Source organism: Panicum virgatum, chromosome 8N (assembly GCF_016808335.1).
Source record: "Panicum virgatum strain AP13 chromosome 8N, P.virgatum_v5, whole genome shotgun sequence".
In the NCBI taxonomy this organism is placed as follows: Eukaryota; Viridiplantae; Streptophyta; class Magnoliopsida; order Poales; family Poaceae; genus Panicum; species Panicum virgatum.
The window spans coordinates 22,085,339-22,157,427 of record NC_053152.1 but is presented as its reverse complement, the minus strand read 5'-3'; the positions used below and the strand labels follow the sequence as shown (position 1 = coordinate 22,157,427).

At 44.0% G+C, this 72,089-nt stretch overlaps 2 protein-coding genes, 1 long non-coding RNA gene, 1 other non-coding gene and 1 pseudogene across 6 annotated transcripts; 1 reads left to right on the top strand and 4 right to left on the bottom strand.

The window, feature by feature from the left end:
• Positions 1-1,830: 1,830 nt before the first annotated feature.
• On the bottom strand, positions 1,831-1,969 carry LOC120687101. The gene has a single exon (XR_005680598.1). It is a non-coding gene; the product is annotated as a small nucleolar RNA Z247 (small nucleolar RNA).
• A 4,895-nt stretch (positions 1,970-6,864) lies between these two features.
• Positions 6,865-11,155, top strand: LOC120685410. 3 transcript variants are annotated; one of them, XR_005679551.1, is made up of 5 exons: positions 6,865-7,242; positions 7,487-7,635; positions 8,235-9,100; positions 9,203-9,395; positions 10,580-10,716. It is a non-coding gene; the product is annotated as an uncharacterized LOC120685410 (long non-coding RNA). The 3 variants fall into 3 exon arrangements; XR_005679550.1 differs by having other exon boundaries at positions 6,866-7,242; positions 9,203-9,391; positions 10,580-11,155; XR_005679552.1 differs by lacking the exon at positions 7,487-7,635 and having other exon boundaries at positions 6,867-7,242; positions 9,203-9,391; positions 10,580-11,155.
• Positions 7,863-10,960, bottom strand: LOC120685409. The gene is made up of 2 exons (XM_039967328.1): positions 10,552-10,960; positions 7,863-9,281 (listed from the first exon to the last, which is right to left on the bottom strand). The coding sequence occupies exons 1-2, from the start codon at positions 10,908-10,910 to the stop codon at positions 8,201-8,203; spliced, it is 1,440 nt and encodes a 479-aa protein (XP_039823262.1). The 5' UTR covers positions 10,911-10,960; the 3' UTR covers positions 7,863-8,200.
• A 14,611-nt stretch (positions 11,156-25,766) lies between the features above and the next one.
• LOC120684893 lies at positions 25,767-29,778 on the bottom strand (annotated as a pseudogene).
• Positions 29,779-53,229: 23,451 nt separating this feature from the next.
• Positions 53,230-63,752, bottom strand: LOC120686851 (WAT1-related protein At5g64700-like). The gene is made up of 7 exons (XM_039969046.1): positions 63,406-63,752; positions 63,096-63,158; positions 54,737-54,853; positions 54,335-54,569; positions 54,081-54,239; positions 53,560-53,711; positions 53,230-53,449 (listed from the first exon to the last, which is right to left on the bottom strand). Exons 1-7 carry the CDS (start codon positions 63,690-63,692, stop codon positions 53,371-53,373), a joined length of 1,092 nt encoding a protein of 363 aa, XP_039824980.1. The 5' UTR covers positions 63,693-63,752; the 3' UTR covers positions 53,230-53,370.
• Positions 63,753-72,089: the final 8,337 nt, after the last annotated feature.

The window sequence follows — 72,089 nt, the reverse complement described above, 5'->3', positions numbered from 1 at the left end:
AGAGTTATCGTTTATGTATTATGCTTCCGCATACTCTGTATCAGACATTGTGTCATTAATGTAATAAATAACATTCGTACTTGCTTTATTATATCTTTTTACGTGATATGTGCTGTGATATACTGTTCATTCTGTTGTATATACGTGTGACTTGATCCTGGCACGTATATGATTGCTCGATTTATGTCCTTTTATAAGCCGGGTGTTACAGCCTCACCGGCCCCCCTCTGCTCTGGTGGCCTCCCACGTGTCCCCTTGTCCCTTTTTCACGTGTCTAAGCTTCTGGTAAGTCAGTTTGGTACTGCATGTGGGCCTTTTGATCCATGTGAGCATGAATTCTGTGCTCTGATTGGTCGACAATTTTTTCCGTGGATCATAAGGCCCTCACAACCTGTTGTTTAGTCCTTTTTTCAACATTGTATAGTTTCTAGGAGCATAGTTTCTACTTTATTTTGGATAGAAATGCAAATGAAATATTTAAACTCTAAAGATTTTCTGATCAAGTTGACGCTTGAAATTGGTCGCTAACAAGCGTTAACAGCTGCCGTAAGGAAGGCTTGATCTCAATACTTGAGGGGCATAGCAGCATTGGCTAGAATAGCAATCCCAACCTCAACGATGTGCCCATGCTTCCTCTCGGCTGCACCGTTTTGTTGATGGGCATGGGGACACGACTCACGGTGAGCAATGCCAATTCGTTGAAAAAATGAATTAAGTTTTTTCATACTTGCCTCCCTAATCACTTTGTATGGCAACAATTTTCTTATTGAATTTCCTTTCTACAAGGTTCTGGAAATCTTGTAACCCGTGAAACACATTAGATTTCTTGTGAAGGAGACAGATCCAGGTATATTTGCTATACTCATCTATGAAGCTCACATAGTAAAAATGCCAACCAACAGATGGAGGTGTTGGTACCATACATCAGAAAAAAAAATTCAAGAGGAGAGCTTGATATATTATTTGACTTTGAATAAGGAAATTGATGACTTTTGGCCATCTGACACAAATCACAAACAGACTCTGGATTTGGATCACTAACACAAGGTAAGTTATTCAAACTAAGAACTCTATCTACGATAGGGATGGCAAGATTACCTAGCCGACTATGCCATCTAGATGTAGAGAGGCTTATTAACTCCATAGGCTTGCTTGCTCAAGGCTCCTTTAGAAGAACTTGGCACTAGGGGACAGAGGCCACCTTTGGATCTACCTCGATGAAGGATTTTTTTCGTTTCCTGGTCCTTGATAAGAAAGAAATTTGGATGAAATTCAAGGAAGGCATCGTTATCACAAGTTAGTTTGTGAACTGAAACAAGATTCTTGCTAGCACTAGGAACATGAAGAATATTATTAAGATGCAAAATCTTAAGAGGGATATGTAAAGTTGTGTGCCCAATATTACTAATTTTCATACCTGCTCCACTTGTTGTATGCACTTGATCACGTCCTGTGTACTTGTCACGAACAGTAAGCTTCTCCAAGTCACTGGTCACATGATCCAAAGCTCCACCGTTTGCATACCAATTTGTATCATAGCCATATCCAGTGGTGGCAACTCCTGCTGTTTTGTCGGATCTTCTTCGTCGTCATCATAGCGGTACCAACAGCTAGGAGCTTCATGACCAACCTTCTTGCAGTTTTGGCACTTCACCTTGATGTTCTTCGGTGTATTTGGACCAGCATTGCTGATCTGTCCACCGCGTCCACCACGAGCGTGACTGTGACCGCAATTGTTGCCACGGTAACGGTTTCCACCGCCGCGCCCACGACCAGCAGCGTTTGCAGAGGATTAATAATGGCCACCATCTTGATACATCTCCATCCGGAGATCATATGACAAAAGTTGAGAGTAGAGATCACTTTACGAGATTGGCTCCGCACGACCAAGAATAGATTAAAAAATTGGATTGTAATAAAGATGGAGGCCATTTTGCATATGGGAGACCACATCATCATAGTCAATCGGCTTGCCAGCAGCAACAAGCTCATCCTTGATGATGTACATCTTGTTGAAGTAAGCCGCCATGGTCATTCCACCCTTCTTTGAGATTTGCGAGCTGCATGTGCAAGTTTGTTACACGCGCCCTAGATTGAGCTGAGGAAATTTTCTCCAGCGGCTCCCATGCAGACGAAGTCGCGGTTGCTACTTGCGCCTACCCTGTTTCTTGTTAATCCTGGGAGTATTTTTTCTTTTCATTCTGAGACTAGTATTTTTAATTTTTGAGACGAGTAGTAGTTTCGCTTCTTCATTTTAGGATTAGTTATTTCATAGCAGAATAGCTATTGTCATTCCTCAGCTATCGTCTAAGGCTTAGTTTCATCCATGAACTATCAAAATAACCATTTGTCTTGAAAATTTTATTTTAGACTTTATCTCATCCCTCATCCTATATATAGCATGCCACATGTCACACATAGTCAGCAACGTGTCGACTTAGCTGATTTAGCTGACGCATGAATAGACCTTTTTGCCCTCCTCAATTTTCCATCTAGATCAGCCTGGATAAAACTCTCTCTTTGCCCCCATAGCTATAGTTTTCCATCAGGCCCGTGGGCCATGGGCCGGCCCGAAGCACGAGAATTGGGCCCGGTACACGGCCCGGCCCGGCACGGGCGTCGTGCCGTGCCTGGGCCGCGCCGCAGGCACGTGGGCCGGCCCGGCCCGGCACGGTTAGCGGCCGGCCCGACTCGGCACGTGGGCCGGCCCGTGAGCACGAAGCCCACAAAGCCCGCCAGCCCGAGCCGGCCGGCCACATAAGGGGGAGGGGGCGGCCGTGGGCACCGTTAACCCTAGCCCCCCTCCATTCCCCGCCCTGGCTCCTCCGCGGCTCCGCCTCGTCTCCTCCACGCTCCGCATCCCCCGCTCCTCGCCAGATCCGCTCCACGCCTCCACCCCGAGTCCCCGACCTCCACCGTCCATCCCACCTCTCCGGCCCCTCCATTCCCGCCCGCCTGGCCGCCGCCTCGTCTCCTCCGCCTCCCCCGTTCCTCGCCAGATCCGCTCCACCCCGACCTCCACCACACCTCTCCGGCGTAGATCCACCGCTCTCCGACCTCCTCCTGTCGCGCGGATCGCCGGTAACCCTAGCCCCCTCCATTCCCCGCCCGCCTGGCCGCCGCCTCATCTCCTCCGCCTCTCCGCCTCCCCCGCTCCTCGCCAGATCCGCTCCACCCCGACCTGCACCCCACCTATCCGGCGTAGATCCGCAGCTCTCCGACCTCCTCCGCCTCTCCTCGGCCAGATCCGCCGCTCCAGTGGACCTCCTCCGACTCTGCTCGGTCAGATCCGCCGCTCCCCTCAGGCCCTCACCTCCTCCCCTCTCCTTTCTTCTACTTCTTCCTCACGAATCCTCATCTCCCCTCTTTGCGAGTCTGTGTGGCCTGCAACTCCGGTGAGGGCGTCGACGGCAACTTCGGTCTTCGGTGCTCCGGCCAAAGGTAAGTCAGAACTCGCCTTTCTTCTCCTTCTTCCTCACGAATCCCCCTCACAGTCTCTCCTCCTTGTGCAGGCCGTGAGGGACCGAAGACCGGCGATGGCCGCCGACGACTCCTACAACAATGAGTTGCGGTCGATGGGCTTTCGCGGAGATGATGAGGATGACCTGTCTTCGGATGCCGCTGAGCTGTTTGGCAGCAATGCTGCCATCAACCTGGATCCAGAAGGCCTTCCTCAGGGGACCGCCGCTGGATCTGGCACTGGCAGCGCGAGCACCACCGCTGCCACTGAGTCTGGCTCGACCAGGAAGAGGAGGGCGTCCACCTCCAAGGTCTGGAAAGACTTTGATGAGATCTATGAGGTAATTGATGGTAAGGAACGTCGAACTGGTGCTAGATGCAAGCATTGCAAGAAAAACCTCACTGGTAAATCAACCCGTGGTACTGGTCACTTGAAGCGGCACATTCCTATATGCCCTGTTTTGAAATCTCGTAATGCCATGACTCAATCTCAACTTAAGTTTAATCCTGATGGCTCTATGCACCTTTGGGAGTACAAACCAGAAGTAGCTCGTACTGAGTTGTGTAGGTTAATTGCTCGTCTTGACCTGTCTATTTGCATTGGTGAGTCTGATGCTTTTGAAGAGTACGTTACTACTGCTCATAATCCTAAATTTGCTAAGGTGTCTAGGCAAACAACCACTATAGATTTTGCCAAGTACTTCACTGAACGTCGTGCTCAGCTTGTTGAGTGCTTGAAGTCTGTATCCTCTGTTGCTGTTACTTCTGATATCTGGTCTGGCAATGCTAAGGAGGGTTAACTTAGTGTGGTTGCTCATTTTGTGAATGCTGATTGGCAACTAGAGAAAAGGATCTTAGGTCTTAGGTTGATTGATGTGTCTCACAATGCTGAGAATATTGCTGAGCGTATTACTTCTGTTATTGCTGATTATGGGTTAACTGATAAAATCTTTGCTGTTACACTGGACAATGCTGCTGCTAACACTAGGGCTATTAATCAACTTAATCCTGTTTTGTCTGGTTATGTTGGTAGCTTGTTCCTGCATCAAAGATGTGATTGTCATATCATAAATCTTATTGTTAAGGCTGGTCTTGAAGTGTTTAAGCCAATGCTTGGTGCATTTAGATCTGCTATATCATTTCTAAACTCATCTAACCAGCGCATTGCTGCATACAAGTCATATTGCATTGCTGTTGGTGAAAGACCTCGCAAGTTTGGCTTGGATATGGATGTGAGATGGAATTCTACTTATCTTATGTTAAAACATCTCCTGCCCCATAAGGCCACATTCTTTGTTTTCATCACTACTCAGCATCCTTTGGTTGATGGTCAGCCACTGCTGACAGACCAGCACTGGTATGTTGCTGAAATTTTTTTTTGAATTCCTTGAACAGTTCTATGATTCCACTGTTGTTATGTCTAGTGTTTATTACCCCCACATCTCCATTAATATTGCATCATGTTATTGAGATAGCTAGTCATCTAAATAATTATGAAAATGATAGAGACTTAAGATCAGTTGTGGTTCCTATGAAAGATAAGTTCTTGCAATACTGGTGTGACATACCCATGCTCTACTCCTTTGCATTTATACTAGATCCTAGGGCTAAGCTGAAAGGTTTCACCAATGTTCTTAGACTTCTATCTCAGCTTAATGGTAATGATTACTCATGCTACTTGACTGAGGTAAGGGCTGAGTTGTCTGTTATTTTTGCTAAGTATGATGAGAAGTTTGGTGGTGTAAGGTTGCAAAGGGCTGCCCAACCAGGCCCTACAGGTAAGAGAAAAACTGCTTGGGGAAGAATCTTTGGTGGTGAGTCTTCTTCTTCTGGTTCTAGTTTGTCTGGCACTACTCTTGGTTCTGTTACTAGTCTTGGTTCTGGTTCTACTTCCTCCTTGCATAGAAGAACCTCTGCTAGTGCTCTGTTGCAAGCTGCAACTTCTGGTGCTTCTCTATCATCTGGTTCTGAATTGTCTGCCTACCTGGACAGTGATACTGTTAACCAGTATGATGATGATTTCAATATCTTGAACTAGTGGCATGAGCATAAGCTATCATATCCTGTTCTTTCAATTCTAGCTAGAGATGTAATGACTGTTCCTGTTTCAACAATATCATCAGAATCTGCATTTAGTATGACTGGCAGGATTATCGAGGAGCGACGACGGCGTCTGGGCCCTGAGGTCGTGGAGATGTTGGCTCTGATCAAGGACTGGGAGCAAGCCGATGCAAGACTTCAGCATCTCATAGAGGATGAAGAACTTGAAAAATCATTTGAAAACTTATATCTAGATGTTGAATCTGTATAACTATGTAGTGTGGACTGTGGACTGTGGACTTGAACTTGTGATGAACATTTGAACATTTAGAGCTGGCTGTATTCTTTTCCTTTATAGGGTTTTGTCCTCACGATGTATGGGGTTTTACCTACAAAGGTTTTTAACGAGGCAGCACCCAAAACAGCTCAATAAATTTGTTATCATGAAATGTGCTTCTGTTTTGTGATCTTTTGTGAATTTAAATATTAGATTTGAAATCTTGAAATCATTTTGAGTTGAGGGAGTGGCGGCCTGGTGCAGATGCCTAGCCGGGCTCGGGCTGGCACGGCCCACGAAGCCCGCCTGGCATATCGGGCCGGCCCGGCACGCCAAATAGGCCCCCGTGCCGTGCTCGTGCACAGAGTTGGGCATGTGGGCCGGCCCGGCCCGGCACGATTAGTTATCCGGGCTAATCGTGCCGGGCCTAATCGTGCCGGGCCGGATCGGGCCCGTGCCGGGTCGGGCCGGGCTCGGCCCGTTGGACAACTATACCCATAGCAGCCGCCTGTGGGATCGGGCTCTCACCTATTCGCGGTCTCTACCGCAGCAGCAGCGGCCGCCATCGTGCCCGCGACTTCCGCCAAGCGGGGCATGCTCCCGCCGCCCGTCCCCACCCTTCTCCTCTCGTCGCGGCCCGCCTCGGCCTCCCCAATGGCCTCCCTCCCCGACCACAACAACCTCGCCGCTGCCCGCTCGCCGCGCGCTCTCAATCTCTGTCTGCGGCCACTGCTCCCTTCATGCGTGAGCTCGCCCTCGCAGCCATGCCTAGTCCCTCCCTCCGCTTTTCGGGTTTCGAATTATCCATCGGATTTTGGGTATTCGCAGGTTTTGTGTACGGGGATCAATTTTTACCCAAATCAGTGTTCGGGACGGGTTCGGGTTTTATGTTTAGATTTCGGCTTTTGATGGGTGAAGTAGCCATTTTCATCCCTCAACTATTACATAAGAATCAAATCCGTCCCTCAACTTTGAATTAGATCAATTTAGTCATTCGACTATTGTTTTTGATCAATCTTGTTCCTCGTCCTAAGTGGTTGTCCACAATGGCATGTCATGTTATCCTAGGAGTTTTTTGTGCGATCTGTCTTGTCCCCTCCCCTCCATCGGCGCGGCGGCCTGCTGGCGCCGCCCCTCTCCTTCCTATTTCTGCAGATGCCGCCCCACCTCGCATGGCCGCCATCCTCACGACCTCACCGCGACGAGGGTCCCTGCAGGCGCCGCCCCGCACCTACCCCGCCTCGGCGCGACTCCCTGCTGGCGCCGCCCCTCTCCTCCCTTGGCATGGTTCCCTGCTGGCGCCGCCCCCACCCTCCCTCGGCGCGGCTCCCTGCTGGCGCGCCCCCGCCCTACCTCGCCGCGGCCCCTCACCTCTGCGCCGTTTTCCCAGACACCGTCGCCCTCCCCTACAGCAGGCCGCCCCTCTCCTCCAACACTGAGCTGCGTCGTCCTTCTTCCGGCCCAAGGTAAGCAAATCCGAGCCTAATTCCTGGTTTTAGTGTGTGGTGCTTGCTAGATTTGAAACTCATTTTGCTAGAACAGTGGATATATATGTATATGCTGTCGGCCATATGCCGTGTGTTTCATGTTTATTTGGAGATGTCAGTGTAGTAGATCGGAGTGCACCCACTTGTTTTTTATAATATTATTCACCGAAAGTTGGAATAAACTATGCCATGGCTATATTATTGTTTCGTTTTTATGTTGTAGATGGATAAGAAGACCAAGGTTTCATGAGTTGTATGTGTTATGATTTTGTTGTGCTCTTCAATGGTGGAAGCCATTTGGAGAAAAAATAGTTATGTAATCCCTACTTATCACAATCTATGCGTGGCCTACACTCATTACTGCGGAAACATGTAAGTTGCTCATTCTGATTTCAGTATCCGCAGGAGTGATTCCCTATATTTTGCTTTTTGGGCATATGACTAGCACACTTTGTAGTTGCTGTCCAGCAATGCCACTGTATGTTTTTACTAGAAAAATGTGCTTGGATGAAAGTAGAAGTGAACAAAGGCATAAAGTGATTATTATCCTGCAATAGAAGCGTCACGTGCAATAAATAAATAAATATGGAATCATTCAATGCAAAAAACTGAGTGTTTTACACAATTAGGAACAAAAAACTACTACGTCTAAACCAAAGAACCCTACAAAAGGTTCATTCGGCAAGCTAATACACAGATTGCTTATTTCAATTTTTACCAGTAAGAATTCATAAAACGATTCGGACAACTCTGTCCACTGATCGAATAGGTTTAAAAATGGAGATAAAAAAAGAAAGAAACAAAATATGCGCTATACATATAGAATTCTGACACTTTGGCAACTAAGCCTTATTCATCTTACGTCTACCCATGGTGCAGGCTCTTATTGATTAGATACATACGTAGATTTATAGATAGCTCGAATTGCAAATTCGCATTACTGATCAATTTTTTCTTCTTTGGTATCGTAGATGAAGCTGTGGACATTCCGACCGGTGTAGAGGCCGTCATCATACTGAAGGGTGACCGTCTCTCCATCTACTAGTTCGTCGGTCTGCCGGTATGAGAAGGGCAATTCATAGTTGCTCGTTACTCCCATGCAGGTTATTGTCATCTTGGTCATTGGTGGAACATCAATGAAGCGCTCTTCAGTCACCTTGAAGCTCTTCACATTGCTTGCTCCCCAGCTAATGGGCCCATTAAAGAACATCGGTGACACTGCAATGAAACCATACTGCATGTACACGTTTTCAGAGATGATCAGGGTTGGAACTGGAGACTTGAAGTGCAGCTTGGATTGCCATGCCTTCATCTCCATCAAAGTGTAATCCAAGGTGAGCTTCACGCGGGGCATGACCGATGAGGTATTGTTGGTGACTGATGCAGTAGCAAGATTTAGGAGTTTCTCGCCAAAGATTACGGCGTTCTCTGACCTTAGGAAGGCAGTAATCTTCCGGGAGAGCACTGGCTCTTCAATCTGCAACCTAGACCAGGGCTCAAGCCGGGTTCCTGTAGCAGAAAGGCCGTGCTCCAAGTTTGACATTGTGAGCCTCTTGCAATACTGATTGCTTCCCAGGTTGAGAAGCCTAAATGCTCCGCCAGTATACCACGCTTGGAATAATGTGTTTGGGTCATCGTTGTTGGTATCACTAGAGTCTGCAAGTATCCAGGGCCCTAAGTTGGTGCTATCAGAGTTCCTCCAGAAACCGTCGAAATGATCAGATTTTATCCTCATGGTGCCATCTCTATTTGGCGTGATAGTGTGCATCACAGTTGGATCTTTGATATTCTCGGATTCAAAGACCAGAACTGGGTTGTGTAGCGATTGTGCACTGAGGTACTTGCCATTATCTCCCTTGAAACATACGTATTTAGGCAACAAGTATTGGAACAACTCAGTCACAAATTGTTCTGATTGCTCTTCATCAACTGCCTGCAGAAGGGCTTTGTCGGTCTCGTTTTCCCCATTAGAATTGGAGAGAATGCCAAAATATTTCCCAAGCCGAGCATGGTAAAACCTATCATATTTACAATAATGACTAGTTAGTTGCAAAGATTTCATAACAAGATCTACCAGATTGTAGCAAAGGAGGGCATGCTGCAAATTCAGTATCTTTGTCTTCATTTGGTAGGTAACCAGTATTTTCCTTCTCTTAAAATGTCATTTGAATATGGATTTATTCTCATGCTTGCTCGGTGCTTTAGGATGTAAAAGTTTTATGCCAATAACCTATCAAATACATGCAATGTTTGCGTAAAAGTTCTTTGTTTCATTCATGAATCATGAAATCGAGTTGGTATCTTGATCGAGCAATACTTCTCTAGTTGTGAAAATAGTGACCACTTGAAAGAAAAACAAAAGTTAAAACCCAACAAAATATGAAGAATCGTAATACTAATACATATTGCTTTCAGTAGCTGGAACCACCAAGGAAACATTGTTTCTTCAACATGGAGTCGTCTTACAATAAACCTATGACAATAAACCTATTCCACACATGTCCAACATAATATTGCTACATACATTATTTCTAAAAATTACATGTTTTTTATAGATGCAAAAATCTACTCCACAAATTTGGTGTGTAGAAAAATTTAGTTACACACATTCTATTTATATTCCGCACCACTGTGTTGGGAGTGGTTTATTATCTTTAAACATCGATTTCTCGTTCTCAATAAAATTCAATTTAACACTTGGCAGAAATAATACCATTTTTAATAAAACTTGTTATGTGCTGTTCGTACAACAAACAATTTAAAAGGTAAAAGTTACCTTTTGCAGTTAACTGTGTTATCACAGGGCTATACTTAAATGGTTCAAATGGAATGTTCAGATTGATTATCAACTAAACATGTAAGTTTGTAATATAGCCACATGGCACTGAGATGCCTAGTCATTTACCGCAAATGATTTCATTCCTTGTTTCTATACTGGTAAACGAAGAAAAATTTACTCTTTGTTTGCCATCAGGTGAGGCTGTATTCGATCATGTGTAACTACGAGTTGGATCTATGGGCCATGTCATTCATATTGTTTTGTTATTTTTCATTGATAAATATTTTCTATCTGTCCTCGGGTGATGTCTAGTCTAGAATCTGTGTGATTTGTGTTCTCATGTTACTTGAATCTATGTCAAAATGTTTCGAGTACTAGTGAGTGTTCATTCTAATCAATCAAGTACCATGTTGGCAGTTCCCACCATAAAAATGTATCTCTCAGTTTATTACAAATTCAATAACCAATAATGTTGACATAATGTAATCTTGTTGGAAAAAGGAAATAACCTGATGGTCTTAGGATCTTCCTTGACAGGTTTGAGCTGGAACAGTGTGCATGACAACTCGGACAGGTCCTCCTCGGGCTTGTCGGCACTGCCAGCGATCCACCATTCATCACCTTGCCGCTTCTCAGCGACCCAGTACTTGTTGTAGCCGCACCTGATATGAAAGAGCCCATTGTGCTTGCACGATTTCTCGACGAAGAACCTCGTGAGCGGGTTCTCAGCATCGTCACCGGTCAGCTGAAGGACACGGCCGTCGGCCCCCTCGCCATGGTTGGCACAGGACCTCAGGTACTTGGAGTTGCTTTTGGACCGGAAGGCAGCACAGATGGGGAGTGATGACAGCATTATGCTGTTGCTCATCTTCGACTTGATTTTTTTCTTTTGTACCGTGTGTGGTGTGTGCGTGTTGTGTTGAGTTTTGGTGCTTTGCTTTGCAGTGGAGCTATCCTGGCTTCAATTTATCGATCCATGGGGATACGGGAAGATGCATGGAAACATGCGTTACAAAACACGTGGGACGGATGGGTTGATTTTTTTTTTTGATCTATCTGTAACCGTAGCAAGATGGGAATGCACACAGTTCACGTGCTGAGTGGTACGGTTAATCTGCTGGACCATGTATTCTTGGATTTTGTGAGGTTGGACATTCACCTCGTCAGTATGCAACGTAACCCCACACGCACACACCAACAAGAAGGCAACAAGCTGATAGACCGTGTGCTCCACATGTCCATTTTAGGTGGCCAAAATGCATTGTATCTCCAAAATCCTCATGTCCACATAAGGCAGAGTCTGAACAGAGTGCTCGACATATTCTTTGGGACACACACCGTCGGTACATTTCATCCGTGTAAAGATTTTTTTTTTCATCAGCAAATAAAATTATCTACCATGAAAATTCTTAATTTAGGACTATACATACTGAAACGGGGTTGCCCCGGCGGTGGATGCTCTCATTTTTTTGGATATTGTATGCCTTTAATTTCACCATTCACACACACACTCAAGGTTATTTGTAGTAACCTAAGGTCTTGTTATTACTGATGATATTGTTCACATGAAACCATAACTATCTCTAAACAATAACTGTAACACCCTCTCAGAAAGATATATCTCAGTACATTGCTTTCAAGTCACATGAATAGGGCTAAATTAAAGGAAATTCCAGCATGGAGGTATACGTGGTGGTTTCAGTCAGCAGAAAATAACAGCCTGACACTTGAGAAAGATTTGTTAGTACCAGGTCGAAACTCTAATTAGTTACATGACGCTACTAAAGCTTAAGATCTCCAAAATAATTCAAAAAAAAAATCAACGTTAGGTGAAGGCCTGCACTGTGCGACAAGTCATATGATTTTTCCTACAAAATATGCATGTGTGCAGCGAGTGGGATTCGAACCCAGGAGCTGCACGAACGGGCCCGGTCAGAGGCTCCGGCGCCGGCGGGCGGCCAGGGCAGGGGCGCTGCCGCGAGCACGTGGCCCGGCTAGAGGCACGGCAGCGATCGTACGACGCGGCCAGGGGTGCCACTAACGCGCAGGCACGGGCAGCGAGCGGAGCGGGGGCGTGCTGGCAGGCAGGTGAGGGCTGAGGCACGGCGTGAGAGCTGCCAAACTGTTGAAAGTGAAATGTATTGAACAAGTGAATGGGAAGAACAGTTCTTTCATTGATCTCAAAAGTGTTTATGAAGGGACATGCCCCTTCATTGCAGAGCCGAAGAGACACGTCTCTTCATCTTGTTTAACTGCTAATGACTATAATAATCCTAAGATTAACAACTAATCTAGCCGTCCATACAGGCGTCGTACGAATGAGATGAGATCACCAACGGAAGGGTGTCTGTTGGGAATAGACACCATTTCGTAACACTCCCCCTTGATTGAATCTTCCTTGAGATCCATATAGCTATAAGCTAAGATTCCTCGGAAAACCCTGTGGGAAAAAACTGAGGAAAATACATGTATGCCATAAAAACACCTTTAGATCATATAAGAAAATAAGGAGAAAATAGCATATACGCTTGTGGTTTGAATAAACCACTATGTCATTGGTATTCCATTTAAAAATCCCCTGTGGGGAAAAAGTATTGGAGATACAACATATAGATAACTCCCCCAAAAACCTTTTCAGGAAAAATATGAAGAGTATTATGTAATGATACATCGCTAAAACTCTTTTAAAGACCCAGTGGGAAAATTAGGAGAAAATATGACGACATATTATTGGTATTGCCTTTAGAATAACTTCACATGAAAAACCTTTTCAGGAAAAACCATGGATAAGTTGTGAGGGCAATATGTGTCTTTGATATTTCCTACAAAAAACCCGGTGGGGAAAATAGAAAATATGGCACATGTTTATATTAATATTACCTCGTTAAAAACTTCAACAAAAAACCTTATGAGTAAAACTTATTAAAGAAAAGAGTATAATATAATGCAAGTATAGGTTAGCATCTAGGAGATATCTCCCCCTAATCCTTGCAAATCTCGAAGTCGTCGCATACCAATGTCATGCACAAATTTTTGAAACATAGAGGTTGGTAAGGACTTAGTAAGAGGTCAACGAGATTATCACATGACTTAATTTGCAAGATGTTTATTTCCCCGCTTTCTTGCAATTCATGGGGATAAAACAGCTTAGGAGCAATGTGCTTGGTTATATTGCTCTTTATGTAACTTGTTTGAATCTGTGTAACACAAGCAGAATTATCTTCATAGATAATTGTAGGTGATTCGGTTGAACCAATACCACATGATTTTTGTATGTGGTTAATCACTCTGCAAAGCCATACACGTTCACGTGATGCTTCATATAGTGCAAGAATTTCAGAGTGATTAGTAGAGGTTGCCGTGAGAGTCTGTTTAGAAGACTTCCATGAAATAGCAGTACCTCCATGTAGGAATACAAATCCTGTTTGGGATTTACCATTATGGGGATCAGATAGATAACCAGCATCTATATATCCAATCATACTGGGATCAAGATTTTTCTTAAAGAATAAACCTAGATCCTTTGTGCCATTAAGATATCTAAAGATATTCTTTACTCCCGTCCAATGACGTTGAGTAGGTTTAGCACTATGTCTAGCTAGTAAATTTACTGCAAATGCGATATCAGGCCTGGTGCTATTTGCAAGATACATAAGTGCTCCAATGGCGCTAAGATATGGAACCTCGGGTTCTAGTATCTCTGCTCCCTCTTCTTGTGGTCTGAATTGGTCTTTCTCCATTTCTAGAGAACCAACAACTATCGGGGTTTTAGATGGATACGATTTATCCATATTGAATTTCTCCAATATTTTCTGGATATAGGCTGATTGATGCACTAGTATTCCTGAGGGAAGGTGCTCAAGTTGTAAAGCAATATTTGGTCTTACCTAAATCCTTCATCTCAAATTCCGTCGTGAGGTGATTGCGTGCTTCTTCTATATCCTTTGGGTTGCCAATGACATTCAAATTATCAACATACAAGGATATAATGCAAAATCTCGTTGGAGATTTCTTAGTGAAAACGCACAGGCAATCATCATTATTTGCGTATCCCTTCTTAAGAAGGAACTCACTTAGTCGATTGTACCACATTCGTCCCGACTGCTTTAAGCCATATAGTGACTTTTTGAGCTTTACACAATACATGTTGCGATTTGCGTTTGGATTCAGAATTTGGATTCCATCAGGAACCTTCATGTATATGTCCGAATCAAGTGACCCATAAAGATATGCTGTCACTACATCCATCAACTGCATAGATAGATGATTTTGAACTGCCAATGATATCAAGAATGGGAAAGTAATTCCACTCATTACTGGAGAATAGGTTTCATTGTAATCAATGCCGGGTCTCTGCGTGAACCCTTGTGCTACTAGTCTCGCTTTATATCTCACTACCTCGTTGTTTTCATTCCGTTTTCGGACGAAAACCCATTTGAATCCCACAGGGAAGACTTTGGGAGGTGTAGGTATTGTAGATGTAAATACCTCTCTTTTAGTGAGCGAGGCTATTTCAGCTTGGATTGCTTCTTTCCATGGAGTCCAGTCCGAGCGCTTTTTGCACTCTGCCATGGTCTTGGGATCTGGGTCGTTTAGGAAGATTTCTGCAATTGCTGCGGAAAATTATATGTTGACAACAGTAGTCTTACGATCGTATGATTCTCCAGAATCAATGTAAATGACGGAAAATTTTTTCACCCCTTGGTCTGACTCGTCATTTCCTAAAACTGTGGAGTCAGGGTGTTCCGATGTCCCAGGATCAGTATTTGGGTGCACCATTGATCCGAGTTGTGGATTTGATCCTGGTATGGGATTTGTATCCACTTTTGGGTGTCTACCAACTTTAGGTTGATTTGGATTTACTGATTTTGTAGATTTAGTTCGCGGAATCCTCTAACGCTTCGTTTGAGCATCATCCTTGGGAGCAGCAGTACTTCTCCCCCTCTTCTTTGTAAGCAGGGGGAGTTGAATGTTTTTGTTTGGTACCTCTACTCTTTCGGGTGCATTCCCTGCAGGATAAGAGGACTTTGGGACACCCTTATAATTAGTAAATGCTTCTGACAGATTATTTGCAATATGTTGCAAATTTATGATTTTCTGAACTTGTTGTTCAGTTTCTTGAGTACGTGGATCTGAGGAGGAAATGCTTGGCCATCCCAATTGATTTCCTGGCATTCACTATGGTACTTATAATCTCCCCCTAAAGCCGGGAAATGGTCCTCATTGAATATGCAATCAGCATACCGGGCCGTGATGAATAGGTCCCCTGTGAGGGGCCAAGGTATTTAATAATCACCGGTGATTGATACCCCACATAGATTCCCAGTTTCCTGTGTGGGCCCATAGCGGTACGCTTAGGTAGTGAGATCGGTACTTATATTATGCAACCGAATTTTCGCAGATGGGGAATATTTGGCATATTCCCACGTACTAATTGCATATGAGAGACAATGTGATATGCAGTTGGTCGCAATTGAATTAAGTCTGCAGCGTGTAAGACTGCATGACCCCAACATGAAGTTGGAAGGTTGCAATTTTGTATTAAGGGTCTTGCAATGAGTTTAATTCTCTTAACGAGAGATTCTACTAAACCATTTTGTGTATGGACATATGGGACAGAGTGCTAAACTTGAATTCCTAAAGCCATACAATAATCATTGAAAACCTTTGAGGAAAATTCAGCAGCATTGTTCATTCGAATTGATTGAATTTGATGTTCAGGATTTTGTGCTCTAAGTCTAATGACTTGAGCAATAATCTTTGCAAAAGCATGGTTACGTGTGGATAAAAGACACACACGAGACCATCTAGTAGATGCATCTATTAGAACCATCAAATACCTGAAAGGTCCAGACGTAGGTTGTATGAGGCCACATATGTCGCCTTGAATGCGTTCAAGGAATTTGAGTGGCTCATTTTGAATTTTAACATGTGAAGGACGTAAAATTAATTTCCCTGTAGCACATGAAGTGCACATAAAATCTGAGGATTTGGGAAATTTAGCAGCATTTAACTCATGACTATTTGAATTGCTGATAATTTTTCTCATCATCCCTATACCGGGATGACCAAGGCGGTCATGCCAAGTTTTGAATGTGTCAACATTCTGAAAAATTACCTTGTACGCAACATGTGGTACGGGTTTAATGTATGTATAGTACAATTCGGACGGAAAAGAAGGAATTTGTTCAACAATTTGTTTGCCATATCTGTTATCTTTAGTAATGAGGAGGAATTCCTCATTATTATCATTACCGGTTTCAAAATGAAAACCATTTTGACGAATATCTCTATAACTTAGTAGCGTACGCTTTGAATCGGGATACAAAAGTGCATCCTCAATTGTAATATAGGTACCCATAGGGAGTACGATAGTGGCACGACCAGTGCCAACTATCGTTGCATCGCGTCCAGCGATTGTCAAAATATTTCCTTGTTTCTTTGTAAGAGTTTGGAAATATTTTGTTTCCTTAAGTATAGAATTTGTGGTTCCACTATCCACAAGGCATAATTCCTCATCCATTGGATTGTCTCCCGTAGAAAATCTGTATATAAATGAAGAATTAATATGAAATCCTTTGATGATATATAGAATACACACTTTTATTGAATATCAAATGTATACAATACAGGACATTAAGACTTTGGAATCTTTTTGGAGATTGGGAGCCTATTCGAGGTCTCCGAATATGTCGTTGGAAGCGTATTCTACGACCATATTCTCTATAGCAATGCCTCCTGGTATGGGGTTGCTGCTTGGTTCCTCGGGAACTTGTTGCGAACAACTAGCCTGTTTCCTGGTGGTGTCAGGTTGATAGTTGAAGTGGGCTTCATACTTCTGTCCTTGAGTAGCACATCCATGACCCACGGACTTTAAGTAAAGTCATCAAGATGACTCGGGGTATGACATTTCTTTGTAATATGGCTGTAACAACCACATTTTTGGCACACAAGTTTGTCACTCCTGTGTTTGGAAATGTTCTTACCCTTGTTGGAAACACGACTCTAGAATTTCTTGTTGCTTCTGCGGTTTTTCTCACCATTCTTGGAATTTTCTTGATGATGGTTCTTAGAAGATCCATTGTTAAATTTGGGTTTATTCTTAGAATAAGCATGTACTTCAGGCAATGGAGCTGACCCTACAGGGCATTGCTGATTATTCCAAATCATAAGTTCAGTATGTTTTTCGGCCTCAAGTAATGTATGTATAAGATCAGAATAAACCTGAAAATTCCTTTCACGGTATTGTTGTTGAAGAATCCTTTCAGAGGGAAGCATAGTGGATAGAGTCTTTTCTATCTTATCTGTATCTGAAGGTTCTTTCTCGCAGAATTGCAACTTTGAGCAGATCCTATGAACAACATGATTATAATCACTTACAGTTTTAAAGTCCTATAAGCGAAGTTGGGTCCACTCATAATTTGCAGCAGGCAATAAGAGTGTCTTTTGTTGTTCATAGCGTTGCTTAAGAGACTTCCATAGATTTCGTGGATTTTCTTCCAATAAATATTTAGCCTTAAGGTCAGGATGAATATGGCTCCTAATGATATATAGTGCCGTGTATACATGTTGATCGTCAAGTGGTGCAACACCCTCTTGGAGTGGTAACACTGTTTGATAAAGTTCTCGGGACGCACGACTAACTTTTATGTCCACAAGCCATGTTGGATAGTTGTGACCGTCTAAAGCTAGTAATTCAAATTCTTTGACCCCCATTTATCCTACACGAGTCAAACCATATAAACATTTTAAGTTATTAAAATATTGTGGTGTGTTGTAAGTATGGGATGCAAAATAAAAACAAGATAAATCTTGTATTATTAATGGTGTAAAATCTCATATGCATAATAAGAGAATGGAGGTAGTCACCATAAACACGTAGACCTCAAAATGGGCATAGTCTGTTGCTAACAGTACATGCCAAATTGTTTATGCGAATTGTATAAACACATCTAAAGGTAGTCATCAAAGAGTGATGTAGACCTTAGCTAATTTGCAAACGAATTGGGTATGCACATTGAGGATAGTCACTAAGTTGCGGGCTTAGTGTAGATCCTATAGTAGCAACTAGAGTGCTACCTTGTGTATGGCCAATAGAAATGATTCTTGGTAGTCATCTTTGTGAAAAGATGTAGACCAAATGTTCTAATTTGTGATGTTGGGTACACACGTTGAGGATAGTTAGTATCCCGCAGCAGCAACAGTGGTGCTACCTTGTGTATGACCAACAAACATATAGAGAACATGTGTGTTATACAAATGTGAGAAAAATACACACAAAATTGCCGCATCCATTATGTAAGCGCGTAATGCTTTGAAGTTGAAAAGCGTAAAATAAAAGGGCTTAATTAAAATGATCGATTGCAAAAGAAATAAATGAATAAATAAATTTGCAAGATCATGGTCGTAAGTACAGGGATATTATGTATTGGATTTGTCGTACTTACCGGGACAAATACTTTGAATAATATCACAAATGGATAGTTTACAATGATAAATATCATAGGTACAAATACTTTAAAGTCCGCGACTAAACATAAGGGTACTCAATTGTACAACACATAATTACTGGAGACTAACAGAGTCTTATGCGAATTATTGCTGAGATGAAATACACTAAACAATAAAATAACAGGCTAGCCAGCCGTAGGAATTGTAAATAAATCCATGGTCATTTTGGGCCAGCATGGTCCATCGAGCGAGCAGTGAAACAGCAGGTTGGGAGGTCAGAGCGCAGTCCATTGGGCCATCTTCACGGCCTATTAGGGGCATCTCGGCAGGCAGCAGGGGTTCCAATTCCAACCCTACTCCACGCCGCTGGACACCAGGAAACAGCCGCCGCCACTTGACCGCTCCGCCGCCGCTCACCACTGCACTACCGCTGCTCGCCTGATTTAGTTGGAGGAGGACTCCCCCTCATCGGAAGAGTAGAAGCCGTTGCTGTAGGCTCCCATGTTCAGCACCTCCACGCTTGGGAGGTTGAGAGCCGCCGGATTCGAAGATCCCCTGCGGATGTTGGGGCGCCGGTCCACGGCCGTGACCCTGCGGCCTAGGAGACGCTGGATCGACGGCGGTGTGGATAACGAGCCCTCGGCCATGGTCTGCGTCGGGGCTAAGGGGGCGCGCGCCGCGGGTGTCGGGTTGGCGCGGTCCGCTATGCATGCGGCCAGGGTTTAAGTTACCGACCGGTCCGGTCAAACCGGCGGGGTCCGGTACCGATATATCGGACCGGTTTGGCCGGAAACCGGTGAAAATCGGTCAAATTCAAAATCAAATTCAAAATTGCATGTTCAACCGGTTCCGACCGGCTTACCGGTCGGTTTGACCGGTTTACCGATCGGTTTGACTGGTAACCGGCCAAATTCAAATTTTTTTTTGGTTTAAATTCAAATGCCCACAAACTATACTAAATAAATGTTTGCATATCATATTTTAGCCTAAATGAACCCTCCAATCCTCTTTTTTACTACTTTTACATTGTATTTGTATACTTTTATATGCACGCTTTTTTTTGTTTAACTTCAAATCCCCGCAAACTATACTAAATGAACGAATTTTTGAGAAAATTTGACACCATTAGATTCGTCGCACCTTGAAGTATTTTTAGAATTTTTTTTGGGAATTTTTCATTTTTTTTGAATTCAAATTTGAATTTTGAATTTGGGCCGGTTTAGTACCGGCCTAAACTGGAACCGGGCCGGACCGGGTCAAACCGGACCGGTTCCCACCGGTTTGGTGAACCCTGCATGCGGCCGCCTCCACCGGATCTCGGAGTGCGCGCGTCGCGGCCTACGGTGCGTCGAGGAAGCCAACTCCGAGGGCAGCGACCATGGCTTCTTCCTTCACGGCGACGAGCGGTGGAGCAGCCTGCGTGGCGAGGTACCACGGGTCGTGGGCGCCTCCGGGAATTGCCACTTGGGCCGAGGCGACCGGTGTGGGCGCAGGCAGTGAGTAGGAGTACTCTAGCGTGTGCGGGATCGGTGTGAACTCCTTGCAGAAATCACACCAGAAGCGCGGTGGTGGCGGAGGCCGTGCCGGTGACATTGGCTCCATGGGGACGGCAACCACTTCATCAACGGGCGGCGCCGGTGCTTCGACAACTGGGTGTCGCCGGGGCTTCGACCGCTTGTGGCGCAACATTGCTTGGGCCGGCACCGTCCACGCCTCGGCGAGGAGACGAGGGTTGGCTCTGCAGACGCGGTGCGAGTGGAGAAGCCTGACGGCCATGACGAACTGGGCTCCAATGGCATCCACGACGAGCATCCCGTCGGAGATTGCGACACTACTAGAAAACAAGCCTTAGGTCCACCCAAAAGTACCAGTACAGAGATGAACCGATACCTTAGGGTGGATGAAATCTATGAATGAGCCTTAGGTACCGGTTAGTATTATCAACCGGTACCTAAGGCTCTCCATAGGTACCGGGTGGTAACTTTTATATTAGTACCGGGTGGTACCACCAACCGGTACCTTAGGAGGAACCGGTACCTAAGGTTCTCCATGGGTTACTTCAAAAGGAAAATATCTCATTCTCAATCAGAACTGTTGCGTAAGTGAGATGGTAAACTAGCAACGCACGAGGCTAGAGGTCACAGGTTCAAATCTCAGCCAAAGAATATTTTGCGTGAATATTTTAGCCATAGGTACCGGTTGTTTTACCCAGTACCAAAGGCTCGAGCCTTTGTACCGCTTTCGGGGTACCGGTTACCAAAGGGCACTTTCAACCGGTACCCAAGGGCATTTTTCTAGTAGTGCGAACAGCAGAAGCAAAGATGCGGCCAATCCACCCCCATTGATGGTGCTACGGCGAACACGAGGCCCAAGGCGCTCGAAGACGCTGCGGCACTGTCCATGGTGACAGATGGGGCCATGGCGCATTCCTCCGACGCGGCGAAGGGCGAAGAACAGTTGACGAACAACATGCGAAGGTAGGTTGATGTTGATTCGCGTCATGGTTATTACCGTTGGGTTCAGAGTCATGTGCCTCTATGCGTCGTTCTCCTTCTTTTTTGTTTAGAAGAGCAAAATGCTGATGACGTGTTGAAGGTGAAATGTAATGAACAAGTGAATGGGAAGAACAGTCCTTTCATTGATCTCAAAAGTGTTTACTCCCCCAAATCTGCCTCCTTAGTTTATTGACCACCCCTCAATGAGATAGCATTCTGTACATAGATCTAGTCGTATAATTTCCAGATTTTTCCAAGGCCCATCGGCCGCAATCTCTGTCACTTGACAGAGAAACTTCCTGGAGAAGCTCCAACAAGCTGTCCCACTAAACAAGTTCACCCTGATCCAAATGTCTGCAAAAATCAACTTTCCATTCTTCTGAATCGAAACAATCACTAATTGTATCTCTCTTGTTACTGTTGTATTCATATGATTTTGGGAAGAGAAGTCACAGCGGAACCTCTCCCAACCAGATGTCTCCCCAGAAAAGAACATCCTTGCCATCTCCCACCTACAAAGTCACTCCCATTTGAATTTGTCCCTTATTTTTAGAATACCTCTTGGGATCCCTGTCTAGATACAGCCCAAAAAATGTGGAATTCTTGAAGTATTTGGCTTTTAGGAGCTGACAACACTAATCCAACTCACCACCATTGTATATTCTCCAAACCCACTTCAGGAGTAGGGCTTCATTCAGTAGCCTAGTATTCAGTATCCCAAGGCTCCTAAAGTCTTTAGGCAGACATACACGCTCCCATTTGACCATATGGTATTTGAACTTTTCCACATCCCCCCGTCCAAAAGAATTGAGATCTTATCGTATCCATCTGATGGTGAACTTGTTCATTCAAGTGGTAAACGCCCATGGTATAAATATGTATGCTGCTCAAGGAGGAATTGGTAAGGACCAACCTCCCACCATAAGATAGATTCTTCCCCTTCCAAGGTTGCAATTTATTCCTCATCTTGTGCACTATTGCAGAAAAAGATCTGGCTGACAAGTTCTTGTAATGAATAGGGAAACACAGGTATTTCATTGGCATCTTGCTCACTTTGCTGTTCAACATGTTGGCTACCTCCCACTCTCTATCTTCTTCCACTCCAAATATTTTGACTTCACTCTTATAATAATTGATTTTTTGACCCGACATCCATTCAAAACAGTAAAGAAGGAATTTCATATTAATAATAGAGGCATCAGCACACTCTGTTAGGATCACTGTATCATCCGCATACTGTAAGTGTGTCACACCACCCCCTCGAACTAGGTGAGGTACTACCCCATGATGTGGCCACTCTCTTTGGCCTTATCCAACAAGTAGGACAGGGCGTCAACTGCTAAGTTGAACAAAAGAGGAGATAGAGGGTCCCCCAGGCATAGGCCTCTATGTGTCTTAAAGTATGGTCCATTAGCACCATTGATATTGATGCATACTTTCCCCCATTTGATGTTGCTCATAATCCAATGCTTAAGTTTGGAATCAAATCCCTTTCTGGTCATAACTTCTTCTAGAAAATCCTATGAAATACTATCGTAGGCTTTTTCAAAATCTATCTTAAAGAGTACCCCCTACATCTTTTTGCACTTCAACTTGTGTACAATTTCATGTAACATCACAACCCCATCCACAATATACCTCCATTTTACAAAAGCAGTTTGATTAGGGGCCAACAATTTCTGAGCTTTGTCTGACAGTCTGTCCATGAGGAGCATGGTAAAAATCTTGAAGCTGACATTGAGAAGACAAATTGGATGGAACTGTTTAATATTATTAGCTTCCTTCACTTTTGGGACTAGAGTAATTACTCCATAATTAAGCTTGGCAATATCCAAATTCCCCAAGTAGAAATCATGCATTAATTCCATCAACTCTCCCTTAATAATCTCCCAACAATGTTTGTAGAAGGACACACTGAAACCATCTGGGCAAGGTGCAGTGTTTTCCTTCATATCAAACACCACTCTCTTAACCTCTTCTTCAGTGAAAGGTTTGGTCAGTTCTTCAATATCAGAAGGGTCCAGCCTACAGCTGTTATGTCAGACTTCTTCAGCTAGTCTTAGAGTTCTTGGACGATTGATCCCAAACAGCTTTTTATAGAAAGCGTATATTGTTGTCTAAATCTGAGCAGGGTCAGTGAGCACTCCTCCCTCATGTTCAAGAGAAAGGATTTTTTCCTCCAACTTCGGCTCTTAGTCACTAAGTGGAAAAAGTTTGAATTAGATTCACCTTCCAAGATCCACTTCTCCCCTCCCCTTTGTTGCTAGTAAACCTCCTCAGCTCCCATGATTTCTTCCGGTTCTTGTTCTAAAATAAAGTCTTTTATTAGTTACCCCCGGACTCAGCCCACTTCTCTATGTAACAACATCCAGCTCCTGGATCTGATGCAAAAGTTGGGTTTTTTTCCCTGCTGTACTCCCCCCTGAAATTCCTCCCCCCATCCTCCACCATGCCATTCATCTAGGGGAACCTATCTAGTGGAAATCACAACATTCGTGAAAACATGTGCAAACCACGACGAAAAAGTCGTCTAAATTCACCAAAAAAATCACACATATAGATGATATGATGATACACAACCTTGTAAAATATCTTGTACAAACTCAACTTCGTTTGTGAGATAAAAAAATAACAAATTTTGCCGTAGTTTGCACGGGTTTTCACAAAAGTTGTGGTTTCCACCAGATATGTTTCCTTTATCTAGTGAGTAGGAAGTCTCAGGGCATATTTCCATTGTCATCTGCCGCCTGTCCCTCACCAAGCCTGTAAAATCTTGTATCTGCACCCAGTTTTTCTCAAAAAAGAACTATCTGCCACTATACTGCGTACTCTCCCCAGTAGTTACTAGTAGGGGATAGTGGTCAGAGCCCAACCTAGTCAGACTGGATAGAGTGACCAAAGGGAATTTTAACTCCCACTGTGTGGACACCAGCACCCTATCAATGTTGCTTTGCATAGGGCATGCTTGCTTATTTGTCCACATCAACCTCTCGATCCACAACAGCAGCCATATCATCGGCCACGTCACAAGACAACACCTGGACATCGTGTGACGTGGCAATTCATTCTGTGATGTTTATTTTCATCATAAATTATGGTTTTGGGCTGGGTTGAATGGGTCTGAGGCTAATTTATGATGTTTCTAAATTTTCATGGATTGAGTTAATCTATGATGATTTCAGTTAAAACATCACAAAGTGCAATCTGTGATACTCAATACATGATAAAATTTGAGATCATCACAGATACTATTTCATGACGATTTTTCTATGATATGTGACGAAATTCAATCGTCATGCATTACATGATTTTTTGTATGATGTTACAAACTATGCTGACTGATGTGGAGGACCAGAGATGCAGTCCATTTTCATCTGCTGATAGCTCCCTATCCACTTTAGTGCTATACAAGATGATCAAGTCCAGTAGAAGCCCCAGCCATCCGAGTGCTGCTGGTCTCTGGAGCTCACGTGCCCCACTGCATGTACAAATTCTTCACTTGGCTTCTCTTGCATGCACTACTACAAAAAATAATTTACCATAACCTTTTTTAAACACGTTCGATGCGGGTAGAAATTTCAACCGCCTCGGTTAATGGTAGATATTAACCAATGGGCTCAACGGGCTCATCGACGACCTTTTTCTCTTTTTTTTTTCTTTTTCATTTTCATTTGATTAACCAAGGCGGGCAGCAAACTTTCTTGGAAAATAGATCATTTACCGTGATCTTTCATCCAACGTGGTTGCGAAAAATGTCTCGGTTAAATGTTTTTGTCTGCTTCGATTAAGATTTCTATAGTAATGGTGGTCGTTTTCAGTGCGCCTCTTCACAAAGAATATTGTTGATGATGCTACTTGTGAGCTGTGCTATGGAGCACCGGAGACAGCTGAGCACCTCCTCCTCTTCTCCCCTTTCTCGGCGGCGTTCTGGTGGCAAATTGGTGTTCAGTTAACTCCAGACACAACTGTCCGCGAGCTTGTTCATCTGCAACGACCAGCGACCCTGCCAGAACCTCACTTCGACAATTTTATATTGCTATGCTGTTGGCAGTTGTGGAAGAGACGAAATGGGATTGTGTTCAGACAAGAGACCATGTCCATGCCGCAGTTTCTTCATAGTTGTAAACTAGATGCTAGATCGTTTGCCTTCTCCCAAAACAGGACACGGGTGTTAGCGATGTGTGGTGCGGTGTTTTTTCTTTGGCAATGTAAGCCTATGGAAATGATGTAAACCTGCTGTATCAGGCCATTAAGCGCCAATTGACATCAATGAAATCAGGTAGGGATCCCCCCCGGAACCTTAAGAAAAGTGGAGCAACTAAACAACTCTGGTAGAGCATGAATAATGAAAGTCTGCAAATGGTACTGATGAGATTAAACACACGTAGTGAACAAACACATGTTCGTGGCCTTGATGCCACCACATTCTCACAGCTGGTAAGCAAGACTGGACTAATGAACCGAAAGACTAGTTGGCCAGGATCCTACCCTGTTCACAAAAAACAATAGTAACTAGTCACTATCAATGGAGGAGGTAAAGGAAGGAATAGATAAAGGTTGAAGTAAATCTGGGAAATAAATTGTGGCTTCAGGATCAATTACGTACCTTGCTATTGTGAAGCTCGATCATGCTCCTTATTCATTTTGTTCCCACCTTAATAGTGACTAATGATCGTGCTCAGTAAAAGGACTTTTTTTTTGAGATAAAGTAAAATGACTTCTAGTGTGGGACGATTAGGATGTGCGTCAAGAAAACTCCGGGTTTTGGTCTCCAGAACTTAGATGGCTACTCCATAGTCCCACCTACTTAATAGTGAGTAGTGATCGTCGTCGGAAAAGGATGTACTGAAGTCTAGTGTTGGACGATTAGGATGTGCGTCGAGAAAGCTCCGGGTATTTGCCTCCAGAACTTGGACGCCTCCTCTGTTGCCATGCCAGGCCTTGATAAAAATGCTGATCTTGGTGAGGCTGGCGAGATGTTGGATGCCGAGATCTTTGGAACTTCCCGAGGTGTAGATGAGTGTGGCTTTGAGGTGTTTCAGGTTAGGCATAGACCCAGGCACAAACCGCAGTTGGTAGAGATGGCCGACACTGAATGATTTGAGATGCTGGAATGCTCCACTGCCAATGTTGAAAGGACCTGCATAAAACCCTACTAATTCTAGGACAAGAGTCTCGAGAGCTGGCATGCTTCCAAGAACTTGCAGATCCTCCGGAGTAAATTTTAAAATACCAAGATGTAACAGCTCAAGATTGACAAGTGAGCCCATCCAGATGGGGAGACTAACGAAGGGGCCTATGGAAAATGCCCGGAGCCTTGGCAGAGCAGAGAAATCCATGGGGATTGGGATCTTAATCTCGTATATTTTCACCTTAAAATCTAGAGAATGAAGTTCATGGCTACCCAGTGCATCGAGCGAGGAGGTGAAAATCCCCCACTCGCTACCTTCATAATAATTGTGTTCCCCAACGCCCTCCCACAATGCTTGAAGGATTCTCAGGTTTGTAAGCTTCCCTAGCTCTTTCAGAAAGCCGAGTGGTTGCCCGCGGATCGAGAAACATGTTAGTTGTTCCAAACCTTTCATCTTGCTGATGCCTTCTGCTGGGAACTTGACCTTCTGACTGACGAAAAGGCGTTCCAACTTCTCAAGTAGAACAATTGTGGACGGCAATAGTTCCACGGCAGTCTCTCTTATATCTAATGTCTCTAAATGTTGGACTTGTCCAATTTCAGCAGGGAGCTCACTAACACTTGTTCTTCTAATGCTCAGATACCGCAACTGAAGTAACATCTCGATGTTTTCAAGGTGGATATTTCTCAATGATCCACAGTTTTCTAGGTCTAACACACGTAAAACCTCAAATTCCGTAAAAGGATGCAATTTTTTGCAGTCCACATAACATGCAAGTGACCGGACATGAGGCTTAATTGACTTCATCCATGGAACAACATTCTCTTGGTAGCTACTCTGGAGAGAGAGGCGACGAACCTTGCTATGCAGGGAAGAAGGTGGGACTCTGGATGGGTCCAAAATTATTAGAAAATTCTCCTCAAATGATTTGGACGCAAGGAAACTAAGGATGACATCATGTACTCGACAACTTAGCACCACGCCATTCACCTCTTTCAATGGTTGGATCAAGCTCCGGTTTATCAGAATATTGATATATCTTAACCCTGCTTCAAATAGGCTCTCTCCAGATTCTGGATTAACAAATCCTTCTGCAACCCATCTGCACACCAAACGATCCCTTTCAATTTCGCAGTCCTCTGGAAATGCACTCAAGTACAATAGGCAAGTTCTCAAATGGTGTGGGAGATTAAAGTAGCTGAGTGATAATACTGATTTCATTGTCTCAGCAGACTTATTTCCCGGAAGTGGAGAACTAATAGATTCTTTCACCTTGTTCCAGTGATCAGGTGATTGTGGTACATCACTTGCCAAGAAGCTGGATATCGAAATGATTGCGAGTGGTATCCCTTTACACTTTTTCAGTATATCTTTAGATGCACCTTCCAGTTCATGAGGACACTTCTCTTCGGAGTCGAAAATTCTTTTGAAAAACAACCTTTTAGAGTTGTCGTCGTCAAGAGGTTTCATATCATAAACACGACCACCATGAGCATGAGAAGAACAACATGATTGGGCCACATCTTTCAGACGTGTTGTGATGATTATTGTGCTTCCTCGGCTTTTTTTGACCAATGCTTGTCCAATGATCTCCCATGGATCGGAGTGCCATATGTCATCCACTACAACAATGTACCTGCCACAAATATGCGATTCTAATATTATTAAACTGTATGTGATAAGCGAGTGCATATGTGCTGCTGCATTGTTCTTGATATAGAGAAATAAAAATTATTATAGGTAACAGGAACACATATATGCATCCGCCATGTAGAACAGAAACCTATCACCAATTGGCCTTGGGATGTAGTTTTTCCAATACACAATGTTTGGTATTGAACTTGGGGGATGTGAATCTGAAGAATGCAATAATTCAGGGGCTAAAACAGGCATTATCTATTATATTATTATTTGACCAACAAACGGAGCCTCCACGTTCGCTCTCAAGGCCTAGAAATTCCCACGTTAATTGGAGAAAAATAGAAAAATAAAAATTATCCACCACTGCCATTATGATAAAATTAGCCCAAAATACCCCCGTGCCTAATTAAAAATCACCCACCAATATCATTATGAAAAATTAAATATAAAATACCATTTAGCTATGTATCAGTTACAAACATATACTATAACTAAAGCTAACAATAATTAATCAAAATAAAACGAAAATAAGAATAATTATATGCATAATATTATTAAAGCTCAACAAATCAAATTGTTATTATAGGTAGATCATATTTGAATTATTTTAACTAAGAATAAGATATAATTTACGATAACAAACATAGTGATGTATTATAAAAAATAGTATAATTTTTATGTAAGGAGACAAAGACATGCGAATTTTTTAATTTTCAATACTAGCCGCGCAAATGCGCGGGCTATACGTCTAGTTTAAAAAAAACATGAATTGTATTCGGTGCTTGTGGTTGGAACAGGAATCGGAGGACAAAGCCAAGGGAGCATGTATACGGTGTCCCAAATAAGAGCATCCATACATAATACTGATTGATGGCTTCGATTTTTATCTTTTTCCTGATTGATTCGAGTATTTTTGTTTTCCTCCCCATCCTCTGTGTAATAGAGTTATTTATCCATATTTTATTGTTTAGATGGTATCCACACACAAAAGGGATTGTTGTATAGATGAAGGAAGATAAAGCAGCAACCGGTTGTTGTTTGAGTCGAGTTAGAGAGGAGTTGTATGGTCGTTTGGCCGGTGGTGGTGTCTTGTTGGTTGTTGTGGTGCCCAGTCTGGGTGTTGTTTCTTCTTTTTAATATAATCGGCAGCTCTCCTGCCTGGTTCGTTAAAAAAAAGATAAAGCAGCAACATACCTTTTATCCTTGAGGTGTTCTCTGAGTTTCTCGACGAGAATGATCTGATCATCCGCCACGCTGGCGGTCGCTCCAACTTGAGAAAAGATCTTCATCAGCACATCCTTTATGTGAGGGTTCTGAGATACCGATACGAAGGCTTTGCATTCAAAATCTCCTTTAATCTTTTGGTAAACCAGATTGGCGAGAGTGGTCTTGCCCAGGCCTGCACACCCAACGATGGACAAAGTCCTGACCAGTGGACAAGGCTGATCAGCTGGTATCAGCCAGTGGATGATATCTCGTCCCTAGGTCCATCGAGTCCGACCAACTTCTCCGTCTCCACCCAAAGCGCGCACATCCGGAGGTCAACCTTGCTAGTATTAGGAGAAGCACCGACGAGGCCATCGAGCTTGTATCTCTTCTGCCGCTTGCTCTCCTCAACGGCACGAGCCTTGAGCTCTTTGATCTGGTGAGCAACCTGGAGGGACACTCTGAGCTTCTTGAACTTGCGCACCAGCCGCTTGGCACTGAGCCGGCGACCTGCGGCGCTGGCATCGCCGGCGGCACGGCCGAGCCGGGCGACGGAGAGATCAATGCAATCCTCGATGTCGTAGGCCAGCTCCCGCACCCTGTCGCGCCACCCCGTGTTGATGGCGTCAAGCTCCTCGACTTCCGCCAGCACGTACAACAGGTCGTTCATGGCGCTCAGCTCGGACCTGAGGAACTCGATGTCCTTGCGGACGCCCTTGGCAAGCTTGTACTTCTCGTGGAGCAGATCCGCCAGCTTTCCGAGGACGGTGCTCATTACTCCGGTCGCCGCGCTCACTATTGCTCTCTCCATGACTCATGAACTCGAACGGAGGTGTACGATGGCTGTTCTTGTTCTTCAGACTACTCTACTTTGCTCAAGAGATCGATTGCTAGGGTAGCTAGGTAGTGTGTCCTAGTATGTGCCAAGGTGGGTGAGGTGACCTACTCCCTCCGAGTCAAATACAAGAGCCAATACACAACTGGGAAGGGAGAATCTTTCGTTCGTGGCTTTATTTTAAAAAAAAGAATCTTTAGTCACGTTCAACACCTTGGAGATAGCAACACAGTAGCTAGTTTTAGTTAATCATCACAGGATTGTTCCCAATACATGCTAATATATTTTCTGCTATTATTTCAAGGTATGCCATGCCTCAATATATCCTATCCTCAGCTTCTCGATACCATCGCATTAAACCCATATCCTGCTTTGCAATACCACCGTATGGCTATCTAATTCTGTGTTTAAGGCCAATTTCAGTGAGAGTGTTATAGGAGTGTCATGGACATTAAATTTGTTAACATATACGAATAGTATAAAGAAATATGAGAAAGGAGTATTATGAAATGTGAGAGGAGTGTCATCACCATAACACTCCACTAACACAGTTTTCAAATTTCTAGTCTTGTTAACTATGTCGATGATACTCCTACTAAGACTGCCTTAGACCTCCTAAAATGACCACAAGTAGACTCCCATAATCCCATAATCCCAGCTGGTTGCCGGAGGGACTCGATAGTCCAGGCGAAGAGGGAGGTGGTGCCGACATATTTCGACAGCCAGCTGGAAGCCACACAAATATTATGTCGAAAAGTGTGTATTAGCTAGTGTCCTAAACAATACTATCTGAGAACGGACAGGAGCAAGTAGCTGGCATCATGTCGCTCCAAGACTTGCAGCTGCTTGCAAGAGTTTGGGCGGCTCCAAACTCCAAGGTAACAAGTGAAAAAGAAATGACCTACATCTCATACCACCCCAAACCCTCCACGTAGGATGGTGTCTATAACATTAAATATACTGTCACATAAAACTTTTTACTTATGTGGCACCGTAATAAATGATAAAGAGAGTGGAAAGAGGAAGAAAGTGGGCCTCATGCAAGACGCGGTGTCAACACGCAAACCAATACGCTACACACCACATTTTGTGCATTTAAAGTGAAGTGGTATCTTCATAATAAGTGGAGAACAAATATGATAGGTGGAGAAAAAAGAGAGTTTAATAGCAATCCACACCAAAAAATCATGGGTTGTAGAGTTTAGTTTCTAAAGGCGATGTCTTGATGATATGGCAACATAGACACTACTCATGGATACTGTGGGTTGGGATTGGCCTCAGGGTACCATCTGTTGGCGCAAATCTAGGGCCAATACACGAATGCGCTTGATTACGCAGTGAGCGACGGCACAGTTGCAGCGCCGATGCTCGGATTGGTCAGACCGGTCAAGGTAACCGGTCAGACCGGTTTGCCGGTGTAGAACGACAAAGTCCAACGAACGATTGCCCGGGAGGGACCCCGTCAGGGCATGCGCGCGTAGGATTGTTCTAGGATCGGTAGGCCACCTAAAACGCCTTCAGACGTCATAGAGACGAAAGAAGAACAACAAGTATGGGGTTCGAAGAGCTAGGGTTTGAGGAAGACAAAAAGTAATGCATAGTAACGAAAAGTAATAGATTGATATGTTTTTGATCAATTGGATGATGACTCAATCGGCCGTAACCCTTTATATTTATAGGGTGGGATGGACTTATCCCGTAAGGAATCTTTTTTACAGATCTGGATCTGTAAAAAATCTAATTCTACTCGGACTCCTTTTAAACCGGTCAGACCGGTTAGACCCACCGGTCAGACCGGTCGAGCTCCTGCCGGACAGGTCACAGTACCAGGCCGGTCAGATCGGTCACGACCAATTTTGGCCATCAACATATGCCCTCCTGTTTTTTTGGTAAAGCTTGGTTTCCCAAAATCAACCTGCTGGACCAAAATTGTCTAAGGGCGATGATTAACAATACATCGGCCGTTTATATGTGCTAAGGGTTATAAACAATTATCGGCCATGACTTGCTCTACTCAAGTAGATGTTGAAATAACTTGCTTCGGCCGCCACACCTTCTTCGTGGTTGTTGACGTCTTTGGCACGGCTTCTACTTGTTGCTCCATTGTCTCCTTCTTCCGCATACATTGCAGCCTTCGCTTCTAAGTATGAGATAAGCCTGAAGGATACTACTTCGGCTGTAAATACTTTGAATCTTGCTTCGCGCTCTTCTCATCTTTTTTGCTGTAACCAACATTTTCTTCTACTAGATTATTGCTAACAACTTTCGGTCTTTGTGGTGAAGTATGATTTGGATATATAGGTGGATATTGAATATAATATGATTGCATATGTATCCGACTATAATTCATAGGCGTATAAAAGTAAGGATACCAGCAATACCATGGAACAATCGGTCCTTTGGATGAGGCATAATTACCTTGACCTGATTTCTCTTGACGTTCCGACGATGGCTTCGTATCCTTAACCTTGCTTGATTGCTTCTTTTGTTTCTGGGTGATTCCCTCTTTCTCATATTTGGCCAGGAGCTCTTTGAAACTCGGCCTTTTCTTGGCTTTAAATTCAGTGGATTTCCCAGGTTTACTGGGCACACCAGTCAGACTGGTCTTAGCACCGGTCAGACCGCCAATTGAGCCGGTCGGAGTGGACGACTGGCTGTCGGTCCCTTTCTCTTTGTACTGCCCACCGAGTGTTGAAGCCTTTGCTGTAACTCGAGAGATCCTATTCTGCAGCACCCCTTTCTCATGCCTTTCCTCAGCAACGATTACATTTTTCCCTTCAGCCGATTCGGCTTGATGCGGCCGAATCAACACTTTTGGATTTGACAACTCAAGTGTATAAACGGGAAAAGGATTTTGATCAATTTGTATTGCAGGAGCAACCAATCGTCCTTCATTTATGGCCGATTGTATTTGTCTACGAAAAACATTGCAATCATTAGTGGCATGAGAAAAAGTGTTGTGTAACTTACAATATGCGTGCCGCTTTAATTCATCCGTTGATGGAATAGTGTGAGAGAACTTAATTTTTCCAAGCTTTCCCAACTCATCAAAAATCCTATCACACTTTGTCACATCAAAAGTGAATTTAACCTCATCAAATCGATTTTTAGGAATCGACTTTAAACAAGCACAAGTGCTGGGTTTATAATTAGATGACCATACAAATTCAGCAGCATATACTTCATTATCCACATGCATACCAAGACGATCAGATTTAAACTTTGCATCCTTACTTCAGCTTTCTTGAGACAAGCCCTTTGCAACACTTGATTAATGGTCAGAAACTCATATCCTTCTAATCTTTCTTTAATATGAGTCCTCAAACCATTAAGAGCTAATTCGGCAAGATCCTTTTCAGAAATAACCAAACTATAACATCGGTTTTTTGTATCTCTAAATCTTCTAATATATTCAGCAACAGACTCATCATGCTTTTGCATAACCAATGTTAAATGACATAGCCTCAATTCATTATCACCATTGAAAAAATGCTCATGAAATTTAAGCTCTAATTGAGACCATGTTTGGATAGAATTAGAAGCTAATGCGGAAAACCATGAAAAAAGAGTACCAGATAATGACAAAGGGAACATTCTAATTTTTAAATGATCAAGACTACCATAGATTATCATTTGTGCATTAAACTGACTAACATGCTCCCATATTGTCCTACTATCCTCCCCAGTAAATTTAATAAAATCAGACACCTTGAAATTCTGAGGATATGGTATGGAATCAAAACTCTCAGGATAAGGTTTTTGACAAACAAGAGTTTTATCCTTGAGCTCTATGCCGAAAGATTCTTTAAACATAACAGCCAAATCTTTCTTATGTTTCTCAAGGATTTGATTGAAATAAGAATCATTTGGCCTTTGAACATTGGTATTAGAATTCTTCGGTATTTGCGGTGCATGATTCGGCTGTGTATATGGTGTTTGCTGCGAATAATCATGGTTTGGCATTGCACCATATGAATAGCTCAAATTTTGGGGAGGTATAGTATATGAATTATATGTCATAGTAGCGTATGGAGGAACACAATAACCAGTAAATCCATTTGTTCGGCTAAAATCAGCCTGAACAGCAGGTATACTAGCAATTGGTTCAGGAGACAACTGATACGCCACCAGAGCACCAGGACCGGTCTGACCAGTTGGAACCGGTCCACCGAGACCGGTCTGACCGGTTTGTGAAACCGGTCTGACCGCTCCACTCGCATTGTATTGCTCTAGAGGTTTCTGACCATCATAAAAATTCATCGGCATGCCATACTGTGGTGCAGGTGTTGCCGATGATTCACGCGGCATAGCATGATTTTGAAAAGTACCAGCAACACTAGACATAGGAGCACTACTATCATTGGCCAAGGGTTGCTTTCCTAATGACTTATCAATCATGTTTTGGACAGTAGCAAGCATCTTTTCATGACCATTAACAGTAATTGAGTAAATTGCTCCAAAATAGCGGGCGTGCTGAAGTACTTATATTATTATTTGCTTTGGCTTGTTCTTCTTCATCCGAAAGAATGACCACTTCCTTGTCCTTGGAGACTTCACCCTTCCGGTTCCTGGAGAAGTGAGATAAGAACCACTGACGCTTCTCTTCGATTTCTTTCTCTTTGAGCCGTTGGTTCTCCTCTTCGCACTCTCTAATGAAGGTTTCATAAGCTTGACGATCTTCAGCTGACAATTCATCAACAGACGGCCTAATAATGTTGCTGGCATCAACGTCACTACTTGACAGTTTCACCATGGTAGTAGATGGAGTAGATTAGATCGGTTTAGATAACCAAGATCTTTCGTCCCCAGCGGAGTCGCCAAAATGTATTGGCGCAAATCTAGGGCCAACACACGAATGCGCTTGATTAAGCAGTGAGCGACGACACAGTTGCAGCGCCGATGCTTGGACTGGTCAGACCGGTTTGCCGGTGTAGAACGGCAAAGTCCGACGAACGATTGCCCGGGAGGGACCCCATCAGGGCAGGCGCGCGTAGGGTTGTTCTAGGATCGGCAGACCACCTAGAATGCCTTCAGACGTTGCGGAGATGAAGGAATAACAGCAAGTATGGGGGTTGGAAGAGATAGGGTTTGAGGAAGACAAAAAGTAATGCAAAGTAACAAAAAGTAATAGATTGATACATTTTTGATCGATTGGATGATGACTCAATCGGCTGTAACCCTTTATATTTATAGGGTAGGATGGACTTATCCCGCAAGAAATCTTTTTTACAGATCTGAATCTACAAAAAATCTAATTCTACTCGGACTCCTTTTGGACCGGTCAGATCGGTCGGCCTCCTGCCGGACAGATCACAGTACCAGACCGGTCACGACCAATTTTGGTCATCAACAGCATCGTCAAGGCAAAAGCAGCCCTTCAAAAGGGATAAATTCTCAGTAATGAAATAATTACTCGGTTGTATCAGCTCTCACCGCTAGCAGTAGAATGTTACACGTTAATTCAAAATAAAGGATGCAAGCGTTCTGAGAACATTACCTGAGAATTAACCAATACTCGTGTATGGTCGTATGGATGTTTTTCCTACAATGATTCAGATCTCTGCAATGTTACTACTATCTGACCTCGAACAGTTTGATTGGACTTCTTCCTTCATATGCTCCAATGACGGACTCCGATCCGTGCTGGCACGCTCGTATTCTCTCGGTCCAAAATTATTAGTCATTTTAGATTTTTTAAACATATACTTTTTGCTATGTGTCTGGATATATCAATATATATGTACATATTAAAATTAATATATCTAAAAAAGCTAAAACGACAATAATTTGGAACGGAGAGACTAAACTGGGTTGTAATATAACTTCAAGGTTAGCTTCCTATATGTTAGCCTGTACAACACGAGTCTATTTAGTAGGACAGTAGCCAGAGGCGGACCCAGCATACAAGGAGCGACGACACAGGCCGCCACTCAAAATCTGAACATGTAGGGCTACCGATTTATAGTTTCGTGCACTGTAGCAGCACTATAGGCTGCCACTCGTTTTTGTTGCTGGATCCGGTCCTGGCAGTAGTAATACACATGTAAATGTAGCTTATACAAAAAAGAAGGGCATGAGCAGTAAGACAAGACTTGGTGTTGGGGAATGGCCCAGCCTAATTATAAGATGGACCACTTGTCAAAACTCAAGGGTCTATTTGTAAAAGTCATACCAACCAAGGGTTTGGATGCAAATTGGCATCCTCCCTCCTCTATATAAAGGGTCCAAGGGGTCATTAGGGGGTCCTCTCTTTTTTGGGAGCTCTCCACGCTCTCTTCCTCTTTTCTTTGTCTCTATTGCTTGCTTGGTGGAGTCACATTCCCAATAATTTGGCACCCACCGTGTATTTGGCTCCACAATGAAATTTTGAAGAGAAAATCTAAGAAAAGAGCTTCATCCCTCCGAAGAACACAATGAAATTATCTTCAGAGTGATGCAAGAACCGGTCAATGAACAAGAAACCAAGCCCACAATTATAGTTGTCCATGCAGCCCGCAGCCCGATGGCCCGGCCCAAGTACGGCCCGGCCCGGTCCCCACTGTGCCCGGGCTTGGGCCGTCACCCAGTCCGTAGGCTGGCACGGCCCGGCACGGAGTTAGCAGGCTGGCCCGATAGCGGCCCGCTAACTCCAATGGTGCCCAGCCCACAGCCAACTCCAACAACGGAGCCCAGCCTCCTGAGCGCTCAACCCCCCCTCCCCCCCGCTCCCGGCTCCTCCAACCCTAGCTCTATTCCCCACTTGCTGGTCGCCCAGCCGCCTGCCCGCCTTCGCGACTCGCGAGGCCGCCTGCTCCGCCGGCGGCCGGTTTGCCGCGAACGTGCTCCGCCGCCTGCCCGCCTCAGCGGCTCTGCCCCAGCGCCTCAGGCCTCCGCTGTGGCACCGGCGCACCGCCTCTGGCCCCGGCGCCTCGGGCCTCCGCCGCGGCACCGTCACACCGCCTCCAAGCCTCGGTCCTTCTCCGCCGCCTCCGCCCCGGTGCCTCGGGCTTCTGCCGCGGCACCGGCGCACCGCCTCCTCGCCTCAGTCCTTCTCCTCCGCCGGCCTCTCCTCTTCCCTCCCATCTCCGGTGAGTAGATCTCCGGCTCCGTCGCCCAGTGAGCACATCTCAAGTTTTGACCGTGGGTTGTTACCGTATGTAGGTGCACCGTGGGCTTCAGGCGGCCAGGCTTGTGCTATAGTGCCGGGCCATATCGGGCTGGCCCGGCACGAAACAGGCCCGTGGGCTCATGCCTAGGTTGTCGATGGAGCCTGTGGGCTAGCACAGCATGGCCCGCTGCAATATTGGGCCGGGCTAGGCACGGCCCGCTTAAGAGCAGGCCAAGGCGGGCCCGTGCTCGTGCCGGGAATGGCCATCTATACCCACAATCTTCTTTTTCAGGCATCTTTATGAGGCGCCCTTCGGTCATTTGCTGATCTTGCACTTATGCTTCCAGAAATAAAGCCCAACTTGCTCCAATGAGACTGCTCCGGCCCAAGGCGAGGCCCAACTTGCTCCAATAGCATTCAGGCTAGCTTCGGTCCATTCATTTGAACGTGGCAGAAGCCGAGTCGTCGTTTTTTCTTTTTTATATTTTTTAAAAAATAAAAATTTCAAAAATATATGTCCATTTTGAAATATTTCAAAAATACCCCCGGTCGCCCCCCTATAGGGCGACAGGCCTTAAGTGTAATTTTTTTCTTCAAATTCGCAACGAGGTCCCTGAAAAAAAAGGGCCTGTCGCCCCCCCCCCCCCACGGGCGACAGGGGCCTGTCGCCCGTTGGGGGGCGACAGGGTCCCCTCCCCTTATATAAGCCCTGGCCGCCATATGCCGCCATTCCCTTTGTCATTTGAGCCAAAAAATTCAGAAAAAAAGAGAGGAGTGGGGAGAAGAAAAACGGCGAAGCTCTGCCGAATTGCGTACTTGTGATCTACCGGTAACTTCCGTATGAATCCATTGATATTGTATAACAATTAAATTTAATTAGCGGATTAGCTGAATTAGATTTGGTGCTTTAGAACACTCGTTTAGTATTACAATTTCAGTACTATTACATACTTGTTTTTAATTTAATTATGAATTAGAATAGAATTATGAAAGTATCTTATTGATATTGCAGCATAAGGCAATGGCTGCCTACAATTGTGGAGGATTTTCATGGACCGAAGAAAAATCTAGTATAATACTTGATATCATGACCCATCTTGTTATCAGTAAGAAGTTGGATCCGTTAGCGGATGGTACGATAGAGATGGTGTTGTCCAAAGTAGTAGAGTTTAAAGATTTCACATTATTTTGAGGTATTACGACGCAAGATGTAAAGGGACACCTGCTAGAACGTCGGAAGATATACATGAGAGTATGTGAACTAGCGAATCATCCTAATATCATTGGATTCTTACAAAGTGCTTGTAAGATATGGATGCGGCCAGAGGTGTATGAGATGCACATTAAGGTAACTCTCATTCAATTGTAATCCTGTCCGTCATTTCGAATCCATATTTATGAAACAGTAACATTGTTTTTTAATTATATGCTAGGATTACCCCGAGGACACGGAGTTGATTAACGAAACGATACCAAATTTCCGTAAATTGGTATGTATCTTCGGTGGTGGACTTATGCCGCAAACTAGACGAAGGAGGCGGATAAGATCTTCGGGTGATAGTACTTGGCCTGCGCAAGAACAGATGCCCGGAGGTTCGTCGAGTCATGCTTCAGCACCTCAACCACCAACTTGTATTAACTGGGATGACGACATGGATGACTTCATGCCCCCAAACCATGGCCTCCAACACATGATGTTCCTCCCCCTGTACATGAACCTAGAATCAGAAAGGAGACAAAGGGAAAGGCAAGAGGTTCGTCAAGTCATGTTGCACCACCTGCAGCACAAACTTATGTTAACTGGGATGACGACATGGATGACTTCATGCCCCCCAAACCATGGCCTCCAACACATGATGTTCCTCCCCCTGTACATGAACATAGATCTAGAAAAGAGAAAAAGGGAAAGCCAAGAGGTTCGTCGAGCCATAGTACACCACCTGCAGCACCACCATCTGTCAACTGGGATGACGACCTAGATGATTTCATGCCATGATCTATAACATATGATGTTCATTGGTTTAAGATGTATTCGCATTTAGTATTGTTAATGTTGTATTTTGCTTGTATGTATGTCTCGTACCAAACTTGCATTCACTGGACATGTACATAATGTCGAGTTTGAATCGTACTTAGTCGTAATGGAGCATCGAAGTATAAACATACCATCTATTGTATGTAATGGAAAATACGAGAGTGATCAGAGGCGAACGTTGAAGTGTATAAAAAGCACTAGGGTGTCGGACCCTCTTAGCCCTCTGCTGGGCACGGACATGGCCCTCGGAGCTTTTCATGTGACTAGAATACTATAAAGCACACATTTAATTAATATAACGATAAGAAATAAGAACTAAGAAATGCATTACATAATGTGAACCATCAAATTTTACATCATAATACAACGATAATGAAACAAACATCACACATGCAGTGGCATGGCAGAACCCGTTGCAAACTACGGTAAACAGATTCCGGACTAACCTAACATGCCTTAGGTAAGTTTTAAAAAAACAGAACAAACACAACGATGCAGCAAGTCACTAGCACTAGGGTAGTTCTAGTAGCCGTACCCCCACGTAGCAAACTGCGTTGAGCCTTCTCTGCAGTATGCACCCATTGCAGGTGGTGCAGGCGGTGGTGCCGGAGGCGCAGGGCCCTTCTTCTTGTGACAAGGACAGTTGCAGTAAGGAATAATGCATGGTTCATCCTGTGAACCGGTAGCATTGCTGGTATCATCAACTTCGTCGTCTTTGTTACCCTCGCTCACTTCCTCATAATGGTTCACCTTGCATTCCAGATCAAAGATCTTTATATGGAGGTACTCGATGAACTCCTGAACAGAATCAATTGGTGCAGGATCGACCCACCTAGTAAAACCACAGTTTTCTGGAGCATCGGAAGACTGCAAAACAAATTTCATGTAAGGTGTCTTATTGAAGATAAAGAAATGAAACAACCGAGTATTACCCATGCGTGTGGACATTTAAAGAAACGCCGACCGCCATCCATCCCATCGGTGCACATCTGCACTAAGCAGTCCTCACCATATCTGCATTTTGGCCACGGTTCTCTACGGTTATCGTATTGTCGAAGAGGAGTTTCATTGGTAAATTCACTTTTGTGCTGAGGTGGAAACTCAAACACTGGTTCCGGAAAGGAATCAGGTCCAAGAGGCCCCCTCCCATATTATGGGGTCTCCCTTTCTTCCCCCATTTTCCTTTCCCAAAACCGTAGTAATTCTTCCCGCTAGACCCACCTCTAGACATTGGGTATACAATGAGGTTTGGTGTTTAAGTGCTGCTGGGAGTTCACAAACTTCGGAGTATTTATAGGCGCACAAAAGTCTGATACCCGAAGTGTGGAGTGTAAATGCACCTAAAAAGCCTACATGACAACACAGTGAAGAGGCTAGCTGACCAAACACTGAAAAGGCTAGATTCGATTCTCGAAATGACTACTCGATGCATCTCTGTGCATGCAGACTCACAGCGCTGCATTGCTGCCGCTCGGTCGATCGCGCCTAGATGCCGCCTTCCCCACTACACGCCACAGACCTGTGCTGTAGAATGACAGGTCCGTCGTCCTCGACAGAGAGACTGCTTTGAAGGTGAGCTGTAGTGGTTGCCGTGTTGTCACATCTTTTTGAAATGGTGGAAGGGCACTGCTATTGGGTCACGTATGTCTGGGCAAAGAATGCGACATTTCGGAAACGCGTGATCGCCGTGCTGAGCAGTGGCAATATGTGATCTCGTACTCGCAGCTAGATACACTATGGTTCCTATTTTCAGCTATTCGAGCGTGTAGTCGTCATCAGCGTCGGCAGGATCTCGGCCGTTAACTCCTACCGCACCTAACTTGTCCTTCATTAAATCACAGGAAAAAATCGCAAGAACTTCCCTTATTTCACGAGCATTATGGAACCCACAAACATAATAAGTTCACATCAATAGTATGTATAGAAACAAATGACAAGTAAACTAGCACAATCATAAACATCGGATACAAATAAGCGGTCCACAGCTATCTCATTACAAATAAACATCAGAGATACAAACATCAGATATATCTAACCACCCCTAGGGCGTTGGACCCTCTTAGCCCTCTGCTGGGCACGGACACGGCCCTCGGAGTAGGTGAGAACATCCGGAGACCTCACCTGTCGCTTACCCCGGTCGCCCGCGGAGGGGGCGACAGGCCCCCCTGTCACCCGCCGGGGGGGGGGGGGGGCGACAGGCCCCCCTGCCGCGCCGTGGCTGGGGTCGCCCGAGGGGGGGCCCCCCTGTCGCCCGTTGGGGGGGCGACAGGCTCCCTTTTTTTCCAGGGACCTCGTTGCAAATTTGATGAAAAAAAATTACACTTAGGGCCTGTCGCCCTATGGGGGGCCACCGGTGGATATTTTTGAAATATTTCAAAACGGACATATATTTTTGAAATTTTTATTTTTTAAAAATATAAAAAAGAAAAAAGCGCAGCCGAGTCCAAGCTACACCCTTCGGTCTCTCATTGAATGAAGTCATGTGCAATGCTGCCCTTCGGTCATTTGCTGGGCAACTATGAGGCCCAAGTCTGGCTTCGTGCTCAGGTATGTATTTAATTACAAACTAGATGAGTTGCTACGGGGAAAAAAATTTATGAACACATTAACGATCGAGATTCAAAAACCATGCATGCAAGTCATAGCTTTGATGATCATGTGTGCAAGAAACATATGCATTCTCCCTTTTTCGGTAGGAGAAGCATATGCATTCTCAGTATTACTTACTCCAGACAACGCATAAATCTTGAATTATTGCTAAAGAGTGGTATCAACAGTCCTAATACTTTTGGGAGAGTAATGCTGAATTTGTATATATACCTACCATTTAGTTGAGGCTGCATCAAGTGGAGTTGCACAACAACAATCTGAGATAACAGAATTTTATGATAACAAAGCTAAAATAGTTTGGATAAACATGTCCATGAAGTTTACATCAACATTTGATGCATCCCAAATAAACTTTACCATCCGTATGCATCTGTGCAACTAACACACAGCTCAGTAAGAATGGTTCTAATTACGGCAAAATAAGCCTTCGCACTTCCAGTATTAGAAAAAACTACACTTCGAGTAACAGAAGTAACTACATGCAAACATTTTGAAGGAAGAAAGTATCATTCAGTGACTACACAAAAATAAGGTCCTCAGCTTCTTTCAGAAAGAAAAAGGTGCGCAGCTTGAAGCAGACCATGACGACTCTCCAAAAGGACTCCCATGACTTCCACATGTGCCCTCAGAAACATCAAACCAAAATATGCCCTTGCATCACCATTGCTTTGCAGTTTCCAACCATTAAAGGAAAAGTCACCAAGCTGGGAACTGAAATCAATTGTGTACAGAGAATAAATTGGTTGCGGTAACATAAATAAAAAACTTCAATTGGTAGGAACTAATAATGTAATCAGTGATATATCCATACTTATTAGAGTAGTTCATATAGCCAAGCATGATATAATTATCCTGCTATGCAAAATCTAAAAAAGGAGTATGCAAGCAGCTGCAATCAGCTCATCAACTTGACCTATAGGACGAATCCTATAAGTTTTACCTCAAATGTCTCCAGTGTTATCTCAAGTTTCACTGTTTTGCAATGGCATCATGTTAGTATGTTCATTGGACACGCAGCTTGCATACAAAGAGGTATGAAAGATCGGATCGGGAGCTCTAGCCTAAGAGGGGGAGGGGGTGAATTAGGCACGTTAAAATTCCTATTCCAAAAGAGTTTAGCAACCTATAGTCTTTTCTATCAAAATATTACTCTATGAAAGTAAACACACACAAGGAAGCTAGTATAAAATGCGGAAACGTAAAGAGCGGGATATGGGGAAGCAAACTCTCGACGCGGGTGTTTATCACGTGATTCGGTTAGCCACAAAAGCACACCTATATCACATTGTTGAAGCACTCACTAAGAGTATCGCTTCCCGGCAATCAAGTCTCTTCCGTGGACTAAACCACGGTCACCTTAATCCCGATTTTCACTAAGGAGCTTCTCCACAAAAGATGGGGGTCTCCACGTCCCCCGCACAAGGTTGTCCACGCCGCTCCACAACAAGTCGGAGGGTCGTTGACGTTGCCGGCGAGCCTCAAAGCTCCAAGGGGTCAGCTTGTAAACATAAAAAAGTAGGAACTTAGCGGGTCCTTACCCCCCTTTATCTGATTAGAGCGGAAAGGGCCCGCGGAATTCTTATTGTTATAGCGCGATTTTATTCCATGAAAGAAGTATCCTGCAAATCATTGATTTAGTTTAGAGTAATAAACTAATAAAACATTAATCAAAACTACTCAACTAGCCTAAAACACCAAGATATCTTGTTGGTTCACTAAAGAACCACAGCACAAGGGCACAAAGCCTTGCTCTCTCACTCTCTAAAGAGCTAACCTAGCACGAACACTCTCAAATGTGTGCTAAGGACTAAAGATATGATCACTAAGCTCTTGGATGGTTTGGAGGTGTTCTTGGATGTGGGTGTGATGTCTCTGAACTCCAGCAACCTTGAAATGTCCGGACAAACCCATATATATAGGCCACCAAGTCCATAGAGCCGTTTGTAGCCGTTGGAGCTTTTCTGCGCAGGGCAGCAGTTGCACCGGTGTAACCGGTCACTCACGGCTCTGTACTAGCCATTGGCCTTCTGACACGCTAACATAGTAGTCACCGGTTAGACCGGTGCATTGCACGACGCCTCGTCGGTTCAACCGGTGCTGAAGGATTCTGCCCTGTTTCTCCTGCAGCGCTGACGTCATTGCACCGGTGCTTTGTACCGATGACCATCGGTTCAACCGGTGCTGAAGACCTACTTCTCGGCCGTTTGGCATCGTCTCTGAAGGATAGTACGATGAATGCACCAATTCCTCAACTTGGCACCACCGATTCAACCGGTGCTACTGTGATTTCTTGACTTGGCCTCCATATGCACTGTCCAATGCACCGATGGCTGTACGTCGGTTTATCCAGAGACCTCCGGTTAGACCGGTGCTTGGTCACCGGTTAAACCGGTGCAACTAACTTTGCATCCACTTGTCCAATTTGTCGCTGCGGTCATTTGGACACCTCAAAAGTAAGTGGTTCAATTTGTCAATTTTTGTAAAATTTATACTTGCTTTGAATGTGTTGTCATCAATCACCAAGAAAGAGGAGATTATAAGGAACATGGCCCCGTTAGGCCATTGTTTGTGATGTTGGTGATTGTGTAACAACATAATCAATGGGACTAACAAGTTTGTGAGATCATATTTGTAGGATTTTTAGATCCCATAGATAAAATCCAAATGTGTCCAATTCACCGCAGAGATGCGTCCAATCCACTGCTGGGACACTCAACCGTAGTGAAAAAGCAAAGATAGTATACTTTTGAGGTGTCCAAATGACTGCAGCGACAAATTGGACAAGTGGATGCAAAGTTAGTTGCACCGGTTTAACCGGTGACCAAGCACCGGTCTAATCGGAGGTCTCCGGATAACCGATGCACAGGCATCGGTGCATTAGACAGATTTGAATTTTATCCATGGGACCTAAAAATTTTACAAATATGATCTCACAAACTTGTTAGTCTCATTGATTATGTTGTCACACAATCACCAAAATCACAAACAATGACTTAATGGGGTCATGTTCCTTACAAGCTATACCTAAATGTGTCCATTGGCAATGTCATGATCAGGCATCAGCTACGCATACACACAAGACACAATAGCACAACGCTATGAGCAAGGTTACCAAAAAAGAAAAAGAAAAATATGAGCAAGACAGTGTGGTAGTTCCATAGGTTATCGGCGCTTGCTTTCTATTAAGTTCAGAACAGCATCAATAAAGCAAAGGGGAGCAGAGCACTGCACCTGAAGCATAGAAGAATCTCAAATGCCTCCACGTGATCACTCGAAACTGCTCCATGTCCAAGCATCCGCTGCCTGACGGAGCGGCGGCTTCATGATCCGTTGGTCAGGCTTGCCTCCACTAACATGTGCGGTGATGATATACCTGAAATGGATGCGTCCGGCCGTCTTCTCCGATGCCGCTGGTGCTTCCTTTTGCCACCCCCTCTGCACTCTAGTCACGAGATGACCTCTCTAAGGCCTCCGCTAGCAGTCTGGCGTTGCCGACCATCATCACTGGGGTGTCGCCGCTGCACAGCCTTCATCGCAAGCGAAGCGCTGCTCAAAGCCGTCTCTCAGGGATCAAAAGTGCAGCACACGGTGACGGAGGTGCGCGCTCTCATGACTGCAGCCTTTTTCCCCACGTGACGAGATCAGAGCAGGAGTCAGTAGAATCAGTAGAAAACCACAATACATTTGTTCGCCGCTCGGCTGCCACGGAGGCACATTTGTTCGCTGCCCGGCTGCCACAGAGACTGTCGCCAGAGGGCGGACTGGATGTTTGATGAGGGAGGGCGTGGGCACTGGATCCCATGGGCGGAGTCGACGTCGGGCCGTCGGCAAATGCGGATCCGCATTGGGATTTGGGATGGTGGGAGCCGCGACGCGGGAGTCGCGCAGCGCGGCGGCGTGTTCTGTGGTGCGGAAGGCTGTGCGTCCGGCTCAACGGAGGGCTGTGCATCGGAAACGCAAGAAATCCGTAGTCGCGAAGGGCGGCGCGCTGGGGGCGGGTCGTGTGGGAGGGCGCAGGGCGGCGGCTGCCCCGTGCATCGCAGCGAGGGCAGGGCGTGGGCGCCGGTGTTGGGTCGTAGCGTAGGGTCAGGGATGCGGTGGCGGCAGCGTGGCACGGGGGTGGGCGCTGGGGGGTGGCGGCGGCAGCGGCAGCGGCGGAGATCGCGAGACAATGAGAAAATTTCAAAAATGGGATTCGTAACAATGTGTTTCGTAAATTTGTCATTCGAAACATCGTCAATGTAAAAATAAAACTTCAAACGTTAAGCACTTGATTATAATGCTATTTGGGGTATTTTCTCTTTTTTTTATTCTTTTCAGGTATTTGGCAGGGTGAAATGACCTTCTTGTCCATTGTATTTGCATGGGGTTTGGGCTGCACTTAATCGGGTGGAGACGCATCGTCATCGTCTTGTTTTGTTCGCCATCGCTACCTAGGTGTCAGGCTCAAGCCATTCAGAGTATCAGTCAGACTTGCGGAATACAGAGCAAGCACAAGTCGGCACCTTTCCAAACACTTCTTCGACTTCGACTTTGACCGGTCATCCAGCATCCGACGGCGTGAGGCATTCTCTCGTTAAGTGGTGTGCTTAGACACTGTTAATCTGGAATTGTAATAATTAAACTCGCTGTTAATGTAATGACCGAGTCCAGATAAGACTCCGGTCAGTAACGCGTGGAGGATCATCTTGGGCAAGAAACCAACATAACCTAGACTAGTTAGCTATAGACGTCGTCTCCATGGCGGAGATAGGTGAAGCTACCCTGGCTTGTATCTGAATCCCGGTTAATCTAGTCTTGGTTTGCCCGATCCGTGCTGTTCTTCGCTTGAATCGTTCGTTTTTGCTTACCCTAGTTCCCCTGACTCTCACAATTGGTACTCAGAGCGGTTGTTCCTCAGCGGGATCTTCTCGCTTCCAGAGCCAGTTCCTCGTTTCGTGACCGATCGACGCGGTGTGTAGGTGGTTGCGGCTCAACCGTGGAAAATCCCACCCTCCCACCCCGATTCGAGGAAACCACCCTTTTTTCCCCCTTCATCTTGCAATTGCTTCGGTCACTGGCGAGGGTTGCAGAACATTTGTTTCTGTGTAAAATTCCGAGAGCCATACTGACTCAATTTGCGGTGGCGACGGCGGGAAACACTCTTTGATCCGGGTTTCAGGACGAGTTCCTGTGTGAAATTCCAAGATCAAATCCATGCTTCAGGTGGCGGTGATATTGGTTTGCAGATCTCATGGGGAGGGGTAACCTGAACCGTATCTGCAGTACCGGTGATGGTGAAGATGGCGGGTGTGGACGACGAAGAGTAGTATGCTACAGCGGTGGAGGTTGATGGGATTCGGCATACCTTGGACGCCTTCATGAAGAAACAAGATGCTAACAATGAATCCATGAAGAAGAGTTTAGATGATGTGTTGAATTCTCTTTCCAAGCTGACAACATTTTCAGTGGAGGACAAAGGCTCCAATTTCAAAGGTAAAAAACCTCAAAATCCCAGATCTGGATATACCCACCCTCCCTCGAACCATGGTCAAGATTATTATCCTGAAGAGATCGATTATCAAATGCATGAGAACCATTTTGTGGAGTATGACATGGTAGATTGCCCTTGGTCTCCTGAAGAATTAGAAAATTTTTATGTAGCTGCTAATTTACCAAGACGGGATATAACACCACTACCAGTGACAAACCAAGGGCCCAAACACTTTCATCACCAGGTTCAACCACCAGTTGCACATCAGGTTTTCTTGCCTCCAGATAATCAGTTTCAAGCCCAGATGCATTTCCAACATAGAATTGTAGCAAAAGGGCCAAAACTTTCTTTCCCTGAATTTGATGGCACAGATGTTGATGGTTGGATTAGAAAAGCCGAGAAATACTTTGAGTTAGTGCGAATTCCAAATGAAGACAGAGTACAGATTGCAGTGCTGTACATCCAAGGCAAGGCTGAGTTTTGGTGGAGAGGAACCGGTTGTACTGCTCATCAATTACCTTGGCATCAATTTTGTGCAATGCTTAGTGATAGATTTAATGAAACATCTCCATGTGACGCTATTGGTCAATTTCATAATTTGAAGCAGACAACATCTGTTACTGAATTTGTGGAGAAATTTGAAGAACTTATGAGTTCAGTTAAAAGAACAAATCCTTCTTTAACTGAATCATACTTTGTGAGTAGTTTTGTGTCTGGCCTCAAAGAGTACATCCAACACCATTTGCAATGTTACAAGCCTTCAAATCTGAGTCAAGCATTTTGGTATGCTAAGAGACTGGAACAAGCAAATCCTCCTCAAAAGAAAACATCATTTGTGGGTAATACATTCAAACCATAGAAAACATGGAACAAAGAAACCAAGGACAAAGATCAATCCAGTCCTAATATTGCTGAATTAAGGGCTGCTGGCAAATGCTTCAAGTGCAGAGAACCATGGATTCCTGGTCATGCCAAGGTTTGCAAGGCCAAACAGGTATATTCATTACTAGTACTGGAAAATGTCGAGGGCAATGAGGAAATTGCAGTGGTAGAAGATAGCACACTTTCTGAACATGAAGAATTCCATGATGCAGAACCCACTCCTGTTCAGCATCTATCCATGCATGCCTTGACTGGATCATTTACTGCTGCAAGCACTTTTACACTCAAGCTTCAGTTTGGCAAACATATTGCCACAGCTTTGGTAGATACTGGAAGTGACATATCATTTATGCAGGCCAAGTTTGCTATTAAGTCTAAGTGTCACATCTCATCTGTTGAAAAGATAAAGGTAGCTGTTACTAATGGAGCTAGTATGTTCAGTGAGACTGCATGCTTAAATTGTCCTTACACTATTCAGGGCTTTCAGTTTTCTTCAGATTTTAGATTACTAGAGGTGCAGGGTTATGATGTTATTTTGGGCAATGATTGGATTTTGGCACACAGTCCAGTGGGTCTGAACCTGAAAACCAGAGAATTCTCTGTGACAAAAGATGGCAAAAGTCTCCTGATATTTAGAGATGAAAATATTGTGGACAAGAGAACCACCATTAGTACCAAGAAACTTTACCAACTCCTGAGAAAAAAGGCCTGTTCTTCAGTGTTGGTGCTAAACACACAGCTTATTGGCGACACAGAAGTCCTTTCTTCCAGCCAAATTCCTCCAGACATTGCATCAGTATTGGAAGAATTTAAAGATGTCTTCAAAGAACCAGATCAATTACCTACAAAATGGAAAGTGGATCATGCCATAGCATTACTGGATGAATCTCAGATAGTTTCCCAGAGACCATATAGATTTCCTTTTCACCAGAAAAATGCAATGGAGGAACTCATAAAACATATGCTTCAGTCCCAACAAATCAGACCCAGTCTCAGCCCTTTTGCTTCACCAGTTATTTTAGTCAAGAAAAAAGATGGAACTTGGAGAATGTGTGTAGATTACAGACAACTGAATTCTAACACAGTCAAAAACAAATATCCTATTCCCATCATTGAGGATTTATTGGACGAATTATATGGAGCCCAAATTTTCTCCAAAATTGATCTAAGGTCTTGTTACCATCAGATCAGGATGAAAGCTAAAGACATTCCTAAAACAGCCTTTACAACACATTTGGGTCACTTTGAGTATGTGGTCATGCCTTTTGGGCTCACAAATGCACCGGCAACATTTCAGTCTTTGATGAATGATGTTCTCTCTGAATTTTTGAGGAAATTTGCCCTAGTATTCTTTGATGATATATTGATATACAGTAACAGCTTAGCTGATCATATACATCACCTCAGATCAGTTCTCCAAGTTCTACGTCAGCATCAGTTGTTTGCCAAGATGAGCAAGTGTACTTTTGGCCAAACTGAAATTGAATATCTGGGTCATGTTATCAGCAGGAATGGGGTGGCTACAGATCCAGCTAAAATTCAAATTATTCAGCAATGGCCTTCTCCTAAGAATATTACCTAGTTAAGAGCATTTTTAGGGTTTACTGGATATTATAGGAGATTCATTAAAGGTTATGGAGTAATTTGTAGACCATTGTTTGATGCTCTTAAGAAAAATTCATATGTCTGGTGTGAGTCTCACGAGAAAGCATTCCAACAATTGAAGCTAATGATGTCTACACCTCCTGTCTTGGCATTGACGAATTTCAATGAACCATTTGTTTTAGAGGCAGATGCTAGTGGGCAAGGCATTGGAGCTGTTATCATGCAACAAGGTAAACCAATTGCCTTTTTCAGTAAATCTCTCGGTCCTAAAGCTGCAGCAGCCTCAACATATGAGAAAGAAGCATTGGCTATTTTGGAAGCATTGAAAAAGTGGAAGCATTACTTTGCTAGTACTTCTCTTATCATCAAAACAGATCAACAAAGCTTGAAATACATTCAAGAACAAAAGCTTGTTGAAGGTATCCAGCACAAATTGCTCATAAAACTCTTGGGATACAATTACAGAGTGGAATACAAAAAAGGCAAAGAAAATAAAGCTACTGATGCTTTATCTAGAGCACCTCATGCTCAGAAGCTTTTGACAATTTCTTCTGTAATCCCTACCTGGATTGAACAGGTTACACAGTCCTATCTTCAAGATGCCCACTGCCTTGACCTTTTGACTAAACTCAGTGTCGACAGTACTGCAGTGCCTCACTATACTCTTGCAAATGACATTTTACGATATAAAAGCAAGGTATTGGTTGGTAACAATGGCCCACTCAGACTGCAACTGTTGGAAAATTTCCATAAATCAGCATTAGGAGGTCATTCTGGAGAAAGAGCCACCTTTCAACGCCTGAAACTTGTATTTTTCTGGCCTGGCATGCACCACCAAGTCAAGGAGTTTGTTAAAGCTTGTCCAGTTTGTCAGAAGAATAAAGCTGAGCACATTCCATATCCAGGACTATTGCAACCACTTCCAGTTGCTGATTTAGCATGGACCCATATTTCCATGGATTTTGTGGAGGGTTTACCAAAGTCAAATGGTAAAGATGTCATTCTGGTTGTAGTTGACAGATTCACAAAATACTCTCATTTCTTAACCCTCAGCCATCCTTTTCACTGTCCAAGATGTGGTACAACTGTTCATTGATCACATATTCAGACTTCATGGAATTCCATCGGTTATAGTGACTGACAGGGACAGAATATTTACCAGCAACCTTTGGCAAGCATTGTTCAAGTCTTTGGGAGTCAAGCTTCATTTGAGCACTACTTACCATCCGGAAACTGATGGCCAAACAGAAAGGGTTAACCAATGCCTTGAGAATTACTTACGATGTATGTTTTTCACAGCACCAAAGAAATGGTTCCATTGGATTGCATTAGCTGAGTGGTGGTATAATACTTCCTACCATACTTCCTTGAATATGACTCCCTTCCAAGCATTATATGGTTTTCCACCCCCAATGGTAGCTGAAGTAGTTCTCCCAGACTGTCCAGATGATAATGTCAGGCAAATTCTTCAGAATAGACAGTTGGCAACTCAGTTAATTAAGGACAACCTACTCAAGGCACAGGCTAGAATCAAACACCAAGCAGACAAACATAGAACCGAAAGATCATTTGAAGTAGGAGACATGGTTTACTTAAAAATACAACCATACAGACACACATCCTTGAGTATACATCGATCTCTGAAACTACACTCAAAGTTTTATGGCCCATTCAGAGTCTTAGAGAAAATTGGCAAGGTTGCGTACAAGCTCTTATTACCTGAAGGGTGTCAATTACATTCAGTTTTTCATGTGAGCCAGCTGAAGAAACACATTGGATCCACAGCAGTTCCTAGCCCAGAATTACCACTTATTGATGACAAAGGCAATATCAAAGTTGCTCCTATGACTACCCTAGAGAGAAGACTCATTCCTCGTAACAATGAACCGGTGGTGCAATGGCTAATTCACTGGACAAATTTACCAGTTTCAGAGGCAACTTGGGAAGACGCTGATTTCATTCGCAAAGTATTTCCATTATTCCATCCTTGAGGACAAGGATGCTAAGGGGGGGCTTTGTCAGGCTCAAGCCATTCAGAGTATCAGTCAGACTTGCGGAATACAGAGCAAGCACAAGTCGGCACCTTTCCAAACACTTCTTCGACTTCGACCGGTCATCCAGCATCCGACGGCGTGAGGCATTCTCTCGTTAAGTGGTGTGCTTAGACACTGTTAATCTGGAATTGTAATAATTAAACTCGCTGTTAATGTAATGACCGAGTCCAGATAAGACTCCGGTCAGTAACACGTGGAGGATCATCTTGGGCAAGAAACCAACATAACCTAGACTAGTTAGCTGTAGACGTCGTCTCCATGGCGGCGATAGGTGAAGCTACCCTGGCTTGTATCTGAATCGTCTCCATGGCGGCGATAGGTGAAGCTACCCTGGCTTGTATCTGAATCCCGGTTAATCTAGTCTTGGTTTGCCCGATCCGTGCTGTTCTTCGCTTGAATCGTTCGTTTTTGCTTACCCTAGTTCCCCTGACTCTCACACTAGGGCTGCATGGTTCAACCGCCGCCCGCCGCCCCTGCCCTTGACTCACGCACGCCATGGCCGTGCTTGCCCTGCCCGTGGGCACCAGCGCTCTAGCCGCGGCCGCCATGGCCGAGGGCTGCGGCGCTCGGGCCGCACCCGCCATGCACACGGGCGACGGTGCTCGGGCCGTGGCCGCCATAGCCGAGGGCGGCGGTGTTCTGGCCGGCTGGCCGCGCCTGGCCTGGACTTGCCTGCCATGGGGTCTGAAGGTACCCACCCCTGTCTACCTATCTTCATCCATCGTGCCTACTGTGGTTGCTTCGATTCAATTCCCTTGCTGCTTGAGGAGATCGACGACCTGGCCATGCATGCCTATGGAGATTGTTTAGTGTCAGCACAGATGGGCTTGCTTCGGTTCAATATCTCCATGTTTATTTTGTTCAATATCTCCATGTTTATTTTGGCCTATCTGTTTATTTGTTTACATGATTTATATGTTGTCTTAGTCACCATTCATTGATGTGAATTTATGTGCCACGTAGTTTCTTAGCTGTTAGTTCGGCGCATGTGTTCAAGACACATGGTTTTAATTTGTTCAGGCGGAATCTCACGTGCCGAGGCCGCGGCCGGTTGTGCCCCAGCAAGAGCTAATGCAGGTCGTTGCTGCCCACTCCTGCTCATCCGGCAATACAGTGCAATGTGGCTGTAGTTGATGTGTCGGTAATGCCCTTAATTGCTTTTATTATTGTTCGTGTTTAGTAGTCGCAATCATTTAATTTTTTTTAGGTTCAAACATGTGGAAAATATAGCAGGAGTTGATTGGAATAGCTTGAGACACATGATGAGGAAGGTTGAATTGCACTTACAAGTGAAAATTAGATGTGTGAACTTTTAGGCTTGAGAGAAGAGGAGCATACTATTGTACCTGTGGCGGCGGAGTCAGGTATAGCAGCCGTGGTGGCGTTGCACGGGGGTGGGTGCTGGGGCTGCGGCGGCGGCAGAGATCGCGTGTTTGGAGTCCTATTTTTATTATGGCGATGTTTCAAATGGCAAATTTGTGAATCGAATTGTTTCGAGTCCCATTTTTGCAATTTTTTCAAAAAAAAGAGATATGACAGTTCTCAAAATCGTTCTTGAAGTTTCCAATAACCACGGCAAACTGAAGGTGGCTGAGAAATTAGAAGACATGGACGCTTGCTGGTAAGCTAGAGAATCCTGCCTTTTCACGGAAGCTGAAGCAGAACCATATGTCCAACAGTGAGGAAAAATAAGTAATGGACTAATCGATATGTCTGTTCTATATATTTATTAAAATAACTTCAATTATACTAATCCCTTAACAGCATAAAAATACATTTTTTTATCCTTTTGTAATTACAAGAATTCTGTTACTTAAACTATTTACTTTCTGTGTAGCTCTTTTGATTTACCCCAGAGGAAAATGTAGAGCCCCGTTATTACTGTTGCTGCACCAAGCATGCTGTACATTCAGAAAGGAGACAAATCCAATCAATAGTTAGATATGGCCATGAGAAATTGAAAGCAATTAGATAATCGAGAGCGCAACGACAAGAGGTAGAAATAGCTAACCTTCCAATGGTAATTGCATCCCCTAAAAATATGGAGCCCAAAACAGTAGTGAAGACAGTTATCAATGGAATAAACATTGGTGGGTACACTGGGCCTCGCTTGGTAACGGCCCATGACTCCAGATTGTATCTCACAGCTGTTGCCAGTACCCCCTGCATCATAATAGGTGTTTATGTTTGGTTTCATATTAACTTCATCAAGAACGAATGAGCACATTCACTCAAAAGAAAAGAACAAATGAACACATAACACTTTTTTCTGTAAAATACATCAGTTTCCAGCCCTGTATCTGCTCATGTTTAAAACGTATCTGTTTTCATTTTACCAAGTTCATTGCTCCCTAAAAAGTGCCCAACGATGCTGTGAAAAGAATTGAAATATTAACAATATATATTTTTAACTTGAGTTTTGCAGGGTTCAAGTCCAGCACAAAATTTATTTGTTTTCTTTCACGAACAGAAGCAGTACAGCTAGTAGTTGTAAATTGAGTTTGATAAGTTATAGAACCTAGTTGCTTTTACCGTGTACACAATGGTCAGAAGTTGTAGATCCCATCCAAGCTTCCAGGAATTCCTATCTCTTCTTAGTATTATTCCAATTAGGGTTGTCTGAAGTCCTCCAAGAAAACATGTCGCCAGGGATGACCAATACTTATGTGGGTACACTTCATTGACCATTGACTGCAACGAAAGAAGATCGTACTAGAACTTCAATAGCTTACATTTGTGGACACTTTTTTAGACTTTGGACAAGGATCACACAAGTGCATGATTACCTGAATTGGGTACCAGCATGCAAAGGTGAGGCTGCTGCCTAGCAAGAGAATTGTTCCTCTTACATGATGGTTTGCAGCATATTCCTTCTCGTATGAGTGGTAATGTAAAATGGAACCCCAAAGATGCAGAGTCTTGCCCTTGTAAAAGCTAAGGAGCATTGTACCTCCTACAGCAAGCAGGATGCCTGCTACCTTCAGTGACCCAGTCACAGTCCTGAATCGCAATTTCTCCATTCTAGCATTTTGACAGAAATATGTGTTTTGATGAGATGAATTCTTAATACTTGCTTTCAACAATTAAAATAGACCATAAAAGAAATACTTCTATAAATTGTCCACGTCATGCTATGTAAAATCTGAAGCACATTGTCCAGACTGATACAAAAATAGAACAGTTCTTACCTGAAAACTATGGATAGAATGAAGGTGATCAGAGGAACTATGTTTTGAAAGATGGCAGCATAGGATGGCGTAGTATCCCGAAGACCATAGTAGTTTAAGCATGTTGGCAACGCATACCTGCATCGCACAAACTATGACGAACCTGGCCTTACTAATAGTTACAAGTTTACAGTATATTGCAAATCAACTGCTACAGAATCAACATCGTGTTAAAAGCAATTAAAATATGAACGTATTGATACATTTATACAGTGAACAGACAAAAGGAATACTTCATTATGCAAATCTACAATTTGTTTTTTCTTGTTCCCAATCTAATACTCAAAAAGATACTGATAATAAATAATCCAAAAGTTCAAAATCTGTATGTCCAAAACCACAGTATTTATTCTGGCTGAAGAAAGTAGTGTGAATAATCTTGTTTCAAAAAAAACCAAGTGAGCATTTTGTCCTGCACCACTACTAACAAATTATAGAAATTGATTCTGTATCTGTATGGTTGTATAGAAATATTTTTCCCTCTACTGATGTACATTCTGAAAAACATGAAAAATAATATGCTTCGATGAATCATGTAGCAGTTGTTTAATTTCAGCGGCTATATCCTTATGCTGATTGTTTTAATGATCTTTCATATGCAAAATAACTATCTGCATGTGAATATGTGCAGAGTTGGGGGCCTTCTATGTGATAGCTAACTTGCTAGCAAGCTAGCTAGCTAGCATGGCCGCCTAGCTTTGGGCATATTGTGATTTTTGTGAAAGTGAAAATATAGTCAACGGTACTAACACATTTATCAAAAATATATGTGAAGAGATCTCATGGGTGCAATACAAGAATAGCTATTATAAAAGAGATAAAGATTGGATTGAATTCGACAACTACTGCTGAAATTGTCAACACTAAATGGTCCGACACCTGAGAAACGGTACATATGTAGTGTATTGGTTCAGGTGCACATAAGTGAAGAAAGCAAACAATAGATATTCTAGTAATGAAGAGTGTGAGCACCGGATGCTTCAGTTGAGCATTATGTTGGAATGTGATCTACACACTTAAAGAAAAAAAATGAGTTAAGGCAACAAAAGAATTGAGGAAGGCATTTAAACCACCTAAAATGTCATTAAGAAAATTAATTGGTCTATAATTGTTGGGCATAGATTACTGTCCATCCTAAGGGCAAGGCATGCACCTACAGTGTTAAATACTAAGGGATTCATTCATCTGAAAAACCTTAATCGCATTTAGCTACCTAAATCCAATTGTTGAGTGCACTAGAGGGAGCAGAAGCTCTTGCCATCCTCCAGGACAGTGCCGTTGGCCCCTGGAGGGGATGTCGCTGCCCTGCGACCTCAGCTGCACATACGAGATCGACTACTACGACTACAACAGAAACTTCCATGGCAGGCGTTGACTCTGGTAATTTCCGCATTATTGACCTGTCATGAACTAGTTATGCAAGGATCCGGTGGTTTAAGAACTGTTCATGTTAATAGGCTTTATCAAACACATTAGTCATAAAACTGTTCATGTTAATAGGCTATATCTAACACATTAGTCATAAAGGTTGAAGTTGAAGTCTCGAATGAATTATAATCAGCGGATGATGTAGTGAAGTCATCAAGATATTAATGCTGGATTATTGATGATGAAGTTTAAGTTCAAGTGTATGTGATTGGACACGAGATGCCTCACCGAAGAATGAACAGTTTGGTCCTCGGCTTCATTACTTGGAGTATTTTTAGTGCACATATTTGAATTCCACCAAGCCAATTTCAGTCGCTAAACTTTCACTATTCATTCTCCAGCACAAGCCTCTCTAGTTATCATTGGACCATCTAGTGTGTACAAAAAACCAAGACCTTCACATTCTTCTTAATGCTTTGGTGGGGGTGCCCAATGGATAGTTGCTAACTTATGCACACCGGATTGTCCAGTGAGTGTAAATGGGTATTTTCAAATCATCCTGTTCTCATTATGAACTTAAGCTATTAGCTACGACTAGTTTGAGTTGAGCCTATAAATACCACCTCACTTGGTAATTTGGGGTTGCTAAAGTCTAGAGGAAGGAAGGTACACAAACTTGATTCCACAAAAGTTCATGAAGTGATCACCTAAGACATATAGAACAAGATTCATGAGTCATTAGTGCTAGGTTACTCCAGAGTATTGCAAGGTAAAACCTCCTTTCTTCTTTGGTTAAGGCGTGCTCCACACTTCTAGTTATTGCAATAAGCTAGCACATTGAGGCCTTGTAGCTCACCAGCACCTTGAACTTTGGTGCCTCAAGTTTATTGGATCTCCAGCTCGGTATGGAGCAGTGAAGCGAAATTCGTACAAAATATGGAGGTCCTTCTATTGCGGCTCAAGCGTTGAAGTAAACAATGCATAAAATGAAATGAAGATATACTCACTACTACAAAAAAACTTAACCTAGGTAGGCAAAACAGATTAACAGAGGCGGTTTTCACAACCGCCTCAGACCAAACGCCTCAGAAAATAATCTATTTTCTAAAGCGATTACGTGCCCGCCTTAGTTAATCAATTAAAAACTAAAAAAACCATGACGAGCCTGTTGAGCCCATCATGGGCCCCCAAGCCCATCTGAGCGGGCTGCACCGATCGCCGCCATCCATCCACCAGCGCTCGGGGCCGCCAGCCGCCGCCCCGGCCATTACCTACGGCTGCTGCCCCGGCCGCCGCCTGCAGCCCCAAGCCCACCGCCCTGGAGGTGCCCTCAGCCGCTGGTCCAGCCGGCCGCCACCAACAACCGCTGGTCCGACCGTCCGCTGCCCTGAGCCCGCAGCTTGGTGCTACCCGCCGCCCTGGAGCCGCCCACGGCCGCCGCTCGCTGCCCCGAGCTCGCCGCTGCGCCATGGGAGAGATAGAGGGAGAGGAGGTGAGGGGACGAGAGGGGGAGGGTCGGGCTGCGCCATTCGAGAGAGAGAGAGAAGAAAACCCTAACCCAAATATATATACTTGGAATCAACTAGCGGGATGGGTTGGGCCTTTCTAATAAGTTTGGTTGGGCTTGGCTTTTTAACTGGGGCGGGCTTTTGTAACTCGGCCACATCTGAAAATAGGAGTATTAACAGAGGCGGTCATCTTAACACTGACCGTCTCTGTTAATTGATTTTGCGAGGCGGTTTTCTTCGTCTCGCTTAATAAGAAATGACCGTTTCGGTTAATGCTAGGCATTAACAGAGGATGTTATTTTTTGTGCCCGCCTCACAGCTGCTAAAAAAAGGCCTTTGCTAATTCATTTTTGTAATAGTGACTTGCAGCGAGACTGGTAGTGGCAAGTCGTTCATTAAGCTTGGTTGGTTGGTCGTAATCCGGGTCTTGACTAGAAGAGACTTGACGGCTAGGAGCATATCATTGCTAGCTCGCCAACATTGAGTAGAGGTGGCAGTTTGCCCACTAGTACTATGGGACAAATCATTGCGCCAAGTTGGCGTCCCTCTTGCCTATCTCCATATGTTTTCATACCATTTGCATAATACGTGTAAAAGAATCATGATCACTGGATGTTGAGATGGTTGATCATCTGATAGTTGCTTGGCATATTTTTTTTACTGTCACTATATTTTTTGTGCACAATTTTTATATGGTTGTCACCGCTGGTTCCTAGCTAAAACAGGCAGTGATAATGTATTTTATTTCAACACCAGTTGAAAACTGGTTCAACACTATCACCACCGACCCATTCCAATGCCCCTCCCCCCACCCCTCCTCCCCAACTAGCGGTGACATAGGGCATGCTTTGAAATAAAGACAGCATCAAATGAAAAAGAAGAGAGGCTTGTAGTGAGACTTGCCTAGTGGTGAAAGCATCTAGCCCCGTGGATACTAAATGGTAAGTTTCGGTGATTAGTGACAATGTTTGTGACTAACATGTGTTTTGAAGGAATTATCATTAAACCGTTTAAGTCGCAAATGAAAGGAGACCCCTTGAAATTAACATTCAACGACACTGACTCAAATCGACAAGATTAAGGACCTTTCTAGACTCAAGTGTCACAAGGAGATGAATGACACTTGATTTAGTATAGGTTTTATAGTTTCTAGTTCGTGACCGTACTACAAAGAGGGGTTCGCAAGTTAGTAGCTTGACCATTCCTTGAGTTGGCCTTAGAAACTATGCACACTTGCTCAAGATCAGCTCAAGACAGGCTATGAAACTCAGAAAGACACTTGGAAGAAGAAAGAATCAAGGAACAAATCGAATCCAAGTTAGAAAATGGAAACACAAAATGATAGTGGGTTCGGATAATCCGACGACCCCATGGTCGGACTATCCGACCAATGCAGCCGGATGATCCGACGCAGGATATAACGTGTCGGACTATTCCTCGGGTTATCCTTCAGAGAGTCTATTTTTTCACAAGTGCAAATATCCCTTCAGGGATGGATAATCCGACGCTAGCATTAGAATCCATCGGAGTATTGGTTGGATTATTCTACAGAGCCTGTTTTCTCGGGATGGAATATATGCTTCAGGGTCGGATGATCCGACTCTTTTGTCTTGAGCGTCGGACTAAGTGTCGGAGCAATGATTAGAGAAGGTGTTTGGAATTCAGAATTTATCCTACTGCATCGGATGATCAGACGTGTGATTCAAAGAGCCTTGGACTAAAGTGTCGGATAATTGACGTCAGCAAATGATTTAAATTGTAATGGCTAATGTGGCGATCACAATGGGGTCGGATGATCCGACGCCCTTGTCAGAGCACCGTCGGATTATCCGATGCCTACTAACTTTTTCCAGAAAAGTTGGTAAGAGCTATTAGGTGATCTCTAGCCTATATAAGGTGGTGCCTCGGGTCATTTGAGCTGCCTTTTGAACTCTTGAACACCTGAGGCCACCCTTGTGCTGAGAGAAGACATCCAAACCTTGAGATCAACCATTTCCATCAAGAATTCAACCTTTGAAATAGTGCAAGTGTGCTAGAACTTACGGCTAATTTAGTGATTGTCAAGTGAAGGCTTAGGACATGTTACTCTTAGTGTTTGATGGCACCTAGACGGTCTTGGTGATCGGAGGCTCTTGGAGTTTGTGGGATCTCCAAGAAGAAGAATTGTACACGTTTTGAAACCCGCCGTTCCGGAGATGAAGAAGGGGTATTCCTAGTGATCACTTGCTCTTTGTGATGCAAGGGAGCTCAACCCTTTGTGGGTTCTCCAACGTGGATTAGGGGGAGCGTCAACTTCTCGACACCACGGGAAAAAATTTAGTTGTCTCTTGTCCTTTCTCCTTTACATTCAAGCAATTTACTTAAGTGTTTTCAGTTTTTTGCTCGTTGTTTGCTTGTTTGATACTAGAACTTGCTCTTGATAGTTTGCTTCAATTGGACTAGCCTTTGCTTGTTAGTTTGATCAACTAGGATGATGGCTTTGCTGTGTGCTTACCTACCTAGGATCTTCATGATAGTGTGCTCTAGAAGCTAGGTTCTTGAACTATAGGTTTGGGCAACACTAGAGGTAGGTTAAGGACGAATAGAAATTGAAAAAGTCCCAATCCAACCCCCCACCCCACCTTCTTGGGCCACGATCCTTTCAAGTGGCAAGTTGCTCATCCGGCTTTCTTGATGGTGGTAGTTCATTTCTTGACTGGGGGAGACTTGATGGTCAGGAACATATCATTTCTAACTCATGAGCATTGACTAGAGGTGGCAGTTTGGCTAACTAATACCATAGGACAAATACTTATGCCAAGTTTGTGCCCCTCTTGCTTACCTCCTTATGTTTCACATCGTTTGCATATTGCGTGTAAAAAAATTGTGGCCATTGGATATTGAGATGTTTGACTGTCTAGTAGTTGCTTGGTATAACTTTTTATCATCATTACAAATTTTTTACATAGCTTTTAATATGATCACCGTCGTAGGTCTAGCGATGATAATATAATTTCACCACTCATTCAAAAACGAAGGTGATAATCAACATTATCAACGCTGATCTAAATCCAATGCGCCCTTCCCAAAAATGCCCGTGAAGGGGCTTTATACCGATGGTGATGGGGTCTGTGCAATAGTGCATGCTCCGAAGTAAAGACTGCAAAATGAAAAGAATAGAGGCTTTTAGTGAGACTTGCCTAGTGCCAAGTTGCTCATCCAGCTTGGTTGGTGGTGATAAAGTCTTGACTGGGAGAGACTTGATGGTCATTAGCATATCATTGCTAGCTCACTAACATTACCAATAGGTACGGTGCCAGTTAGCCCACTTATGTGACAAATCCTTGTATCGAGTTTACGCCCCTCTTGCTTACCTCCTTATGTGTTTATACTTTTACTCTGTTGCAATCTTTTTATGCATTTACCTTCTTACAAAATCTTGATATATATGATTAGCTCTAGATTGCAACCTCTTCTTACATATGGGGACACTACACCACAGCCCTAAAATAGCAATGGCCAGTCAGACAGTTTAAGCTGCTTTTTATGGATGGATGGTCATGAGTAATAAAATTATGCCCACAAACCCTTGCAGTCAATATTATGTAAGTCTTATCGGTAAAGTTCTACCGATAGACACCGGTTTTGCTAACTGATGGTCTGCTGCACCATGCATTTTACTAGTCGAAACATGTTTGTTTGTAGTTTAAACATCATTTTTGCGACACATGAAGTTCAAATGTGAAATAACTCTAATAAATGGCAAAACACAGTTAAATTCTAGAAAGGTACATTATTTATTAATAATCACAATGAATTATTTTGGTGAATAAACATATTATTAACTCAATAGTATTTTAAGGTGTCATAAAAGATAAAGTTATCTATTGATCACCTTGAATCTTGAGAGATAGACGAGAAGTTGACTATGACTCCCTTTCTAGATCTTATTTATAGTTCGATGTAGCAAATATGATATCTGAATTTTCATTAGTTGATTGGTAAATATAATATCATTACCCATTTATGGTTTCTTTGCAAAAAAAAAAGATCACATATCGTCGGGGAGACAACTGAATGCGACATCTATTGCTTTCTTCAAAAAAAAGGGGGGGGGGGGGTTTACTATTCTCAAGCAGTGTAACCTCAAAAGGATACAATATTGCTTGAAGTCTTTCCAACTCTGCCCCCAAAGACACACAGCCTTAAAGAAAAAAAAAGAATAAGAGGACAGGCACTCTAATGAATGTGACATCTGTTGCTAATCCGGTGTTGTGATGTAGCAGGACAAACGCCCGGATAAACCTTGGATAACAACTTGATAGACTTGCCAAAGTTTATCTTGGACATTACTGCAGTTAGTTTAAGCCATAGGCTTCTGTTTTTTAAATTATGGTAATTTAGGCCTTGTTTGGCAGGGCTCCACGAGCAGCTCCGGCCGGAGCCCTGCCAAACGGGCGTTTTTGCTGCGGCTCCAATTGAGAAGCCAGTGCTGGAGCTGGTCGCGGCTTCCACATGGGAGGCAGAGCCACGTTTTCGTGGCTCCAAGCGGCTCCGCCCCCCTCCGCCCGAGATTACCCCTCCTCGCATCACGACGGCGTGCCACACCACCGCGAGGAGGCTCGAGCAGCGCAGCCTAGCAGCAAGAAGGCGGCCGGCGGCGAGGGCCCCCGAGGTGGCCAGCGGTGGAGGGAGGAGGTCGCGGCGGCAGGGGGCCCTGAGGCGGCCGGCGGCGGAGCGAGCTCGCGGCGGCTGGGTGGCCCGAGGCGGCCGGCGACGGGTGGGGGGGTGAGCTCGCGGTGGTGGAGTGAGCTCGTGGCGGTTGGGGCCCGAGCTCGCAGCGGCGGGGGCCCGAGCCGGACGGCGGTGGGGGGCCCAGGGGGCCGGCGGAGAAAAGGAGGAGAGGAAGCGCTGGAGGGGAGGACCGGAGGAGAAGGACGGGTCTGAACGGATAAGGAGGAGAGGAAAAAAAGAAAGCGGGAGAGAAAAGAAAAGGAGAGGGAAAATAAGAAGAAAAATGAAAAAAAGAAAATATAAGGAAGGGTAATTTAAACATTTTACCACCTCAATCTACTAGGTGAAGCCGTTTTGCCAAATATTTTTCAAAACGGCTCCAACTCCATCAGAGAAGCCGCTCCACCAGAGGAGCCAGAGCCGGAGCTATTTTTGTAGGAGCCGGAGCCCTGCCAAACAGACCCTTAACCGTGCCCCCTTGAAGCGGATGCACCGATTCCCTACCCATACATATGCTAGGCTAGCTGTTTTTCGTGTTCTACGCGAAAGCGTTGACAAGATATGATGGCAAGGCAAAACCAAGGTAGCTCATGGTGTGCTTATTTAATCACATGGCATGTTGGCTGGCCAAGTCCCATCACATGGCATCATTTCCAATTGCATGATCATGTGCAGCTAATGGAAGAAATTAGTAAAAGATCGTAGCTTAATATGAGCACTGCACGTAGTACCCTATGCACGAGTTGAGGCAGATCCATCCAAAGGCTCGCCAGTTCATCTCCTTCCACATCCCCCTGCACAACATTAAAATAGAAGTAATTTAGGAACAATAATTAATATTCAAATTTGAGCTCATATTTGTGGATGAAATTGTACTGTTTGACCTCATTTGTAGATGAAATTGTAGTATATCTCCATATGCACGTAACAGTGTATATTCTAACACTTAAGAATTATATTCCCTTCACAATAGTGAAGAAGTCAAAGCAACCAAAGATTTGGATGTACGAAAATTAGACACAGGAGTTAATGAACATGCACCTCTCGTAGAACACTGCGAAAGGAAGGATGCAGATGGTGCCAAAGGCACTGCGGTAGGCGTGGAGCGCCAAGATGAACATGCCGCGGCTGATCACCACCTTTGACAGCAGGATCAGCCCCGTGATGATCAGCTGCACCAGCACCATGGCCGCCGGCACCTTCCACATCAGCCCCGTCGCAGCAGCAGCCTTCTTCCTCTCCGCCGCCTCGTCGACGGTGGCAGCTTCTTCCATTCCGGTTGATCTCTCCACGCTGGCTCCAACAGGATGGGGGGCGATGCTGCTCATGGCGGGTTGACGAGCTTATAGTCTTGCGGAATGAGCTTCAAAGCTGGGACTGGAACGTAATGGATGGACTTATTATATATATAAAGTTTCCTGGTTCTGTCTTTTCTCCCACAAGCAGTTTTGTTTTTTCTCCAATTAATTTAAGCAGTAGTTACAAGATTTGCATTGATAGTATATTGTTGTGTTTTGCAAGAAAGAGGAGGCACGTGGCACATATATAACAGATAATCCAGGAATATATTTAGACTGACGTTTAAGGGTCTATTTGGCAGGGCTCCAAAACCGGCTTCAACTGGAGCCTTGCCAAACAGTTTATTTTGGAGTAGCTCCAGGCAAAGAGCTACACCGCCTGGAGCCCTTTCCGGCTTCCACCGGAGAGGTGGAGCAACGAAACATGGCTCCAAGTGGCTCTGTGAGTACACCACTACTAGAAGTTGTTTTTCCAAATGTTTTTTCAAAATGGCTCCAGCTCCACCAGAGAAGCCACTCCACTAGAGGAGCCAGAGCTGGAGCTGTTTTTGGAGGAGCCGGTGCCCTGTCAAACAGGCCCTAAGCATAAATGATGCTAGGCTTCATGATAACATAATACTCGGTCTCAAGCCCAGTTTGAAGATCCTACTATTTTAAAATATATGGATGTCTCACTTTTGCCACCCTATATGTCCCAAAATAAGACTTGCCTACCTTAGTAATGATGTTTTATCCCTTTCTATTGTCATTGTGTCCCATATGTTGCTACAGGTAATATAGGCCTCTTTTACGGTGCACAATACTATTACTTGGTAGTATGTAGTATAGAAATGATCAAGGCATTCATTAGAAAGGGTAAAATTAATATACAAATCCACTACACTAGAACAACACTAATAGGTCGAGTAATTATAGATAATCTGTACATGTTTTTTTTCCTGTTTAGACTGTAGTTAACGGTGCTCTCTATAAACCCGCAAAAATAAACAATGCTCTCTATCGATTAATATACAACACCGGAAAAATCTGGCACAATATAGCCATGTAGGCACGGTTACTGTTATCCGCATACGCACAAAGTCACATATATATATTCAGCAAAGTATACTACTGTGCCAGATGTCCTGTACCTAATATATACTTCAATGAGGCATAAGGACGATTGAGAAAATTCCCTTGTGTTTCAATTGTGTCCACCGACAGCGTACGGAAAAATAAAGTCAAGGACGGTGTATGAATGATTGTTGTCATCCGCAGAGCTTACATCAGTACTACTAAAAGTCAAGGACGGTGTGTGTGTGTATATATATATATATATATATATATATATATATATATATATATATATATATATATATATATATATATATCAGGAGCAGTACTTCACTGCTTGCATCATTGTACGCTTAGAGGCTCCGCGGATGACAACAATCATTCATATATATATGGTTGCTCCATATATTTCAAAATGTAAGTTCTTTTAGTTTTTATGCTTTATAGCATAGTACCCCGTGCGTTGCAACGGGTAATATAAATTTTACCCAGATCAACATGAGACTAGTAAAATTTTTGCTCTTTCGCTATGTGCATATTGTGACCACTGCACACGAGGTATTGATTCTCCCGGTTCCAATTGGAATTAAAATTAATCTGTTCGTGTTTCGATTAGGATTCGGATTAATTTGTCCGGTTTTCTATTAGAATTTTGATTGACGAACTGAGGAATTGCTTTAAAAATAGTAGAGATAGAGATGTACCCTAACTAAATTTGACTACAAGTGTTTGTAGTTATATATTTAATAGTAGGATATTTAATTTACCTAAGGTTTGAATTTATTGATGCCTGTGTGTCGCTGACGTGTATTAATATGCCAACATATTTAGACTGACGTCTAATTAATAAGACGCCAAACTTCACGATAACATATTCAATCCAGTTTGACATTCCGCTGTTTTAAAACAGGCCACTTTTTCACATCTTGTCTCAAAACATTAAACTTGCCTAGTAATGGTGTTATCTTTTCAGTTCTCTTAATTCTTCATGATAATAATGCATTCCAGTCTTATAACATATTCCAGGCCTTTTTGGCATCATGTTTCTAGGGAATATAGACTATGTGGTTCAATGGTAGACTACGTATACTAGAAATGGTGTTTTCTCTCTTATTTGGATCCCTATATAGGTTAACACACTACTACAGAACAGGCCTTTGTTCCAGGACATTTGTCCCGGCTGCCTTTGGGACCGGGATAAAAGGTGGCTTTTATCCCGGGTCCAATGGCTAGCTGGGCCAGCGGGGGACAGGGGCTTTTTGTCCTGGTTGGAGCCACCAACCGGGACCAAAAACCCCCCATTTTATCCCGGTTGGTGGCTCCAACCGGGACAAAAGGACCCGGTTGGAGCCACCAACCGGGATCAAAAGTGGTGCTTTTATCCCGGTTGTAGTCTTGCACCGGGACTGAAACCTTTTACTAGTTTTTTTTCTTTCTTCCACGTGCGGCTCTGTCTATATCTCTCTCATCTCGATCTCTCCTCCAATCCTTCCGTCTCTATCTTATCTTCTTCCCTCTCCCGCTCTTCCTCCTCTAGTTGCGCAGCCGGAGAGATTAATTGAGCGGCGCGCAGCAGGCAGCGAAGCACCCTGAGGCGGGAGCGGGCACGGCGGCGGTTCGGCTCGCGGCGCTCGCGGCGAGCGGCGAGCGGCGCTCGAGGCGAGATGTGGCAGCGGAGCGAGATTCGGCTCGCGTCGCAAGCGAGCGGCGCTTGCGACCAGCGGCGAGCGACGCTCAAGGCGAGCGGCTGCTGGAGCTGGACTAAGCAGCGGGGCCGGCCGGATCGGAAGCAGCGAGCGAGCAGCGCTTGCAGCAAGCTGCCAAGTGCGGACGGCGGCGAGGACCTGCTGCACGGCACGCGGCGGCAGCGTGGACCAGCTGCGCAGGGTGCGGCGTCTCGGGTGGTTCTAGCGCGGAGAGCGGCATCCGCAGTCAGCGGCGAACGGCCGCGCACCTGGCCTAGCCGGTGAGAAATTACAGATGAGTTCGTCTTGTGTTAATGATTTGTGTTCGTGTTTGTGAATGATTCGGTTGGGAGTTTCTTGTGAAATAGATGTTGTACTGTGAATCAATCCGAACTCATGTGTTGTATGTGTTGTGAAACAATTGTTGTACAATGAATCAAATTTAACTCATATGATGTGAATCCTTCTGTTGTATTTTGTTCTCGATTTGATTGCATCCCTATGGCGGTCGAGGTGGAGATTGAGGTCAAGAACGTGGAGCTCGAGACGAAGCTGCAGGGGTGGCGTGGAGGATGAGATTTTTTTTATTCCGAAAAATCATATCGATCCCGGTTCAATAGGTGCCGGGATAAAAGGGATACGTACATTTGTCCCGGCTGGCCAGTCCCGATTGAAAAACCGGGACTAAAGCCGGTTGGGAACTGGGACTAATAAAAGGTTTTGTAGTAGTGACAAGACGGAACTAATAATTCCATCACACGTAGTATATGGTAGTATTGTGCGTCATAAAAGTTTTCATTCAAGACACCCTAAAGTTGAAGCTCGGCATCTCTAGTGTGCGTCACCAACGACTTGGGGGGTCTACTAAAAAAACGACTTGGGGGGTTGCATGACGCGGAGGGACGATGGGATTGCACGATGCAAGCAAAAGCGCACATGTTCATTGCACCAGAACGAGGGGACTAGGGCGTCCTGGCGCGCCCTTCCTGAGGTCACCAATGTATATTTCTTAGGGTATGGTCTATATGAGTCCATGGCTCATAACAGAGGTGAAAGTGATCCAGTAAGTATTTGATTTCCACATCTTGGGGAGTGTAGTGGATTAGATTTCATTGTTCTTCTCATCATATAAATATCAAATGTTTTATTTCATTTTGGTTCTTCCACAAATTATATTTCAATACTAGTCAGCGTTATCTAGTGGAACCATTCTGATACAAAGTTTAACATAGTTCTAGGCTGATTTTTAATTCGATTTTGATTAAAAAATAACTCAATAATTAAACGAACAATGTAGGGACTTAGTGGGTCATATTTGCATGCTCAGAATCGACCAGAACTATATTTTATACCTAGTTGTTAAAACAATGTTTGAGAATGTGGTATGCTAGTATGCTATTATAGGTAATAATGTTGGTCTGATCCCTCCTCCATGAGTAGGATGAAACCACTATAAAAAGAAGTAGTAAAAAAGTGTTTAAACTCTTACTTCAAAGTTCAATTATGATTTTACTCCTACTTTTCAAATTTTGTGATTTTGCCCTTTAACAAAGCAGCCGTTTACCCCTACTATGTAACACTGTTTGCTTTGCTGGACTATATAGAAGAAAAAAATAAAAAATAAAAATCACCTAGAGAAAAAGATAGTTATGTCCATGACCTTATCTTCTCAGAAACGAATGAGAATCTCACAAACCCGGAAGGGTGGTAGGGTTTGGAGGTCTGGGCGGCGGCCACCCGGCGACTTGCGGCTCCCTCCCCATAGCGCTCCCCCTCCTCGTTGCCCTCCCCCTCCCTGTAACGCCCCAGTCCTAAATATGGCTAAATTCTACTCTGCACGTTGAGTAAAACACGCACTCGCATCAACCCTCTTACGCTTTCGTCCTCGCTTCACGTAAAAGGGTTAACCCGGGGGTTGAAATGCACTTGGCACTTGGGTTTATATATTGGTGAGACTCACTCTCAACTAGCAAGGGCATGTGACAAACACGTACCGGGAGTACCGGATTTGCTTTCGTTTTAGGTAATTTGTATTGGTCAAGTGCCTCTAGATGTGGATTAGCACGTGGTGTGTCAAGAGATGGACACGTGCTAGCCACGAGGGTCGGCTCTGATACCAATTGTAACGCCCCAGTCCAAAATATGGCTAAGTTCTACTCTGCCGTTGAGTAAAACACGCACTCGCACCAACCCCGCTTACGCTTTCGTCCTCGCTTCGCGTAAAAGGTTTAACCCGTAGGTTTAAATGCACCACGTGTTTGTCACATGCCCAGGATTGAACACACGTACCATTTACAATAGATACATCACCAATAAACCATAAAGAGCAATTTTAGTCATTACATGAATTCAACATTAGGGATTACAAGTTCATAACAAGGATAGTTCAATTCTGAAATTAAAGGTTCAAACTTTCATTACAAGCCTTGGGCTCATGAATGACGTAAAAGATATATGAAATTAAAATTTGGTGTTTCAATATGCTCTCACGAAAGATAAACTATGCAGCGGATAAATCGATAAAAGCTTAACAAGCAATGACGTCTTGCTCAAGGGCACCATTGCGGCCACATCGATCGAACAACTTCTGGATCACCTGCAACTTAGTTTAAATTGAAAAGCAAGATGAGTACAAAAGGTACTCGCAAGACTTACGCAATTATATAAATAAGGAGTATGCAAGAGGGCTCAAATGAGACTTTAAGGTTAAGTTATTATTGCATATGCATGAGCTCTCTAACCAACATCTAGCTCTCTAGCAAAGTTAATTAATCTTGCCCAACCCACCATAAGTTTTAGTTGATTATGATAAGAATAAAATAATTCAATATAGAGATGCCATAAACCATTACCAACATAAACGAAACTTTCTACGAAGAGTTCATGGGATAGTGAGCGTGCTCATGTCCGAGAGCGCGACAATTCGAATTGATTATAACTTTGCAAGGGTGTACTACTTTACCCACACGACGCAAGGACCATGCGACTTACCCAACCGGCCAAAGTTGGATAAGGGGTACTTGCGTCAACCGTTCCCAACAAGGCTCAATCGATGAACATCACGCCTAGATTACGCGTGGAGTAACTTAGGTCCACTGGGGACACCTCTAAGTCTCCTTGCATAGCCCCTTGGCCACGTATCTAGGATCGTGCATCAAAGACCAAGTCAAAGAAGGTAATTGGCTCATCCATACCATTATTTAGGATATGTGGTAGCACACAAAGTTGCTCAAAACCAACGTCATCCACAGACGGTCCTTAATCAGTTCAAGCAGACTATGCCTCCGAGACTCCTTTCTCTAGGCCCTATCCTTCCGCCCAAACCACGAAACCAACTTTCCAACATAACCAACCCAACCTTTCCAACATAGCCTAAACCGAACACGTGCGATCAAGGGTAACCAAGTGAGTGTGATGACTCTAAACCATTCTTTCGTTTTCTACCAAGTGATATATACAATACTCTAAGCATGGCTAAGCATCTAGTCAAGTTGAGTATTCAATTAACTATCATGTGACAAGGACAAGGATAAAATAATCTCAAGGAAGGGTAATGCATAAAGATAGGTACAAAAATGCAATTTATAACATAATATGCATAACCCATAAATACCCAAATGAGATAACTAAATTAACACAATTTAAATAGGTGCAAGGAATCATGCTTAGCTGCTTGTCTTGGTTTTCTTCCGGCTCAACAAGGAACTCAACACCGGGCTCGGCTTCGGCAACTTCGGTGGGCTCAACGGACTCGCTCTCCGACGGTTGAGTCACTAGAATGCATGAATGAATGTATGTATTAGAATGATGTCATATTCGTGCATGAAATGATATGTCATGAATAATGAATGATTCATCATGCAATGATGCACAACACAAACAACACCAATCATGCACATCTAGCACTTAAACAAGAACATCCTAACAAGAATTGACAAACGAATTCTTAATAGCAAGCATAAATCATGAAATAAATCTAATGCACAGAGGACATCAAAACAAACTCATGAGAGTTGGTTTTACAGCAAAAGCATTTTAATAGAATTACTTATAAATATTACAAGTTTCATCTAGTCCAAACAAGTTAAATCAGAAAACACATGCAAACTTCAATGAAAAAAATCTCAAGAAACTACCACATATAGTAGACATAAATACAAAGCTAACACAACTAGATTTACCATGGCCACCGGCGCCTTCCACATCAGCCCCGTCGCAGCAGCAGCCTTCTTCCTCTCCGCCGCCTCGTCGACGGTGGCACCTTCTTCCATCCCGATTGATCTCTCCACGCTGGCTCCCACAAGAAGTTTAGTTTTTTCTCCAATTAATTTAAGCAGTAGTTACAAGATTTGCATTGATATTATATTGTTGTGTTTTGCAAGAAAGAGGAGGCACGTGGCACATATATAATAGATAATATGGGAATATATTTAGACTGACGTTTAAGGGTCTGTTTGGCAGGGCTCCAAAACCAGCTTCAGCTGGAGCTGTGCCCAACAGTTCATTTTGGAGCTGCTCCAGGCAAAGAGCTGCACCGCCTGGAGCCCCTTCCGGCTTCCACCGGAGAGGTGGTGCAACGAAACGTGGCTCCAAGCAGCTCTGTGAGTAGACACCAATACTAGAAGCTGTTTTCGTAAATGTTTTTCAAAACGGCTTCAGCTCCACCAAAGAAGCCACTCGACTAGAGTAGTCAGAGCTGGAGCTATTTTTGGAGGAGCCGGAGTCCTGCCAAACAGACCCTAAGCATAGATGATGTCAGGTTTCATGATAACATAATACTCAGTCTTGAGCCCAGTTTGAAGATCCTACTGTTTTAATTAAAATATATGGATGCCTCACTTTTGCCACCCTACATGTCCCAAAATAAGACTTGCCTACAGTAGTAATGATGTTTTATCCCTTTCTATTGTCACTGTGCCCCACAATACTATCATTTGGTAGTATGTAGTATAGAAAAGACCCAACCATCCATTAAAAAGAATAAGATTGTCATTATTAGTTTAATATAAATTGAGGACAACTTTTATAATTTTTGCAATTTAGCCCCCTCTCCTCTCCATGTGTCCTCTCCCTTCGAGGCTGCCACCCCTCGCAACGACCTTGTCTGCCTTCAGCCTTCCAGTTCCAGGCTGCCGCCCCTTGCGCCGCTCCCGCCTCCTCCCTTCCAAGCTGCCGCGAGTCGTGGTCTCCTCGCCGTGCTGGACATCCTCGTGATAGAAATGAGGAGAGGAAGGAGAACAGGAGAGAAATAAAGAGATGAACAATAAATAAATTATAAAAAGACAATATTGATTAAAAAGAAATAGGAATACAATCTTTTCCTGTTACCCTTTGTTATCGCCATAAATTAACAGGGTTAATTACTGGGCCGCGAATAAGTTGGGCTTCATGAAGAAATTAAAGAAGGCTTACGATTCGGCTCCTGCGTGAGCATTTGGTTCCTATGGGCCATGTATCTTTAGATTCAGTTTAGATTGAGTTAGAGATAGAGTCCGATATGGACATATTAGTTTAGATTGTTTCCCAAGTCTCCGGACTATAAATATGTACCCTATGATATTCGTAGAAGAGAGAACGTCATCACGTTTTGCAACAACACCTTGGCGCAACGCCGCCCCTAATTCTAGGGTTTCATCCAAGTAAGCGCCATGCTGCCCTGATCGTCTTCTTGCGATCAGGGCAGCATTGT

Coding starts and splice junctions, on each gene's coding strand:
- LOC120685409 (XM_039967328.1), bottom strand. CDS start 10,910: ATGAGCAACAGCATAATGCTGTCATCACTCCCCATCTGTGCTGCCTTC. Junction 9,282..10,551: donor GAAGATCCTAAGACCATCAG/GTTATTTCCTTT, acceptor TAAATATGATAG/GTTTTACCATGCTCGGCTTG.
- LOC120686851 (XM_039969046.1), bottom strand. CDS start 63,692: ATGAGCAGCATCGCCCCCCATCCTGTTGGAGCCAGCGTGGAGAGATCA. Junction 53,712..54,080: donor TTCTGACCATTGTGTACACG/GTAAAAGCAACT, acceptor ATTATGATGCAG/GGGGTACTGGCAACAGCTGT. Junction 53,450..53,559: donor GATGCAATTACCATTGGAAG/GTTAGCTATTTC, acceptor CTGAATGTACAG/CATGCTTGGTGCAGCAACAG.